General features: G+C 44.2%; 1 protein-coding gene across 1 annotated transcript; it reads right to left on the reverse strand.

The window, feature by feature from the left end:
• Positions 1-9562: 9562 nt before the first annotated feature.
• LOC121537217 (membrane-associated guanylate kinase, WW and PDZ domain-containing protein 3-like) lies at positions 9563-55946 on the reverse strand. Its single transcript, XM_041844906.2, has 16 exons — positions 55667-55946; positions 53273-53389; positions 39654-39773; positions 35250-35453; positions 34210-34396; positions 33834-33910; positions 32791-32958; positions 28843-29587; positions 28176-28749; positions 27991-28054; positions 27437-27853; positions 13024-13224; positions 12763-12839; positions 12461-12607; positions 12152-12290; positions 9563-11415 (listed from the first exon to the last, which is right to left on the reverse strand). Exons 1-16 carry the CDS (start codon positions 55944-55946, stop codon positions 11147-11149), a joined length of 3786 nt encoding a protein of 1261 aa, XP_041700840.1. The 3' UTR covers positions 9563-11146.
• Between the last annotated feature and the right edge of the window lie 14777 nt (positions 55947-70723).

Raw genomic sequence — 70723 nt, forward strand, 5'->3', positions numbered from 1 at the left:
TTAACTAGCGTTTAAGAGCAGTTGGAGGCTACGGAGTGTTGTATGGCATTGAAGCTCGTTTGGAGGTTTGTTAACACAGTGTCCAATGAAGGACCAGATGTGTACAAAATGGTGTCGTCTGCGTAGAGCGACATCATTGATATACACAGAGAATAGAGTCGGCCGAGAATTTAACCCTGTGGCACCCCCATAGAGACTGCCAGAGGTCCAGACAACAGGCCCTCCGATTTGACACATTGAACTCTATCTGAGAAGTAGTTGGTGAACCAGGCGAGGCAGTCATTTGAGAAACCAAGGCTATTTAGTCTGCCAATTAGAATGTGGTGATTGACAGAGTCGAAAGCCTTGGCCAGGTCGATTAAGACGGCTGCACAGTACTGTCTTTTATCGATCCTGGTTATAATATCGTTTAGGACCTTGAGCGTGGCTGAGGTGCACCCATGACCAGCTCGGAAACCAGATTGCATAGAGGAGAAGGTACAGTGGGATTCCAAATGGTCAGGGGCAAGTTGCAGTGGAGGGTGCAGAGCTGGTGGCAGGGGTAGGGGTAGCCAGGTGGAAAGCATGGCCAGCCGTAGAAAAATGCTTATTGAAATTCTCGATTATCATAGATTATATGTCACTATTGGTAATATTGCCTACTCTCATGGCTCCCTCTGTGCATTTTCTTCAGAATAATGATACTTGAATACTTAAATGAAGCGTCAGACTATGGCAGAAAATAGCCCTCTGAAGGGCCTCTGTTCCATTATATTTTTAGTAATACAGGATTACCTAACTGTCATTTTGCCAGTGCCAGGTTTATAAAGGTCTTTGTGTAATTGTGCATGTCATAATAACTGTGTGTGTATGTATGTATGTATGTATGTAAGAGAGAGAGAGAGAGAGAGAGAGAGTGCATGCCTGTGTGCATGTGTCACAGGTGAGGCAATTTTACACACTGTACACTAAAAGTAAAAAGCCTGATAGAAGACAAGAGTGAGTAGAGTACATGGAGAAAAGTTACATCCGTGCTCTTCCACAGAGCCTGGTAAATCATTAATGTGCTACTAAAAAATCAGCCATTTGCCCTCCTGATCCTCATCTGTCACACACACACAAAGTCCCTTTGCCTATACATTCTTTATCCAGGCACATCTAAACATTTCCGTACATACAGTACTCCCTCTGCCACACTTACACTGAAGCTATTCAGGCACCATCTCTTTCCTTTTTCACTCCCTCTATACAACCACATATCTCACCTTTCAATTCCGATCTCTCTTCTCACACACTCTACACATCTCTCTATGCCATCCTTCATTTCCAGCTCTCTTCTGCTACTTGCTTTTTTCTCTCCTTGTTTGTTTGTCAGCCTCTATCAGTCCTGGCTCTCACCCAACTCTCTGACTCAGTGGTGTTTTTGGAGATGTTGATTTGATGGCAGGGTATAGAAGACTGTCTTCATGTGCTCTGAAGCAGTGCCCTCCAGTGATACTTAAGATTGTTAGGCCTACTGCTGCTAGGTAGCTCTCTCTCTGCTCTCCCCCTCCCCTCTGTTTGTTCTTGATTGCAGGAGTGAAGTCTGGTGTGCGGGAGTCAGGGTTCCAGCTGCAGCTCATTCACCGTAATCACCTCAGCCTTAAAGACCCGGTCAAACTTGCCACTCATCGTCAGATCATAGTCAAGACGACCATGTTAGTCTCGCTGCTGAATCAACCTGCTTGTTTTCGCTCTTTGTGTTTTTGGCCTGTTCTATTTACTTTTCTCCTGTGCCACAGATTATTGGAACCTGACTCCTGCCTCCGCTTCACTCCTGCCACCACCATCCTGCTTTCCACTACTGGACCTCCCTTTTGGACTCACCACGGACACTAGGACGTTACGGTACCACTCCTGCTCAGAACCTGGATCTGTTACCCTCCCTGTAGACCTGGACTTGCTCTTCCCCTATTTTTGGAAACCTGGACAATTGAACTTTGTAAATAAACCTGTTAAACCTTCTCTGGCTCGGTGTAGTTGTCTGCATTTGGGTTCATATCCAGTTAAATCGTGACAAAGATAAGATGGATATAAACACACACACACACCCTGTCAAAGTTGTGTTTTTCACAGATGTATTTTCACCCTCAGTACAACATTTTGCTGCCACCTACTGCTTTAAGTAGAAAACATCTTGTCAACGAACCTTGTTCTCTCAAAGACACACAAGTATTGTCCAAATAGCAGTTTATTATAAGTTTGTTGACAGTTTATTGGCGATTATCTTCTTTAGGAAAATGAAAAAAATAAGCATTCACAAACATAACTTACAACAGTAACAATAGCAGTCTAAAACAAACTGAGCTAGACTGGACTGGTTTGGTCTGGTGTGTAATAATATAGTCATATACTGGTTAACACTAGAGACGTGCTGTGCCATCTTTAATGTGACACCTCTGCTTTGTGCGATTGGAGTGAGAATAAGAATATAAAAACGGTATATCAAATTTGACAATATCTAGGTTATACATACTGTAGTTGTCTCACACCGTTTCTGTAGGTCACCAGGTGCTTCTGTGTACACAACATAATTCCATGCATACAGCAACATCTCCAAATGACTTGAATGGGATGTCAATTGAAGCAATATGTGTCTTCATGTATTTCGTTTTCAGTCCTTTATCTTAATATACATTGAGTGTACAAAACATTAGGAACACCTTTCCATAACAGACTGACCAGGTGAATCCAGGTGAACGCTATACTCCCTTATTGATGTCACCTGTTAAATCCACTTCAATCAGTGTAGATGAAGGGGAGGAGACAGGTTAAATAAATATTTTAAGCCTTGAGACAATTGAGACATGGATTGTGTATGTGTGCCATTCAGAGGGTGAATGGGCAAGACAGATGATTTAAGTGCCTTTGAACGGGGTATTATTAGTAGATGCCAGGCGTACCGGTGTGTCAAGAAATGCAACGCTTATGGGTTTTTCACGCTCAACAGTTTCCCATGTGTATCAAGAATGGTCCACCACCCAAAAGACATCCAGCCAAGTTGACACAACTGTGGGAAGCATTGGAGCTAACGTGGGCACAATTTCGACACCTGTGGAACACTTTCGACACCTTGGAGTCCATGCCCCGACGAATTGAAGCTGTTCTGAGGGCAAAAGGGTGTGCAACTCAATATTAGGAACATTAGGTTCCTAATGTTTTGTACACTCAGTGTATATATACTTTTGGCCTTCAGAACAGGCTCAATTCGTCGGGGCATGGACTACAAGGTGTCGAAAGCGTCTCAATTGTCTCAAGGCTTAAAAATCCTTCTTTAACCTGTCTTCTCCCCTTCATCTACACTGAAAAACAAGTGACATCAATAAGGGATCACAGCTTTCACCTGGATTCACCTGGTCAGTCTATGTCATGGAAAGAGCAGGTGTTGTTAATGTTTTTTATACTCAGTGTATATACTCATTGTATATATACATATTTATTATTTCTTACAGAATTTTTTTATATACAACCACCTGCAGTAAAGCCGCTCAAAATGTACACTACATTCCAGTCATTCAGCAGACGCTCTCATCCAGAGCGACCCACAGGAGCAATCAGGGTCTTAATATATATTGGTTTATCGAGTATATCTCAATACCTGATCATTTTAAAAAGACATCTTTACAAAAATATCATATTTGATCCTCTACCATCATAACTGGCTCACAACTGTCAGCCAATTGTTTGGCAAAGTGATGACAGATTGATTTAATATATTTTCCTTTATTCATTCAGATAACTCAACGTCAGGAGAGTCGTTGACTGTTTTTACTGAAGCTGAATAGACAGGAAAAATAAGTCGATTTTTGATCATTGTAGACATGACAGGAGGACTATAACGACACACCCACTACCCATTAATTCAATGCCACATTTACAGTAAGAGTCACCCTTAATGGTTCAGTGTGGTTTGGTTACAAAGGCAACTGTAAGTGGCACTTAACCCTGTGAAGCCCACAGTTGCAAATATGCAATGTCTCCTAAATTGCATCCTGTACATGTCCTAAACCAAAAAATCAAGTCAAACACTACATAGTGCATCTCCTTAGACCCAGATGTATCTCTAAGTAGTATTTGTTGTGTATCAGTATGATTACTGGGGCATCAGTAGCCTCTGAAACATGAGAAACCTGTCAACTCGTCCCCTACACAAGAATATGTTGTAAGTCATCCATGCAAGTACATTACTTTAAATATTAAATAAGAAATTGAGAAACAAACATTCTGAGCCAGAGCTAGAGGTAGTTTTGTAAGTGTTGCAAAAAGGCAACATTGAGCTTAAAGGGGCAATCTGCAGTTCAAACAACAACAAAGGGACACCCCGCCACCTTTTTTAGGTAAACAGCTTAGGGATGGGGCTGGAGAAGTGGCTATGAATGCAAGGACTGACATGTTAGAGATTGTTTCCCTTCCAAATTCTGCAAAGATGGACAACCAAATACTTTAAGAGTAACTTTGTTCCCTCTACACTTCAAAATGACAAAAATGAATATATATATTTTTTTATGTCAGTATACTGACTTTGACGACCAATAACTTTATGGCAAAGAAGTAAGATAGGAGGTTATCTCTCCAAGTTAAGCCAGAAAGGTCAACCAAATATTACTTAGTTAGATGTTCTCCCTACATAGAAAACCCACAAAACAGTTAATGCTTTTCAAAAATAAACGTTTTTGATAGCAAAATACTTAAATTTGGATTGGTCAAGTTGTTCAATTTGGTATTTCAGACAAAATATGAATCTATTTCAGATTAATATACCATTACATAATATTTTCCATCACATGTCAATGCTTTTGATACATTTTGTATGTGAATTTTATAGAATTTAACAGTTTTCTTACCACAAAATGTTCATACCATTGAAGCCCAATGTTGCGTTTTTGCAACTTTCCAAGAAAATTGTTTTACAAACTTGAAATTCATGATGCAAGTATTTCTGAAAGGTAATATATATATATTTTTAATCTCATTTGGATCTATGCTTGGGTCTCACAGGCTAAGAGGGCACAACACTTACTACAATTGATAGTGGCTTTGTTCTTACTTCCAGGAAATAAACGTTTGACAATGTAAATATATATGCATACTGTATTACTTTGGTAAGATTTTTTTTGATAGAAGGTTGCACACAATACCCTGAAACGTATCCAATATCACAACACGAATTTCATTAACATGAAATAATAAGTCTATATCATATTGATTAAAATGTTTTGAGTATATCTGTTATATGTATTATTATATTCCACATTATCAACAATACTAATCAGGGCTTCATTAAATATTGTATATACAATAGCATTTAGTTATTTATTTCATTCAAATATTTTTACATTATATAGATTGCACACATAGCACAAACTGGCTGTCAAAGTCACGTTGCTCTGAAAGTCATCACAATCAAATCAATACATAGAACAACATCATGGATCTATGTCATTCTCCAATCGGATGGACAGAAGAATGTTACTATACAATACCACCCCTTCCCTTCTAACCATATCTACACTCTTAGAAAAAAAGTGTTCCAAAGGGATTCTTCAGCTGTCCCCATATGATAACCCTTTTTGGTTCCAGGTAGAACCGTTTTGGGTTCCATGTAGAACAATCGGTGGAAATGGTTCTACAGGGAACCAAAAAGGGTTCTTCAAAGGTTTATCCTATGGGGACAGTCGAAGAACCCTTTTAGGTTCTAGATAGCACCTTTTTTTCTAAGAGTGTATGGTGGACTGGACATAGTATAGCCTGGGGCTGTCGCATATTATTGCTCAGTATCATGAGGTATCATTGAATGTACTGTATACTGTCTCCATTGTCCCCTGAGACAGTCTTCCAGTGTCCCCAAACACGAGGACAATTCTATCGCAACTCCTGAGGGAGAGCAGAGGAAAGTGCTGTATAAAGAAAACAAGCAGAGTAAAGACAGAGATTGTGTTCCACTGGAACATCTTAAATATGTACAAATAAACATGATCAACAGTTGATTACCATCAGCCAGAAACCAGCTGTTAAAAGGCACAAAGAATATTACTATATAATACAACATTATCAAAAGTGACAGTGTCACAGTAAAACAAACTGAGTGTGAGTAGTGTTGTGTGTAGTTTGAAAAAGAAAGCGTACAGTATATTCCAAAGGGGATATACCGTACAGGGAAGATGGAGTCATAGAAAAATCGGTAATTTAGCGGTAACTGCCAAAATAAAGGAATCACCAACATAAAGTGTCTTAATAGGGCGTTAGGCCTTGGCATAGATCTGACAAGTGTCTGGAACTTTACTGTCCCTGATCCTGGGCCCTCAGAATTATATGATTATTGTTTCCTCAAACAGTGTGTATATTTTTGCTTTGCTACTACAGGTAACTGCCAAAATAAAGGAAACACTTGAGTAAATGAGGGATACAAAGTATATTGAAAGCAGGTGCTTCCACACAGGTGTGGTTCCACAGTTAATTAAGCAATTAACATCCCATCATGCTTAGGGCCATGTATAAAAAATGGCCAGTTGCTCATTATGTTGTCTACCATAGCTAGAAGAAGAGAGCTCAGTGATTTTTAAAGAGTGGTCTCAAAGGAGCATAGGGGGTTTAAAGGGTGGGTGTGTCTTGGTCACCAGACCCAATTGAACACTTATGGGAGATTCTGTAGCGGCGTTTTCCACCACCATCAACAAAACACCAAATGATGGAATTTCTCGTGGAAGAATGGTGTCGCATCCCTTTAATAAAGTTCCAGACACTTGTCAGATCTATGCCAAGGCCTAACGCCCTATTAAGACACTTTATGTTGGTGATTCCTTTATTTTGGCAGTTACCGCTAGATTACTGATTTTTCTATGACTCCATCTTCCCCTTCCTCTCCCCCTTTCTCTCTGTTCTCCTATAAGCCTGTTCTCCTGTATGACCTCAGTGGTCCTCTGTTGGCTGGGTGTAAGACAGGGGCCATAGAACGGCCTCCTCAATGAGGGCCAGGGAGAGGCCAGAGACACTGGCAGCAGGAATCCTGCCGTCCGAGTGGCTGACTCTGCATACTCCAGCTCTGAGGATGTAGTGAGGAAGGAGAAGGGTTCTCTTTGTAGTGGAGAGGTCATGTGAGACTCCAAGGAGAGCAGGTTGTTCAGGGACAGAGACCTCTCTCTCTCCTCCCATTCACTCTGTTCATCCTCACCACTCTCGTCATCATTTATACTCTCCCACTTTATCTCCCTCAACCTCTTATCCGCCCTCTCCCACTTTTTCTTCCTCAACCACTTATCCTCCCTCTCCCACTTTATCTCCCTCAACCTCTTATCTGCCCTCTCCCACTTTATCTCCCTCAACCTCTTATTCTCCCTCTCCCACTTTATCTCCCTCAACCTCTTATCCTCCCTCTCCCACTTTATCTCCCTCAACATCTTATCCTCCCTCTCCCACTTTATCTCCCTCAACCTCTTATCCTCCCTCTCCCACTTTATCTCCCTCAACCTCTTATCCTCCCTCTCCCACTTTCTCTCCCTCAACCTCTTATCCTCCCTCTCCCACTTTCTCTCCCTCAACCTCTTATCCTCCCTCTCCCACTTTCTCTCCCTCAACCTCTAATCCTCCAACTCCCTCTCTCTTTCCATTTCCCATTCTCGCCTGTTCCTCGCCTTCTCTTCCACATCCTCTTCCTCACAGTCTAGGAATGGGGAGGTTAGCATCTTCCTCATCTTCATCCTCCTCCCTCTCTTTCACCTCTTCTTCCTCCACATCCTCCTTCTCCCCCCTTTCCTTCACCTCCTCTGCTTCCTCCTGTCTCACTGCACTCCTCCTGTCTCACTGCCCCCTCCTGTCTCACTGCCCTCCTCCTGTCTCACTGCCCCCCTCCTGTCTCACTGTCCCCTCCTGTCTCACTGCACTCCTCCTGTCTCACTGCCCTCTTCCTCTCTCACTGCCCTCCTCCTGTCTCACTGCACTCCTCCTGTCTCACTGCCCTCCTCCTGTCTCACTGCCCTCCTCCTGTCTCACTGCCCTCCTCCTGTCTCACTGCCCTCCTCCTGTCTCACTGCCCCCCTCCTGTCTCACTGTCCCCTCCTGTCTCACTGCACTCCTCCTGTCTCACTGCCCTCCTCCTGTCTCACTGCCCTCCTCCTGTCTCACTGCCCACCTCATGTCTCACTGCCCTCCTCCTCTCACTGCCCCCCTCCTGTCTCACTGCCCTCCTCCTGTCTCACTGCCCCCCTCCTGTCTCACTGCCCTCTTCCTCTCTCACTGCCCTCCTCCTGTCTCACTGCCCCCTCCTGTCTCACTGCCCTCCTCCTGTCTCACTGCCCCCCTCCTGTCTCACTGCCCTCCTCCTGTCTCTCAGGATCTGAATCAAGGCTGTGTCTCACTGCCCCTGCTTCTCCCTCTCCCTGATCTCCTTCCTTTCTTCTTCCTTTACCTCCCCTTTCGAAGACCTCCCCTGCATCTTCACCTTGGATCTGTGGATGCGGGCCTCCCGGCGGGCCAGGTCTACTGCAGCCACACTCTGCTTCTCGGGGTGCTGCTGTGGGAGGGAGGGGGAGCTGACTCTGCGCTCACGGACTGATGAAAACACAGGGACAGGACATAGGAAGCAGGGAACAGAGAGAGCACATTGAATAGGTGGAGAAGAGAATGAAGAGAGTTAGAGAAGCAGATTATGTTACATCATCACTGTAGAGGAACTGCGGAGTTCACAGAGCATTTTTCTGTAAGAAGCTGTAGCTGTATGTGTGTAGGTTGTGTTATGTAACAACAGCTGCTACTTCCCTGACCCTTAGGTAACCCTTCATTATATTACAGTACTTATCAACATTGTGTGCTCTCATGCTGAATGTCAACTGTACTGTTGAAGCATATAGATCACTAGCTCTCTTTTATATTCTGCAACACTAGTTGCACACTAGAATTAATTCAACAAAGGGATATTGGTTTTGATTGATTTACCTGGCTAAGTAATTGTTAAAACTGAGGTTTAAGCTATAGGGTTCTATTTTAACAAACCTAACGCAATGGTAAATCTAAGCACATGCGGTAGCGCTATAGTTTCAGGGGTGTGTCAGAAATATTTTTGCTATTTTCACTATCACAATTATCGTCGCAATTGCTGGCGTATGCGCGAAAGGGCTGGGTTTTGATGAATAAACAAGTTGTGGGTGTGTAGAGGCTTGGCCCCTCACTGGCCAATCAGAATGTGTTCAATGGCGAAAAATCTGGTGGCTTCAAGTTGTGTATTTACGGTCTTTTATGTATTGCCTTTGGAATCAAGTCCAATGCCAATGTTAGTCCGTTATAGTTTGTTAAATGGCTTACAGAAACGGCTTACAGAAACGAAATAACAAATATTTGTTAAATATGTTAACTTGAACCCATTTGCAGTTTTCATTGTTCTAAGTAATTGCATGGCTTCAATATCATTCACACTGATATAGGGGCTAGGCCTACTGTAAATTGCATTATGGCTGAGCAAATTCTAAACAAAATGAAACAACAACTTGTTTTAAATAGGCTATGTCACACTTACAGGCACCATAATTTCTCCCCGTGGGCATATAAAACAACGCAGACTATGGAGGGTTTTACACACATCTAAACTTTTCACAGTAGCTGGACAAAGATCCAATATAAATAGAAAGGGAGAATGTCCACTCACTGTTATACTGCTCCCAAATGGGCCTATGTTTTATGAACATAATCGGAACCATTTTACCGATCAGATCGCATTCACACATCTCCAGAAGTTGCATTGCAAGCGCACCACGGACGTTGTCACCATAAAACCATGAAGGTGAATCATTCTAATAAGTTTGGTTGTAATAAAATTAAACGAAAAACAAGCAGTGTTTTTTTAAAAACAACAACAACAATCCATAAATGTAAAATGTAATGATATCATAAAACCGCCAGGATAAAAAATACATAGTAGGCCTAAGGGAGGGCTTTAGTTTTAAACATATGAAACGAAAAACAAGCCATTTTTACAGGTTACAGATACCTTCTAAATACAAGGTTCACCGGTATTCACTGAGGTTCTCATCTCTTGTTTCATGATGGGCATGGACACGTAGCCTACATCCTGGAGGGGGTTTTACGCACATCCAAAACGGGACCTGCATGGCTAAAATAATATGGGCCTGCTTACAATGCATAGATACAAATGGAATGTCAGCTCACTGTTTTACTCCTTTCAAACATGATATTTAAAAAAAACGTTGGTGATTACTATTGATTTTTCAAGTGGTCTCAGGAGCCAAACCCTTTATTTGAGATTGCACTGAGCAGACAAAATAAAAACCTTAATTGAGTGGAGGCGAGGCTATGCTAGGATTTTAATAAAATAAAACGAAATGGGAAAACACATTATTTTTGTATGTTTCTAAATACGAAGTATACAGGCACCAAAAGCATATTAGACTACTCTTGTTCCATGCGCATATGGGCAGAGTGCGTCACGGCTGGATAGGCTGCGTTTCCGCTGTTAAAATTAATGCCATAACCAACTGGGTTACCGCTAAAACCAGATTTTGGTTGGTCTTAAATATCCCTATCAGTGCTGCCTGAAATTAGCACTTTGGATCATGTTTTTAAGGACACACGTCAAATATTTCCACCCCTCCCATCTGAGCGCAAGCGAGCTGATATAAGAGCGGTAAATTGCCAAACCTGGCGTTAGGGCTGGAAAATGCCAGTTTTGACATGACGAAATTGCAAACTAACGTGCGTTTGACACTAGCGCCGCCTTAACGGCAGCCGGAAATAGAGCCCATCGAGTTATACCCCTGTCTCAAGACAATACAACATATGATTTCAGCACGTGGGTGATCATGGTCTCATGATGTGCGTTTGACACTAGCGCCGCCTTAACGGCAGCCGGAAATAGAGCCCATCGAGTTATACCCCTGTCTCAAGACAATACAACATATGATTTCAGCACGTGGGTGATCATGGTCTCATGATGTGCGTTTGACACTAGCGCCGCCTTAACGGCAGCCGGAAATAGAGCCCATCGAGTTATACCCCTGTCTCAAGACAATACAACATATGATTTCAGCACGTGGGTGATCATGGTCTCATGATGTGCGTTTGACACTAGCGCCGCCTTAACGGCTGCCGGAAATAGAGCCCATCGAGTTATACCCCTGTCTCAAGACAATACAACATATGATTTCAGCACGTGGGTGATCATGGTCTCATGATGGGTGTCGACGTACAGTGACACATAATATTTTTTCAACAACGACAACAGTAAAGACAACATAGGAATTGAGGAGAAGAGGAATGTAGAGAGACAAATAAATGAAAGACTAACAGGAACGATCACCAACCGCGTATTCTCTGTCCGGCCGATGACATAGAAGCAAGGCTCGCCTAGCTTGGAGTTGGTCATACATAGAGACAGACTGGACAGCTCCACTGAGAGGGAGAGACGAGAAGTGAAGGAAGGGAAAAGAAGAAGAGTAAAATGAAAAAGGGAAAGAAGACAATAAATAAAGAGAGAGCAAGGGCAAACGTGGTGGTGAAGGTAAGATAGAAGTTGAGAGATGGAGAGTCCAAAGAAGGAATCACAAGAAAATGTGAAATAATAGAAGGAAGCAAAGCCCCAAAAAGAGAAACAAGAAAAGTGGTGTTAGTAATTTAGAGGTTATACACCAAAGAGATATATTATACACCCAAGAGAGATATTATACACCAAAGAGAGATATTATACACCCAAGAGAGATATTATACACCAAAGAGATATTATACACCCAAGAGAGATATTATACACCCAAGAGAGATATTATACACCAAAGAGAGATATTATACACCCAAGACAGATATTACACCCAAGAGAGATATTATACACCCAACAGAGATATTATACACCCAAGAGAGTTATTATACAACCAAGATAAATATTATACACCCAAGAGAGATAAACAACAGAAGTTTTGACAGTTTGAGGAGGATTCTCTAGTGGCTATGCTCAGTTGAATGTCCTGATTCTCTCTAGTCTATCGCCACCTTATCCTCAGTCCTCATCCCACCTATTATTTTCTCTCACCTTGTCTCTTAAAATCAAGTGAAACTGAGTGACAGTTTGCGCAGTAGGAGGAGTGTCTCTGGGGTTTTACAGTGTTTCTACCCCCCGTCTTTTTCGGAGACTTACCGTAGTCAGGGACGTATCCATTGCCTTTCTTTAGCACCAGGTATATGCGGTGTCCTCCCCTGCGTATCTGCTCTACCGCCTGGCCGTGGCTCATCCCTGCTGTGCTGTCCCCGTTGATCTCCACCAACTGGTCACTCACCTACAGTACACAGTGACAGCATAGTCAGTTGTTGTATGAAATAGTATCTCATAATGTACGTAATATCATGTTTTGTCAACTAAACTTGATTTCCTGAGTTGAGATAACTTACAGTTTTACAGTGAAATATTAGACACCCCATTCTTTAAAGAGGTACACAATACACTCACCTGTATTTTGTGGCTGCATGAGGCAGGTCCCCCCTCCATCAGTCCCAATACATACAGACCCATGTTGTACTCACTGCCCCCACGCAGGCTGAACCCAAACCCTGTCTGCCCGCGGTCTAGATCCACACTGTAATACCTAGAGTCATGCTATAAGAAACATGGAGGGAGAGACGGAGAGAATGAGATCTAGATCTAAACTTAAAGTGGAAAATACATTTCAGTGTTTTGCAGATGTATTTGGGCATACTCTTAAAAAGGTGTAGATCATTGGCACAAACATAATGGATGACTGCTTTCCTCACTTTGGGTCGTGACCTGTGACCTTTCCTGCTTGTGTAATTGGGCTCATAATCTGTGGTCTCTGATAGGCTGGAGGAGTCTGGGAAGAGAGAAGGGAGAGTGGTTAACATCGATAGGTACAAGAAGTTAACACTTCAGGACAGAGGGGAGATGCATAGTGTCTTAGCTATCCTCTGAGCAAGTGGATTGTGTGCATTTCTGTTTTTATTGTGTTTTTGGAAATGTGTGTGTGTATAACATTGTGTGTAATTCTCTATGCTCACAGGTGCTAGGACGGGGGATGATGGTGAGGCATAGGGTGTTTCCAGCTCTGCGGAGGATTTGGGCGAGCTCCCGGTGTGGAAGGGTCACCACAGAATGCCCCTTAACCGCCTCCAACCGGTCACCGGGCCGTATCTGACCGCTCCTCGCCGCAGGACTGCCCCGACGCACCGTCATGAACCGGTGAGGGAGGAGGGAGGCAGCTGGAGAGAGAGAGAGAGAGAGAGAGAGAGAGAGAGAGAGAGAGAGAGAGAGAGAGAGAGAGAGAGAGAGAGAGAGAGAGAGAGAGAGAGAGAGAGAGAGAATAACAATAACAATTGTTATTTGTGGTAAAATTATTAACATTATTATTATTATTATTATTACTAACAGTCTACTATATTCCTGTCTTATTGGACCATCGTTGTTGTATGTACGAGAGAGCGAGAGAGAGAGAGAGAGAGAGAGAGAGAGAGCAGAGGAGAGAGAAAGCGAGAGAGGAGAGAGAGAAGACGAGAGAGAGAGAGAGAGAGAGAGAGAGAGAGAGAGAGAGAGCGAGAGAGAGAGAGAGAGCGAGAGAGAGAAGAGAGAGAGAGAGAGAGAGAGAGAGAGTGAAGAGAGAGGGAGAGGGGAGAGAGAGAGAGAGAGAGGGCGAGAAGAGCGAGAGAGAGAGAGAAGAGCGAGAGGAGAGAGAGAGAGAGAGGAGAGAGAGAGAGAGAGAGAGAGAGAGAGAGAGAGAGAGAGAGAGGGAGAGAGAGAGAGAGAGAGAGAGAGAGAGAGAGAGAGCGAGAGAGAGGGAGAGAGGGGAGAGCGAGAGGAGAGAGAGAGAGAGAGAGAGAGAGGAGGGAGAGAGAGCGAGGAGAGAGCGAGAGAGAGAGAGAGAGAGCGAGAGAGAGAGAGAGAGAGAGAGAGAGAGAGAGAGAGAGAGAGAGAGAGAGAGAGAGAGAGACAGAGAGAGCGAGAGAGAGAGAGCGAGAGAGAGGAGAGAGAGAGAGAGAGAGAGAGAGAGAGAGCGAGAGGAGAGAGGGAGAGAGAGAGACAGGTATTGAAGTTCCACATTAAAACCTTCTCATCAACCCCTAATTAGTCCTGGATCGGTACAGCGTCACAGAAAAACATGTGTATCTCAAACCTCAGACACCAAACCATTGGTTGAAGTACAATGCTGCAGTAGATACTTGAACGTTTTAACAAGATACATTTTTTAAGGTTAAACACTTATCTCAATAGACTGAAACTTCCCTGTTTCTCCCCAATACTTTTATTTTCATTATAGTTTGTTGCTAATTAGAACAACTCTTTAAAAATCATGGTGAAGAACTAATGAGTAAGGTCATCTTAGAGAAGGAACGGAGAGAGAAGTTCTAAATCATCCTGGTTTGTGCCAGAATCCCTCAAAACAAGCTGTAATTAAACCTAGGCTGTTTTTGGCAGGATTATTTAATAAATGACTGCACTTAGTCGAGACCCTCTCTCTCTTCCTTTCTCTCTCTCTTTCCATTTCCAAAACTTGTCCTCCTTCATCCCCCCATCAATCAGTCCATCCCTCCATCCCCCAACACAACAAGGACCATTTTCTGCCCTTATTGATATGACATTTTCAAATATGACATGTATTCTAACTGTGTTTTTCAACCTTTTCTTAGTACCAGCGACAAGCAAAGAATGGTTGACTCTGATACTGTATCTATAAACTCTATACATAAGGTAATCATTTCCTCTGTCCATCTCTCTATTCCAATACTACAGTCCTTAAAGTCCTTTTCTAAACTGTAAGCAAAAAAATTGCTTACATTCTGCATAATTAGCCTACCTTTAGCAAAGGACACTGACAGTTACCTGGTCTATACTGACCTATTAAAACACACTCTCTCTTTCATACATGCACACACTATATTCAGTCTTTGATGATTGTGCTTGCTTGACATTTTCCCTGACTGAGAAGAACACTGTCCAAACTTACCCAACCTTCCCCCCACAGCGTACAAAACATCACTCACACTGACTCACCCTCTCTGTCATGCACAACATCAGCCACACAGAGGGCAGCTAAGGTGAAAAATGGTGTGTGTGTGTGAGTTTGTTTTTGTGTGTGTGCTTCTCTGACAAACTGTTAGATCAGTGTTTCCCAACTCTGGTCCTCGAGTACCCCCAACAGTACACTTTTTTTTTTTTTAGGGGTTAGATCAGCTTTAATATTGCAGATAGATTGTAACTTCCATCAATGTAATTGTCTGCATCACTTCCAATCCCACATACAGTGAGGGAAAAAAGTATTTGATCCCCTGCTGATTTTGTACGTTTGCCCACTGACAAAGACATGATCAGTCTATAATTTTAATGGTAGGTTTACTTGAACAGTGAGAGACAGAATAAATAAATAAAAATCCAGAAAAACGCATGTCAAAAATGTTATAAATTGATTTGCATTTTAATGAGGGAAATAAGTATTTGACCCCTCTGCAAAACATGACTTAGTACTTGGTGGCAAAACCCTTGTTGGCAATCACAAAGGTCAGACGTTTCTTGTAGTTGGCCACCAGGTTTGCACACATCTCAGGAGGGATTTTGTCCCACTCCTCTTTGCAGATCTTCTCCAAGTCATTAAGGTTTCGAGCCTGACGTTTGGCAACTCGAACCTTCAGCTCACCTCCACAGATTTTCTATGGGATTAAGGTCTGGAGACTGGCTAGGCCACTCCAGGACCTTAATGTGCTTCTTCTTGAGCCACTCCTTTGTTGCCTTGGCCGTGTGTTTTGGGTCATTGTCATGCTGGAATAGCCATCCACGACCCATTTTCAATGCCCTGGCTGAGGGAAGGAGGTTCTCACCCAAGATTTGACGGTACATGGCCCCGTCCATCGTCCCTTTGATGCAGTGAAGTTGTCCTGTCCCCTTAGCAGAAAAACACCCCCAAAGCATAATGTTTCCACCTCCATGTTTGACGGTGGGGATGGTGTTCTTGGAGTCATAGGCAGCATTCCTCCTCCTCCAAACACGGTGAGTTGAGTTGATGCCAAAGAGCTCGATTTTGGTCTCATCTGACCACAACACTTTCACCCAGTTCTCCTCTGAATCATTCAGATGTTCATTGGCAAACTTCAGACGGGCCTGTATATGTTCTTTCTTGAGCAGGGGGACCTTGCGGGCGATACAGGATTTCAGTCGTTCACGGCGTAGTGTGTTACCAATTGTTTTCTTGGTGACTGTGGTCCCAGCTGCCTTGAGATCATTGACAATATCCTCCTGTGTAGTTCTGGGCTGATTCCTCACATGATCATTGCAACTCCATGAGGTGAGATCTTGCATGGAGCCCCAGGCCGAGGGAGATTGACAGTTCTTTTGTGTTTCTTCCATTTGCGAATAATCGCACCAACTGTTGTCACCTTCTCACCAAGCTGCTTGGCGATGGTCTTGTAGCCCATTCCAGCCTTGTGTAGGTCTACAATATTGTCCCTGACATCCTTGGAGAGCTCTTTGGTCTTGGCCATGGTGGAGAGTTTGGAATCTGATTGATTGATTGCTTCTGTGGACAGGTGTCTTTTATACAGGTAACAAACTGAGATTAGGAGCACTCCCTTTAAGAGTGTGCTCCTAATCTCAGCTCGTTACCTGTATAAAAGACACCTGGGAGCCAGAAATCTTTCTGATTGAGAGGGGGTCAAATACTTATTTCCCTCATTAAAATGCAAATCAATTTATAACATTTTTGACATGCGTTTTTCTGGATTTCTTTGTTGTTATTCTGTCTCTCACTGTTCAAATAAACCTACCATTAAAATGATAGACTGATCATTTCTTTGTCAGTGGGCAAACGTACAAAATCAGCAGGGGATCAAATACTTTTTTCCCTCACTGTATGTTTTTTTTTCTTTTTCTTCTCGCATATACAGTGGGGAGAACAAGTATTTGATACACTGCCGATTTTGCAGGTTTTCCTACTTACAAAGCATGTAGAGGTCTGTAATTTTTATCATAGGTACACTTCAACTGTGAGAGACGGAATCTAAAACAAAAATCCAGAAAATCACATTGTATGATTTTTAAGTAATTAATTTCAATTTTATTGCATGACATATGTATTTGATCACCTACCAACCAGTAAGAATTCCGGCTCTCACAGACCTGTTAGTTTTTCTTTAAGAAGCCCTCCTGTTCTCCACTCATTACCTGTATTAACTGCACCTGTTTGAACTCATTACCTGTATAAAAGACACCTGTCCACACACTCAATCAAACAGACTCCAACCTCTCCACAATGGCCAAGACCAGAGAGCTGTGTAAGGACATCAGGGATACAATTGTAGACCTGCACAAGGCTGGGATGGGCTACAGGACAATAGGCAAGCAGCTTGGTGAGAAGGCAACAACTGTTGGCACAATTATTAGAAAATGTAAGAAGTTCAAGACGACGGTCAATCACACTTGGTCTGGGGCTCCATGCAAGATCTCACCTCGTGGGGCATCAATGATCATGAGGAAGGTGAGGGATCAGCCCAGAACTACACGGCAGGACCTGGTCAATGACCTGAAGAGAGCTGGGAACACAGTCTCAAAGAAAACCATTAGTAACACACTACGCCGTCATGGATTAAAATCATGCAGCGCATGCAAGGTCCCCCTGCTCAAGCCAGCGCATGTCCAGGCCCGTCTGAAGTTTGCCAATGACCATCTGGATGATCCAGAGGAGGAATGGGAGAAGGTCATGTGGTCTGATGAGACAAAAATAGAGGTTTTTGGTCTAAACTCCACTCGCCGTGTTTGGAGGAAGAAGAAGGATGAGTACAACCCCAAGAACACCATCCCAACCGTGAAGCATGGAGGTGGAAACATCATTCTTTGGGGATGCTTTTCTGCAAAGGGGACAGGACGACTGCACCATATTGAGGGGAGGATGGATGGGGCCATGTATCGCGAGATCTTGGCCAACAACCTCCTTCCCTCAGTAAGAGCATTGAAGATGGGTCGTGGCTGGGTCTTCCAGCATGACAATGACCCGAAACACACAGCCAGGGCAACTAAGGAGTGGCTCCGTAAGAAGCATCTCAAGGTCCTGGAGTGGCCTAGCCAGTCTCCAGACCTGAACCCAATAGAAAATATTTGGAGGAAGCTGAAAGTCCGTATTGCATAGCGACAGCCCCGAAACCTGAAGGATCTGGAGAAGGTCTGTATGGAGGAGTGGGCCAAAATCCCTGCTGCAGTGTGTGCAAACCTGGTCAAGACCTACAGGAAACGTATGACCTCTGTAATTGCAAACAAAGGTTTCTGTACCAAATATTAAGTTCTGCTTTTCTGATGTATCAAATACTTATATCATGCAATAAAATGCAAATTAATTACTTAAAAATCATACAATGTGATTTTCTGGATTTTTGTTTTAGATTCTGTCTCTCACAGTTGAAGTGTACCTATGATAAAAATTACAGACCTCTACATGCTTTGTAAGTAGGAAAACCTGCAAAATCGGCAGTGTATCAAATACTTGTTCTCCCCACTGTATATATATATATATATACATACACATACATACATATACGCATATACATACATACATATATACATACACATCCTTTAAATATATATATATATATTTCCCTTTATTACTTTCCAACCCCACCATCCCTTCCCTAATTGGAGTAAACTAGTGAACAACAATGCTTAGGCCTCTACTTCATACTTATACATACTATATACATTTTATGGACCCAGTCAATAATTATATTTTGTTTGTTTTTACCCCTGAACTTCCTCCGATCATTTTCATGATGTCCATCTGGTATGCTTCTATATGCCATATCTATCTAACTGTGCTCTTTCACAAAAGCTCACAATATATAACCTATATACTTATTATGGACACAGCATGTCTTACACTAGTTATCTTGTTGTTATTAGTTGTTGTTATTAGTCCCATCCTTCAGCTCCATTCAACACCTCCCATCTATCTCTTAACACCATCCATATTGGATTTCTATTTGCCATATATTTTTTAACTGTACTGTGTTTTTTACAAAAGTTCTGAACCTTTCTATTCTCATTGTTTCTACAGATTGTGAATTGAAAATAAACATTTTTGCTAAAAGTATTATTATATTATTGATCGATTGACTATGACTTTTCAGATCACCCAGTAGTGCTATCTGCAGGGTCAGCTCCATGCAAATATTGCAATCCTTCAGCCATTCCTGGACCTGTGTCCAGAAACAAGCTACAAATGGACAGTACCAAAACAAATGATCTAATGATTCTGTCTCTTCACAGCCATATCTGTAGAGCTGGGAAGATTGTATCCCCCATACAAATAACATTCTATTGGTAGCAAGAATTTTTGAATCCGGCGTCGTTTTCCGTATCAGTTCATAAACACTATGCCATGGAATCGGTACGTCAAAAATCTCTTCCCAACTATTTTGCAATCTATATGGGACGGCTGTCAATCTTTTGGTCCTTAAATGAAACTGGTAAACTTTTTTATTTATCACAATTTTCTTTAACCAATTATGTTCTTTAATGCTAGGCCGACAGACAAATTCCTTACTTTTTCCTCCTTCCACTTTCCTCTTCCATTTTTGCGGTAATGCTGCAATTATTTGGTTGTAATTTTGGGTAGAGCAGACATTTCCATATGTTTTTGTTAGCTGCATGTGTGACATAACTCCACCATTCCTACCGATAATATCATTTACGAAGATTATACCTTTTTTTTAAAATTTCACAAAAAAGAACGGTTTTTTATCAATTAGTATATTTGAGTTTAACGACAATATTTGTTGCAATATTTGTTCTGTCATTTCTGGAGGATTAAATTGAAATTGCAACCAACTTTCTATGGCTTGTTTTAGAAATAGTGATATTTGGGAGATTATTTCCTTTTCAAATACCTGAAAGTGAGGGGTTGTAATCTGAATAAAGGGAAAAAGTCCCTTCTTGAACATTGGGTGAGACAATCTTACTAGTTTGCTAGAGAACCGTACACATTGTTATTGTAACCCTGGACAAGCACACCTGATTCAACTTGTCAACTAATCATCAAGCCCTCAATGAGTTGAATGAGGTGTATTTGTCAAGGGCTACAACGAAACTGTGTACTGTTGGGGGTAATGGAGGACCAGAGTTGGGAAACACTGTGTTAGATCATAAGTGAGGATTGACATGGAAAATGGACTGTTATAAAATGTAATGTCTGTTTCCATGAAAAAGTTATCTCAACCCTAAAAAGTGAAGCAATATCTTTAAAAAGTGTGATGCACAAATTCACTGAAATTAAGAAAATGAATCCAGTGGCTTCATTCATACATCTATTAAACTAACTCAGCTAAAAGCTTCTTACAGGACTTTCCTTCAGATTGATCTTCCTCCATCTGTCAACCTCCTTCCCTCATCCCTTTCTCTCTATCCCTCCTCTCTCCCTCATCCCTTTCTCTCCATCCCTCCTCTCTCTCTCATCCCTTTCTCTCCATCCCTCCTCTCTCCCTCATCCCTTTCTCTCTATCCATCCTCTCTCCCTCATCCCTTTCTCTCCATCCCTCCTCTCTCCCTCATCCCTTTCTCTCTATCCATCCTCTCTCCCTCATCCCTTTCTCTCCATCCCTCCTCTCTATCCCTCCTCTCTCCCTCATCCCTTTCTCTCTATCCCTCCTCTCTATCCCTCCTCTCTCCCTCATCCCTTTCTCTCTATACCTCGTCTCTCCCTCATCCCTTTCTCTCTATCCCTCCTCTCTCCCTCCTCCATTTCTCTCTATACCTCCTCTCTTCCTCATCCCTTTCTCTGCATCCCTCCTCTCTCCCTCCTCCCTTTCTTTTTATACCTCCTCTCTCCCTCATCCCTTTCTCTGTATCCCTCCTCTCTCCCTCATCCCTTTCTCTCTATCCCTCCTCTCTCCCTCATCCCTTTCTCTGTATCCCTCCTCTCTCCCTCATCCCGTTCTCTCTCTCTCTCTCTCCCTCCTCCCTTTCTCTCTATCCCTCCTCTCTCCCTCCTCTCTTTCTCTCTTTCTCTCTATCCCTCCTCTCTCGTTCCTCCATGTCTCTCCCTGTCCCTGTCCCCCTGCCATACAGTAACACCCATGGGTCTGCCTCCCCCGTCTCTCTAAGGCTTTATCTCTCCTAGGTGTACTGGGCTGTGTGTGGTGACAGCTGTCTGTCCTGTGTTTCCATCATCATTATATAACCCATCAGACAACATCAACACCCAGAGACAGACACTCGTTCATCAGATATCCTACACTGTGGCCCATTCCCTCTTCCTAGTCTTAGGATGAAAAACATACAGTATTGTAGCTACTGTACTTGCTGGTTTCCTATTTGTTCCATTGTTACTGTTGTATCAATAAGACTGTAAACCCAGACTATGATTGTCTGGCAGATGTGGTGTGCTGAGGATGACATCCGTATGATAATCTAACAAACCAGAGTCTAATTCACAGTCAAAGGACTGTTCCCTCTCCATATCTGGGTACACTCTGGGTTTCCTTCCATCACAGAAGGCTGCAGATACAGTAAATGTGTTAAAGCCAGGAGAAGCAATGGACACGGTACATGCATGCTAATGATATTAGCACAACTGCTGATAAAACTAGCATGATAAATGCTACTGCCATTACTACAGACAGTACTACAAACATACCTGCTGACTGCTACCTAAGCTCCCACTGTCACACTGCTAACACTACCACTCCTGTTGCAATTACTAGTGCTTTTACTACTACTAGGACAGAACCAGGACATCCTATCCAACTACATGCCCATCTCCAACCTTCCCTTCCTATCAAAAGTACTGGAGAAAGTGGTTGCATACCAGCTTCAATCGCATCTGTCATCTAATCAGTTGTACAAGGTTTTCCAGTCTGCACAGCACCAAAACAGCTCTGGTTGAAGTTCATAACGACATACTGATGGCTGCTGATTCTGGATCTCCCAGCATCCTCCTCCTCTTAGATCTCAGTTCTGCTTTTGACACCGTAGAACACATCTTCCTCCTGCAGTGTCTCAGTGAGCAAACTGCTGTCTCTGGAACAGCTCTGAACTGGTTCTCCTCCTGCCTCTCCAATAAGAGGCAATACATCACTATTGGAGAGTCCAGATCGGAGGAGTCTGCAGTCACATGCGGTGTCCCACAGGGGTCAGTGCTCGGGCCTATCCTGTTTAAAATTTACATGCTCCCTCTCGGACATCAACTTCCACTGCTACGCTGATGATCCCCAGGTCTACATTAACACCAAATAATCTCTGCGCTGGCAAAACTCAGCAGTTGCCTAAAGGACATCAGGGCATGGATGAAAGAGATCTTCCTCCAGTTGAACAGTAGTAAGACTGAGGCTATGCTTATTGGGACACCCAAGCAGGTCACTAGTGCTGGAAACATCTGCCCTACAATCAACGGCCAGGCCATCTACCTGTCCTCTGTCATCTCCAACCTAGGAGTCAAGTTTGATTCTTCTCTGTCCTTCGTTGCCCACACAAAAAATATTTAAAACATAATTTTTCATCCTAAAAACATTGCCCGGGTCATACCATCACTCTCCCAGCCAGATGCAGAGAAACTCATTCACGCCTTCCTCTTCTCTCGGATCGATGCACTGTTTGGGGGCCTCACAGCCAAATCACTACAGAGGCTCCAACTAATCCAGAACAGTGCTTCCAGGGTCCTGACCAGGACCAAGAAGTCAGACCACATCACCCCGATCCTGGCCCAACACCACTGGCTACCGGTCAACTACAGGATTGACTTCAAAATGTCATGCTTGTATTTAAAGCCTTGAATGGACTGAGCCACACCTACATCAGCGACCTCATTTCAATCAGCGAGCCACCTCGCACTCTCCACTCCAGCCACTCCCTACTGCTTCAAGTACTGCTGGTACTTTTACCACTACTATTACCACTTGTAGGATTACATCCACAGCTACAGTACAACAACTGTTAACTGCTTACAGTACACCTCAGGCCATGAATGACTCAAACTCCAATGGTGCTCCAGGACACAAAGGATGAGAAACATATTGCAGATGTTGAACTAATTGACAGCTTTGATGCAAATCTGTCATGTTAATTTCAATTAAACAAAATTCTCATACACACACATACACACATGCACGCAAACACACACGTATGCACAAACACACACATACTCACACAGTGTCATAACTCACACAAAGCATCAAACTTAGACAGACAGCATTCAACCAGAAACCATAAAGTCAAAACACGCACATATAAATACCACCACTATCCCAAAGATATCTAACAGTGCATTAAAGCTATAAAACAGTGCATTAAATTAAACTACACAACATAATTACGTTTGGAGTCCTTGACAGTTTTCAAAGCAGACTGTAGTCTTTCCAACATGGCTCTTTGAAAAACATACGTAGCACAAAAAATCCTGAATTCCAACAAAACAGCCTGGAGATGCTTAGATGTAAATGGATGGGAGTCAGATCAATAAAAAAACTATTAACTAAAACATGTCCCTGCTGTTGCTCTGGTTCAGTGTAGCGTCTCACTAAAGCAATTCAGAGAGAGAGAGAGAGATGGAGAGCGAGAGAGAGGAGAGAGAAAGAGAGAGTGAGAGAGGGAAGGGGGGGGGGATTTTAATCTTTAGAGAAACCAGACTGAATCCTTTCACTGCAGAGAGAAGGGGTGTAGAGAGAAAGAGAGGGAGAGTGCGGTATATAGAAAAGGATAGATTATGGAAGAGAGAGAGAGAGAGAGTGAGGGAGATGGAGACTGTAGTTATTGAGATAAGACAGAGGTGAAATACGGGTGAGAGAGGATAATGGAGAGAGACATTCTTTGTCCTGTTGAGACGAGAAAACAAAGGATTTACAACCTTAATCTTGCTATGACAACTTTAATGTATGTTAGCTTTGCCCATAGAGCAAATTGAACTGCGTTCAAACAAAGTTGTTTCCACAACATTTAAATGAAATTACGTTGAACCAACGTGGAATAGACGTTGAATGGACGTCTGTGCCCAGTGGGATGGAATGGATGGTATACTGTATTTCATTAATGCCCTCTAGCTAATAGTTAAACAGGTGGGATGTTTTCCCCCTTCACAGCCGTAATGAGAACACAAACTAGCTTAATTGTGCTGTTACAGGTGTAGGATCTTAATTTGATCACTTATGTTGCTGAGAATTTTGCACCGCAGGAAATGCAGATGAGCTTCACGATTTACATAAATTCACTGATAACCCACACTAACACACGGTTTTATTAACAGTATTGCACTTTTCATGTAGCCTACTTTTGTCCAGCTAATAGCCTAAGCACCGATCAAGCAACTTTATGGACTAAACGTTCAAATCCTGTTGCTGCAGGATTATTTTGCTGTCACAATATAGGTCAAATTAAGATCCTACATCTGTAACGTGCAGTATACTGTAGTGTTACAGCAGGATTAGGACTGTATCGGTGTAAAGCAGCATGTTATCATCAAAAGGTTATTCTGTTGGAGGCAAATGGAGCTGACAGGCTGATTTAGATAAGAGCACTGACACATATAAACCTGTGTGGCTTAGCTCCTAATAGCCCTGTGGCATGGGGCTTCACGCTGGATAATCTCACTATTGATTCCATTGATTGTCACGAGGGATAGCGTATACAGTACACATGCGAATCCCACACACATACACTACCGGTCAAAAGTTTTAGAACACCTACTCATTCAAGGGTTTTCCTTAATTTTTTACAATTTTCTACATTGTAGAATAATAGTCAAGACATCAAAATATGAAATAACACATATGGAATCATGTAGTAACCCAAAAAAGTGTTAAACAAATAAAAATATATTTTATATTTGAGATTCTTCAAATATCCACCCTTTGCTTTAATGACAGCTTTGCACACTCTTGGCATTCTCTCAACCAGCTTCATGAGGTAGTCACCTGGAATGCATTTCTATAAACAGGTGGCTTTTTGAAGAATCTCAAATATAAAATATATTTTGATTTGTTTAACACTTTTTTGGTTACTACATGATTCCATATGTGTTATTTCATAGTTGTGATGTCTTGACTATTATTCTACAATGTAGAACATTGTAAAAATAAAGAAAACCCTTGAATGAGTAAGTGTTCTAAAACTTTTGACTGGTAGTGTACATATTCATCAAATGCACTTGAACACATGTGCACCACCACACAAAATATTACACCCTATAACAACAATTTAACACTTCAACACACACACACACACAAACACTAGGAAGGAAGCAGCATAACAAGATCCTGTTACAGACCTATATCCATCCTACCCTGCCTTTCGAAAGTTTTTGAAAGCCAAGTTAACAAACAGATCACCGATCATTTCGAATCACACCGTACCTTCTCCGCTATGCAATCCGGGCTGGTCATGGGTGCACCTCAGCCACGCTCAAGGTCCTAAACGATATTATAACCGCAATCGATAATAGACAGTACTGTGCAGCCGTTTTCATCGACCTGGCCAAGGCTTTTGACTCTGTCAACCATCGCATTCTTATTGGCAGACTAAATAGCCTTGGTTTCTCAAATGACTGCCTCGCCTGGTTCACCAACTACTTCTCAGATAGAGTTCAATGTGTCAAATCGGAGGGCCTGTTATCTGGACCTATGGCAGTCTCTATGGGGGTGCCACAGGGTTCAATTCTTGGGCCGACTCTTTTCTCTGTGTATATCAATGATGTCGCTCTTGCTGCTGGTGACTCTCAGATCCACCTCTACGCAGACGACACCATTTTGTATACATCTGGCCCTTCATTGGACACTGTGTTAACAAACCTCCAAACGAGCTTCAATGCCATACAACACTCCTTCCGTAGCCTCCAACTGCTCTTAAACACTAGTAAAACTAAATGCATGTTCTTCAATCGAACGCTGCTGGCACCCGCCCACCCGACTAGAATCACTACTCTCGACGGGTCTGACCTAGAGTATGTGGACAACTACAAATACTTAGGTGTCTGGTAAGACTGTAAACTCTCCTTCCAGACTCACATTAAGCATCTCCAACCCAAAGTTAAATCTAGAATCGGCTTCCTATTTCGCAAACAAAGCCTCCTTCACTCATGCTGCTAAACATGCCCTCGTAAAACTGACTATCCAACGATCCTTGACTTTGGCGATGTCATTTACAAAATAGCTTCCAACACTCTACTCAGCAAATTGGATGTAGTCTATCACAGTGCCATCCGTTTTGTCACCAAAGCCCCATATACTACCCACCACTGTGACCTGTACGCTCTTGTTGGCTGGTCCTCACTACATATTCGTCGCCAAACCCACTGGCTCCAGGCCATCTATAAATCACTGCTAGGCAAATCCCCACCTTATCTTAGCTCATTGGTTACCATAGCAACACCCACCCATAGTATGCGCTCCAGCAGGTATATGTCACTGGTCATCCCCAAAGCCAACACCTCCTTCGGCCGCCATTCCTTCCAGTTCTCTGCTGCCAATGACTGGAACGAACTGCAAAAATCTCTGAAGCTGGAGACTCTTATCTCCCTCACTAACTTTAAGCATCAGTTGTCAGAGCACCTTACCGATCACTGCACCTGTACACAGCCCATCTGAAATTAGCCCACCCAACTACCTCATCCCCATATTGTTATTTATTTTGCTCATTTGCACCCCAGTATCTCTATTTGCACATCATCTCTTGCATCATTCCAGTGTTAATACTAATTGTAATTATTTTGCACTATGGCCTATTTATTGCCTTACCTCCATAACTTGCTACATTTGCACACACTGTATATATATTTTCTGTTGTATTTTTGACTTTATGTTTTGTTTTACCCCATATGTAACTCTGTGTTGTTGTTTTTATCGCACTGCTTTGCTTTATCTTGGCCAGGTCACAGTTGTAAATGAGAACTTGTTCTCAACTGGCTTACCTGGTTAAATAAAGGTGAAATAAAATAAATAAATAAAAATCCCAGCTTTAGCATAATGGGGAAGGGAAGGGAAATGGGATAAATGCAGTGCAATAAATGCTGTCATTGGACTGTTTTTGTGTTTTATGACTCCATAGTATCTGGAGCGCTGGCTGAAACACTAAAAAGATCATGAGCAATGCGCAGGATGATGTCATCATGGGCAGGGGGGGTCTGTCTTTAAGTGACAGAGACCTATGACTCATCATCATGACTCCGTGACTGTCATGCAGCCATAATCATTTATTCATCAAACTACAGAACAGTATGTCCAGTTAGGAAGCCTTTCTCTTCATGCGAAACGCCAACTTTTCACTGGGTGATGACTGCCGTTGACATTTGTTGGGGACAAGATAAGGGATTTGGTCTAAAAAGTTATGCTTCCTATTTTCTGCAGTAACTCTAATATAATACCTCACGACTTTCAAGCGAGGGAAAGCGAAAGTCATCAATCCAATCAATAAGAAGATGTAAAATGAAATGTGCTCTGCTACAAATCAATTAGTTCTCACCTTTCCCCTTCTCTACATCATGTGAAGCGATGACAAATCCGAACCCCTCTCCCGGCTTCCTTCTCAGCTCCACGTCGAACCCCCGGGGCACACGGTTCCGTCCCAATTCCTCCTGCCCTGGTCCTGGGACCACCACCCCCCTGTCCCCCTCATACGTCATGCCCGCGTTCAGCCAGTCATTGGGCGCCATGGGGAGGGTGACTGGGACTGACTCCAGGAAACTGGTGCTCTGGACCAGAGAGGAGCGCACCATGGCTGGGGGAGGGGGAGGAGGGGTGGAGGTGGGATGGGGTGGGATCAGGACTTCTGCAGGGGGCGACAGGTTCTTGTCTGAGGCCACAGGTGAAGGAGGGGGGCGAAGGAGTGGTGAAGGGCCTCTCCGCATAGAGTTGGGGGAGACGGAAGAATGGTGGAAACCTGAAGAAGGGGAATAACATCACTAAAGACACATTTTTTTGTTGTTGGTTTTATTCATCACTGAGAAACAGTGTAATGAATACAGTAAATAAAAACTCCTAAAAACACGTTTGCAGGAAAGTAGCTAATGTTCTTACCACCTCTGTGAACCAATAGGATAACTTCTCCTTGTTTGGTGTATTCCTGGAGAACTCGTTGTATCTGGAGGGAAAACCAGAAGGAAAAGTATCACTTTAGTATCTCTGATTTAACTTTCCCTAAACGTATGTATTCTCCATCTCTTTCCTTATCTTCTTTCTCTCCTCTTTTCCCTCCTCAGTACCTGTGCAAAGCTGAGACTCTGGACGTCTGCTCCGTTGATCTTCATGATGGCATCCCCTGGCTGTAGGGAGGAGCACTGCCTCCTATCCCAGACCCTCTTGACCAGGGCCAGCCTGCCTCCCTGTCCCCCGGCCGTCACACTGAAGCCCATACCTCCTCCCCCCTCACACTGAGCCAGGGCCACAGGCACCAGCTCCCCTCCACCTCCAACCCCAACTCCTTCGACCCCAACTCCGCTGCACAGGCTCATCACCCCCGGAGACGATATGCTTCTGGGGCTGCCACTGCCACTGGTGTTGCCATGGAAGCCGTTGAAGCCGATTTGTGGGCTGTCGGGGGTGGGAGGGGGTCTCAGCAGAGAAGCCTGGGGCCTGATGAGGCGGGAGTACGCCCCCCCGCCTGGGGAGGTTGAAAGACGGGGTCTCTCTGACTGGGGCATGGGCAGTCTGGACACAGGGAGTGTGGAGGAGGTGGACAGGTCGGTGTTTGACAGGTCACTCTTAGAGGTTCTGTAGCGCAGGGGCTGGGGGGGGGTAGAGAGGGAGTTATTGTTGTGGTTACGGATCATGGATGCCCTGCAGAGGAAGAAAAGAGACAGAAAGATAGTCACTGTTCTCCATGAGAGATAAACAGCTGTAAATTACATTTTGTGTGTGTGTGTGTGTCACCTGTGTGAGCCGAAGGCTGAGACCACCTCACTGTCACTCTGGGAGTTATCAGGAGCCTGCAGGTGGGCGAGACCCCTCAGGGAGCGGGGTGGGCGGACCGGGGGGATGGAGAGAGTGATGCTGCCACTGGAACCTCTATAAGATGGTGGTGTAGGGGAGGTGGATTCAGATAGGTGGCGCCTGGATCGTCTGTATGAGGTTGGCTCAGCGGAGTGAGCAGGGTGCCCACTAGACCGTCTGTACGAGGGTGAATCATAGGCAGTGGAGTCAGAGCGATGTCCACTGGATCTTCTATAAGAGGGTGGTGTAGGGGCCGTGGAGTGAGCAAGGTTTCCGCTGGAGCGTCTGTAAGAGGGTGGCGGTCGGGTAGCTGTGGAGGTGGCATTCCCATTGGCATCCAGTCCCGGCCCCACTCCTGGTCCCATATAACCCACGTCATGGTGGTGAGAAAGGACCCCATTGAGATTAAGATACTGGGTCTGGGTTGGGGCTGTGGATGGGCGTGGGAGGCGCTGGTGTAAGGGCTGGGGCTGGGTGGTGGTAGGTGGGAGGAGGGGGTCACAGACATCAGTTGACCCAGGATGGGGCTGCTTGAGGCAGCCGTCTGGGTTGTAGAGCATGGGATAGCCCCTCCGGAGGACCACGTCCACACTGTGGCCCACAGGCACTGCCTTCAGCATCTCCACCACCTCTTTATGAGACGTTCCCAGGACACAGACGTCATTGATGTACACCAGGATATCCGCTGTGGGGACAGAGAGGATGGGTTGAAAGGGTTCTGGTTCAGTTATCCCACAGCATTAGTATACCTTTAAAACCTACATACAGAACATCACATCATCTATTTGCAAATTGTTTGAGGGACATTGTAGTTCTAGTTCATAAATGCTATGCTATCTTTGTGTGGGTGTGTGTGAAATGTAACCATACCAACTAATCCCTCTACTATTACACAATATATTAACTGTATCCCACCCTTCTAAAATGCTCAACTCTGGGTGCTTGTGACAGGTTTCACAGTCTGTATTAGTGGGTGTTAGTGTGTGTTAGTGTCTATTAGTGGGTGTTAGTGTCTATTATCAAATCAAATCAAATTTTATTGGTCACATGCGCCGAATACAACAGGTGCAGACATTACAGTGAAATGCTTACTTACAGCCCTTAACCAACAGTGCATTTATTTTAAACAAAAAAGTAAGAATAAAACAACAACAAAAAAGTGTTGAGAAAAAAAGAGCAGAAGTAAAATAAAGTGACAGTAGGGAGGCTATATATACAGTAAAATAAAGTGACAGTAGGGAGGCTATATATACAGGGGGGTACCGTTGCATAGTCAATGTGCGGGGGCACCGGCTAGTTGAGGTAGTTGAGGTAATATGTACATGTGGGTAGAGTTAAAGTGACTATGCATAAATACTTAACAGAGTAGCAGCAGCGTAAAAAGGATGGGGTGGGGGCAGTGCAAATAGTCCGGGTAGCCATGATTAGCTGTTCAGGAGTCTTATGGCTTGGGGGTAGAAGCTGTTGAGAAGTCTTTTGGACCTAGACTTGGCACTCCGGTACCGCTTGCCGTGCGGTAGCAGAGAGAACAGTCTATGACTAGGGTGGCTGGAGTCTTTGACAATTTTGAGGGCCTTCCTCTGACACCGCCTGGTATAGAGGTCCTGGATGGCAGGGAGCTTTGCCCCAGTGATGTACTGGGCCGTACGCACTACCCTCTGTAGTGCCTTGCGGTCAGAGGCCAAGCAGTTGCCATACCAGGCGGTGATGCAACCAGTCAGGATGCTCTCGATGGTGCAGCTGTAGAATTTTTTGAGGATCTGAGGACCCATGCCAAATCTTTTTAGTCTCCTGAGGGGAATAGGCTTTGTCGTGCCCTCTTCACGACTGTCTTGGTGTGTTTGGACCATGATAGTTCGTTGGTGATGTGGACACCAAGGAACTTGAAGCTCTCAACCTGTTCCACTACAGCCCGTCGATGAGAATGGGGGCGTGCTCAGTCCTCTTTTTTTTCCTGTAGTCCACAATCATCTCCTTTGTCTTGGTCACGTTGAGGGAGAGGTTGTTGTCCTGGCACCACACGGCCAGATCTCTGACCTCCTCCCTATAGGCTGTCTCATCGTTGTCGGTGATCAGGCCTACCACTGTTGTGTCGTCGGCAAACTTAATGATGGTGTTGGAGTCGTGCCTGGCCATGCAGTCATGGGTGAACAGAGAGTACAGGAGGGGACTGAGCACGCACCCCTGAGGGGCCCCCGTGTTGAGGATCAGTGTGGCAGATGTGTTGTTACCTACCCTTACCACCTGGGGGCGGCCCGTCAGGAAGTCCAGGATCCAGTTGCAGAGGGAGGTGTTTAGTCCCAGGATCCTTAGCTTAGTGATGAGCTTAGAGGGCACTATGGTGTTGAATGCTGAGCTGTAGTCAATGAATAGCATTCTCACGTAGGTGTTCCTCTTGTCCAGGTGGGAAAGGGCAGTGTGGAGTGCGATAGAGATTGCATCATCTGTGGATCTGTTGGGGCGGTATGCAAATTGGAGTGGGTCTAGGGTTTCTGGGATTATGCTGTTGATGTGAGCCATGACCAGTCTTTCAAAGCACTTCATGGCTACAGACGTCAGTGCTACGGGTCGGTAGTCATTTAGGCAGGTTATCTTAGAGTTCTTGGGCACGGGGACTATGGTGGTCTGCTTGAAACATGTTGGTATTACAGACTCAGTCAGGGACATGTTGAAAATGTCAGTGAAGACACTTGCCAGTTGGTCAGCACATGCTCGGAGTACACGTCCTGGTAATCCGTCTGGCCCTGCGGCCTTGTGAATGTTGACCTGCTTAAAAGTCTTACTCACATCGGCTACGGAGAGCGTGATCACATAGTCGTCCGGAACAGCTGGTGCTCTCATGCATGCTTCAGTGTTGCTTGCCTCGAAGCGAGCATAGAAGTGGTTTAGCTCGTCTGGTAGGCTTGTGTATATTAGTGTGTGTTAGTGTGTGTTAGTGGTGTTAGTGGGTGTTAGTGAGTGTTAGTGTGCACATACAGTATGCACGTGTGTTGCTGGATGTGATGATACCTAGATTATGGCATGCATGCCATTAGGATTAGGGATTGATTGCGATCTACTCTCTGTGAGAGATCACAGAAAAATCCCACCACTATAATCCAGCTCCAGTGAGGAGAGAGAGAGAGAGAGAGAGAGAGAGAGAGAGAGAGAGAGAGAGAGAGAGAGAGAGAGAGAGAGAGAGAGAGAGAGAGAGAGAGAGAGAGAGAGAGAGAGAGAGAGAGAGAGAGTTTATCTGGTAGTTATGAGCAAGTGCTACAGTATAATACCAACTATAGTCACATGCTTTTTACAGTATTACAGTACTAAATATAGCATTTACATTCAAGTGAGTATCGTAACAACAACAACAACAACAATGTGATTCTGTGGACTGACATATCTGAGTTTAGTTACAAAGAGAGATAGAATATTCTCCAACTGCCTAAACAAGACACATTTAAACCAGGTTAAAAAACACAGACACAGGTCAAATACAGTGAGGAGAGAGAGTTTACAGGAGTCCATTTTCACAGTCTGCAAGTATTCAACAGTGTGTAGCTAATAGCTTTTTAAAAAAATGTTATTGCCAATAAATATAGAGCTTTACAAAACATCCGGCTTTAACGCTCAATAATCCACAGTTCAATCTGTCACAAACATAAGGCCAAGACTAATTTCTGTTTAATTGACAATTACATTTACGAGGAATATACTGTAATGTCAACATTGGCAAAGTTCTGATACCCTAAAGAAGCTAAATCTAACATATTCCTAGGAAAGACTATTAAAGACTTTGAAAATGCATTTGTGCTGTTTCAAATCACCTTCTCAATACATTTACAAGTGTACAACTTTTCAAAAATGACAATAATCTCTTGGTATATTGTCCCCTCCCTCCCTCCCTCCTACCTGTGTTGAGAGTTCCAGGTCCCCCTGGCGTGACACTGTAGACCTGAAGGAACTCCCTGGCTCTGCTGCCCCCCACGATGTTGAAACCAAACCCTCTCGGACCTTTAGAGAGGCACGTGTGGATATAGAAACCCTTCAGCTCCCCTGGCTGGTCTGTGAACCCTGGTACTGAGAAAACGAGATGGAGGGATGGAAAGAGAGGGGGAAAAGATACGGAAAGGAGTGAAAAGGGAAAAGAAACAAAGAGAGAGATGCTTACAACAGAGAGGGAGAGAGACAAAGATGTTTGTGCAATTGGAAGGTAAAGAGGAAATAAAGGTCACCATGAAGAGGTTGAGAGAACGACAGAGAGAGACAGAGAGAGAGGTTGCACCCTGTGTGTGTGAATGAGTGAACTGCTTAGAATGTGCTGTTCAGAGCTGAGTTAAGAGACGCACAACACTGCAAACTCATGGCCAGATGGCACTTAGTGCAAAACGTTTAGAAATAAATAGACATGCAGACAAAGTTTTTTTCCTCCCTGTCATAATGGCCCACAGAGAAGATTCAAGCCCCTTGAAAAGGAAATAAACTCTCTGCCTGATCTGTATCACCTCCTGCTGGTTAAAACAGTGTAATGCAACCCACTAAGATTCCGACCAGCTTTACACGTGATATTATGGCAGATGGGGCTCTAATTTCTATAATCAGCTATATTGGTCAAACGTTGTTGTATTGGGTTGTTTTATCTGTGAATCACATGACACAATTATGATAGAAGGTTGTCAGTGTCATGCCCAACACATGGCCTCTGTCATCCACAGCAGAACAGACCTGTGCCAGTGGTTCCTCCTGGCTTGCTGTTATGGGGTTAGGGATTAATCACTACACAGTATCTCAATTCTACTAAAAGCTCATTTCATTTCATTTGAATCTATTAACAGGCTCACTGTGCCTATGGTCCTATAGTTCTCGTCTTATTAACATACAGTGCATCATTAGGCAGTCCAATGGTTAAAAGCTCCAGTACTGTTTCCATAATTATAGAGTGGGAGAGAGCTCACATTCATTCTTGTCAAGCGTCGTCTCTCTGCTGCTCTGAGCACGAGGATCCTGCCAGCTGGTCGTCTTGGAGTAATGGCTAAAAGAGAGTGACAGACAGGCCACCTCAAAGTCACCAATCAACCACCACCATGGTGATGCTATATAACAGTATTTACAAGTCAACACCTTTAAGATACAGAGGAAACTAATCCTGGACCAGAAACAAACCAAAACATTCAAGACAGCAGTCTATCCACACAGAATAGAACAGAACAGAACAGAATAGAACAGAATAGAATAGAATAGAACAGTCACTTTCTTTTTTCTTTCTTTCTGTAAAGTGTGTTGTGACCTTGTTAAATGCACTTTGAATAAATTGTGATTTGATTAACTCACTCTATGTAGAAAGGCTCTCCTGAGTTGCTGAAGGCCTCCTCCCAGTTTTTAGGCATCACTGCTGGCACCCTGGCACTGGTGCTGCCATGGCCGTTCTCCATGGCACTGCCATACCCCCCACTGGACCCTCTTGACCGGCAGGGGGACAGGGAGATGGGATGGGCATTGCTGATACCCGCTGATCCACCTGAAACATCAATGAAGAGGACAGGCAAAATGATGTAACTGAAAACTAGTGTTTGACAGGTTACTATAGTTGTTCTCAGCCTACACTCAGTGAAAATAGAACCCTTGAATAATCTCTGGAATCATGGAAATTGTCTACACTGAATTTAGTTTAAAGCTAGCTTTAAATCCACATTTCCAAATCCAGACCCATCGAGTCTAGTGTAAAAAAAATAAAAATAAGCAAGGCATGCATTCCATACAGTACAGTACAGTACAGTACAGTACAGGGTATATGGATACAGCTTTTGCTTAACCCTCCTGTCCTTTAGAATGTACTAAGCGTGGGAGGATGTGGCCTGCTGCATACCCAGAGCTGCAGTCAGAGCCAGCCCAGCCAACACCCCGTTCAGCACCACATAGCCAGGCGATAGATGACTCAGCAGCACAGGTCAGGTCCATGGACAGTTCCCTGCTCCCTGCCTGCCACACAGCCTGCCTTTGGTCAGCTTGACCCTCCTCTGGAGAAAGTCCAGCGATCGATGCGGCCACAGCCCCACATAGAGCCAGGAGCATACTAATCATGCTAATCATTGATTAATTTGGCCATCAAAGACTCTGAGGTACAGAAGGACAATACAGTCTTTACAATTCTTACAGTAGCTACTGGCCACCATACCTGCCAAAACAAATTGTGGGAAACAAATCACACATTTTGGAAACTTAAAATCACGAAAAGGTTTAAAATTAAAATAATTTAATGCAACTACTGTTACTACTACTACTACTTACACTACGCTTACTATGACTGCTACTACTAATATGTATTAACACTATATATGACTGTAGTAAATTGGTCACCCATATAGTCTTACGGGGGAGCAGCCTGTCTTTGGTAAACCTGCCTGACAGGCCAGAGTCCTCCTCGCTGTTCTCCTCCTCCTCTGCTGCTTTCTCCAGGTTGCTAAGCAACTTGCTGCGTGTCCGGAAGTTCCGAAGCAGGTTGCGGTGTTCCTGGTAGGTGATGGGAGGGCTCTCTGGACCGATGTGTACTGGCCGTGGGGTGCCGTAGTAGTTCCCTGAGAGAGAACACGTGACAGGAGGAGGAGGTGTAAGAGAAAGTGAGTGAATAAGCCACAACGTTATTGTTAAAATCATATTGGTAGTGTTGGTCCTTAGTGCCAAGAAAGAATGGGGAAAAAATAAATAAAATATATGATTCTGAAAAGGGTAAGAGGTAAAGCAATCAGAAAGCAATTCAAAGTAGAGATGGAGATCCCAAACACACATTTGAAATGGCTATCATTATACGAAATCTAGAAAATACAGTAAATCCTAGATATTATGATGGAAGTGTTCCAGTGCAGTGCATACATCACATTGATTACCATCCACACTTAGGATCAGTAAAGTCTACTCTATTTTCTCCTTCAATTCTATCCTTCTGTTGTGGCAGCTATAGTACAAATCAAATTACTTAACTGTATTCCTCCAGCTTGTGCAGTCAGATCAGGGTAAGAAGAAACATTAGACTGATGTTGTACTCGTCAAGTACAACAACTCCACTGCAGCCTTGCCGATGCCTGATTCTAGAAGCCGTACGTCCGCCAATGTCACATGCGAGGCAAGGTGAAGATGGCATTTATTGCAACCATTAAACTCTTATGAATTATATATACTAATCCGGGGGTGCCTTTTTAATCAGAGAGAGCAGTCTAACTCTAACCCTCCTGGGGTGGAGAGAATGAAACCTGTAAAAGACCTGGTGTCATTAACTACATGGAAATAATAAGGCTTCCTCTGAGAAAATCTTTATATCTACCATGCATGAGAGCACCAGCAGTTCCGGACGACTGTGTGATCTCGCTCTCCTGAGTAAGACCTTTAAACATGTCAACATTCACAAGGCCACGGGGCCAGATGTATTACCAGGACGCGTACTAAGAGTATGCGCTGACCAGCTGGCGGGTGTCTACACTGACATTTTCAACCTCTCCCTGACCCAGTCTGTAATACGTACATGTTTCAAGTAGACCACCATAGTCCCTGTGCCCAAGAACGCCAAGGTAACCTGTCTAAATAACTATTGCCCCGCAGCACTCACATCGGTAGCCATGTAATGCTTTGAAAGGCTGGGCATGGCTCACATCAACACTATCATCCCAGACACCCTGGACCCACTCCAATTCGCAAACCGCCCCAACAGCTCAGGACCCTGGGACTGACCACCTCCCTCTGCAACTGGATCATGGACTTCCTGACGGGCTTCCCCCAGGTGGTGAGGGTAAGCAACAACACATCCGCCACATTGACCCTCAACACGGGGGCCCCTCAGGGATGCGTGCTTATTCCCTTCCTGTACTCCCTGTTCACCCACGACTGCATGGCCGCACACGACTCCAACACCATCATTAAGTTTGCTGACGACAAGGCAGTGGTAGGCCTGATCACCGACAATGATGAGACTGCCTATACAGAGGAGGTCAGTGACCTGGCAGTGTGGTGGCAGGACAACAACCTCTCCCTCAACGTGGGCAAAACAAAGGAGCTGATTGTGGACTATAGGAAATGGAGGGCCAAGCACGCCCCCATCCACATCGACAGGGCTGTAGTGGAGAGGGTCGTGAGCTTCAAGTTCCTTGGTGTCCACATCACTAAGGAATTAACATGGTCCAAACACACCAACACAGTCGTGAAGAAGGCATGACAATGCTTCTTCCCCCTCAGGAGGCTGAAAATATTTGGCATGGGCCCACAGATCCTCAAAAGGTTGTACAGCTGCAGCATTGAGAGCGTCTTGATTGGCTGCATCAGCGCTTGGTATGGCAACTGCTTGGCATCCGACTGCAAGGCACTACAGAGGGTAGTGCGTACGGACCAGTACATCACAGGGGCCTAGCTACCTGCCATCCAGGACTTCTATACCAGATGGAGTCAGAGGAAGGCCCTAAAAATTGTCAAAGACGCCAGCCCCCAAGTCATAGACTGTTCTCTCTGCTACCGCATGGCAAGCAGTACCGATGCACCAAATCTGGAACCAAAAGGACCCTGAACAGCTTTAACTGCCAAGCCATAAGAGTGCAAAATTGCTAACCAAATAGCTACCTGGACTATCTACAGTTGAAGTCGGAAGTTTACATACACCTTAGCCAACTACATTTAAACTCAGTTTTTCACAATTCCTGACATTTAATCCTAGTAAACATTCCCTGTCTTAGGTCAGTTAGGATCACCACTTTATTTTAAGAATGTGAAATGTCAATAATAGTAGAGAGAAGGATTTATTTCAGCTTTTATATATTTAATCACATTCCCAGTGGGTCAGAAGTTTACATACAGTCAATTAGTATTTGGTAGCATTGCCTTTAAATTGTTTAACTTGGGTCAAACGTTTCGGGTAGCCTTCCACAAGCTTCCCACAATAAGTTGGGTGAATTTTGGCCCATTCCTCCTGACAGAGCTGGTGTAACTGAGTCAGGTTTGTAGGCCTCCTTGCTCGCACACGCTTTTTCAGTTCTGCCCACACATTTTCTATAGGATTGAGGTCAGGGCTTTGTGATGGCCACTCCAATACCTTGACTTTGTTGTCCTTAAGCCATTTTGCCACAACTTTGGAAGTATGCTTGGGGTCATTGACCATTTGGAAGACCCATTTGCGACCAAGCTTTAACTTCCTGACTGATGTCTTGAGATGTTGCTTCAATATATCCACATAATTTTACTTCCTCATGATGCCATCTATTTTGTGAAGTGCACCAGTCCCTCTTGCAGCAAAGCACCCCCACAGCATGATGCTGCCACCCCTGTGCTTCACGGTTGGGATGGTGTTCTTCGGCTTGCAAGCCACGCCTTTTTCCTCCAAACATAACGATGGTCATTATGGCCAAACAGTTCTATTTTTGTTTCATCAGACCAGAGGACATTTCTCCAAAAAGTACGATCTTTGTCCCCATGTGCAGTTGCAAACCATAGTCTGGCTTTTTAATGGCGGTTTTGGAGCAGTGGCTTCTTCCTTGCTGAGCGGCCTTTCAGGTTATGTCGATATAGGACTCGTTTTACTGTGGATATAGATACTTTTGTACCTGTATCCTCCAGCATCTTCACAAGGTCCTTTGCTGTTGTTCTGGGATTGATTTGCACTTTTCATCTCTAGGAGACAGAACGCCTCTCCTTCCTGAGCGGTATGACGGCTGCGTGGTCCCATGGTATTTATATTTGCGTACTATTGTTTGTACAGATGAACGTGGTACCTTCAGGCGTTTGGAAATTGCTCCCAAGGATGAACTAGACTTGTGGAGGTCTAACATTTTTGGCTGATTTCTTTTGATTTTCCCATGATGTCAAGCAAAGAGGCACTGAGTTTGAAGGTAGGCCTTGAAATACATCCACAGGTACACCTCCAATTGACTCAAATTAGGTCAATTAGCCTATCAGAAGCTTCTAAAGCCATGACATCATTTTCTGGAATTTTCCAAGCTGTTTAAAGGCACAGTCAACTTAGTATATGTACACTTCTGACCCACTGGAATTGTGATACAGTGATTTATAAGTGAAATAATCTGTCTGTAAACAATTGTTGGAAAAATTACTTGTGTCATGCACAAAGTAGATGTCCTAACCGACTTGCCAAAACTATAGTTTGTTAACAAGAAATTTGTGGAGTGGTTGAAAAACGAGTTTTAATGACTCCAACCTAAGTGTATGTAAACTTTCGACTTCAACTGTAGATTGACCCTTTTTGCACTAACTCTTTTGACTCATCAAATACTCTGCTGCTACTGTTTATCATCTATCCTGTTGCCTAGTCACTTTACCCCTACCTATATGTACATATCTACCTCAATTACCTCGTACCCCTGAACATCGACTCGGTACTGGGACGTGTAAGCCAAGTTATGGTTACTCATTGTATATTTATTCCTTGTGTTATTATTTTTATATTTTTCTCTCTGCATTGTTGGGAAGGGCCCGTAAGTAAGCATTTCACTGTTAGTCTACACTTGTTGTATCCGAAGCATGTGACAAATAACATTTAATTTGATTTATTTGAGTGACATTCACCAGCCATGAGACTGCCTGGTAAGTGAGGCTGTGTGTATTGGTTTGTGGGTTAGTACTCTACCCCTATACTGTATATAAACTATCATCATTATCTATCTGCAATATACAACCTGTAGTGCATTGATCATGAAAGAATGTCTGTGAAATGACAATGCAGTTGGGGCCAGAGAGAGATGACTGAGTGAATGAATACCAACCTGGGCCTCTTCGCTGCTCACCTTTGAACTTGCCGCTCTCCAGCAGCGCTGCTGACTCCTCCAGAGAGAAGAATTCTTCTATGGAGACAAAGTTGTAGTCCACCCCTGATATCTCCCCATCACGGGGCAATCTGGTCGTGCCTGGAGAGGGGTAGGAGACAACAGACGAACAGAGCGTTACACACCCCAGTCTGTCTCCACAGTTCACTGTTACAACCTAATACATTAATATACTCCTAATGAAATTAAACAAAGTATTGAAACTGATACTGTATATAGCATTTGCAACTAGGATATGTAGACTCCAGCATTTCATATTATTTCATAGAGATGAAAGGGAGGTAGGTTCATTATTAAATCAACGCTTATTTTTGAGTTACATGTTACTTGTCAGCATGAGTGCAATTTGCTTGTAAACCTTTCTAAACAGGCCTGAGTCTGAAATGCTGTTTGCTGCTACTTGGCTACCTGCCAAACTATTCACGTTTTACTTTTAATAAACGTTTAATCAATCTCTGTGTTCAACACATTTACCAACTTTTTAGTTTTGTCCTCACTCATCTTTTTTCGTTAAACTTTTTCACCCCGGACGTTTTATCCCGAGACAGAAGAGTCATTTTCCTGTGCGTTTTTGCTGCCAACTTTACTTTACTTTATTTTCCTTTTTTCCATCGCAACTTTTTTCCCTCATTCAACTTTTTCACTCCGGACGCTTTATCTGGACATGGTTCGTCAACATCTTCAACAGCCGAAGCTAAGTAGTAACATTAACATGATGTCTTCTAATTGCAGTCGCTGTACTCATAATATACAGGAGAACGATCGCCTAAAGTAAGATAACTTTCTCATGGCTTTGGAAAATACTTTAATACCGTGCACAGAAACTTCAACCGGTTTTCCCCATTATGTAGCGAGTCGGAGTCTGAGTCTGAGTCTTCTCTTGTCTCTACTCCTCCCGTTACGGGGTCTGAGACGCCGAAGGCTCCCACCATTAGCTCTGACAAATTGAAAACCCTAGTCATTGGCGACTCCATTACCCGCAGTATTAGACTTAAAACGAATCACCCAGCGATCATACACTGTTTACCAGGGGGCAGGGCTACCGACGTTAAGGCTAATCTAAAGATGGTGCTGGCTAAAGCTAAAACTGGCGAGTGTAGAGAGTATAGAGATATTGTTATCCACGTCGGCACCAACGATGTTAGGATGAAACAGTCAGAGGTCACCAAGTGCAACATAGCTTCAGCGTGTAAATTAGCTAGAAAGATGTGTCGGCATCGAGTAATTGTCTCTGGCCCCCTCCCAGTTAGGGGGAGTGACGAGCTCTACAGCAGAGTCTCAGCACTCAATCGCTGGTTGAAAACTGTTTTCTGCCCCTCCCAAAAGATAGAATTTGTAGATAATTGGCCCTCTTTCTGGGACTCACCCACAAACAGGATCAAGCCTGACCTGCTGATGAGGGACGGACTCCATCCTAGCTGGAGGGGTGCTCTCATCTTATCTACCAACATAGATAGGGCTCTAACTCCTCTAGCCCCACAGTGAAATAGGGTGCAGGCCAGGCAGCAGGCTGTTAGCCAACCTGCCAGCTTAGTGGAGTCTGCCAATAGCACAGTCAGTGTAGTCAGCTCAGCCATACCCATTGAGACTGTGTCTGTGCCTCGACCTAGGTTGGGCAAAACTAAACATGGCGGTGTTCACCTTAGCAATCTTATTAGGATAAAGACCTCCTCCATTCCTGCCATTATTGAAAGAGATCGTGATACCTCACATCTCAAAATAGGGTTACTTAATGTTAGATCCCTCACTTCAAAGGCAGTCATAGTCAATGAACTAATCACTGATCATAATCTTGATGTGATTGGCCTGACTGAAACATGGCTTAAGCCTGATGAATTTGCTGTGTTAAATGAGGCCTCACCTCCTGGTTACACTAGTGACCATATTCCCCGTGCATCCCGCAAAGGCGGAGGTGTTGCTAACATTTACGATAGCAAATTTCAATTTACAAAAAAAAATGGCGTTTTCGTCTTTTGAGCTTCTAGTCATGAAATCTATGCAGCCTACTCAATCACTTTTTATAGCTACTGTTTACAGGCCTCCTGGGCCATATACAGCGTTCCTCTCTGAGTTTCCTGAATTCCTATCAGACCTTGTAGTCATAGCAGATCATATTCAAATTTTTGGTGATTTTAATATTCACATGGAGAAGTCCACAGACCCACTCCAAAAGTCTTTCGGAGCCATCATCGACTCAGTGGGTTTTGTCCAACATGTCTCTGGACCTACTCACTGCCACAGTCATACTCTGGACCTAGTTTTGTCCCATGGAATAAATGTTGTAGATCTTAATGTTTTTCCACAAAATCCTGGACTATCGGACCACCATTTTATTACGTTTGCAATCGCAACAAATAATCTGCTCAGACCCCAACCAAGGAGCATCAAAAGTCGTGCTATAAATTCTCAGACAACACAAAAATTCCTTGATGCCCTTCCAGACTCCTTCTGCCTACCCAAGGACGTCAGAGGACAAAAATCAGTTAACCACTTAACTGAGGAACTCAATTTAACCTTGCGCAATACCCTAGAAGCAGTTGCACCCCTAAAAACGAAAAACATTTGTCATAAGAAACTAGCTCCCTGGTATACAGAAAATACCCGAGCTTTGAAGCAAGCTTCCAGGAAATTGGAACGGAAATGGCGCCACACCAAACTGGAAGTCTTCCGACTAGCTTGGAAAGACAGTACCGTGCAGTACCGAAGAGCCCTCACTGCTGCTCGATCATCCTACTTTTCCAACTTAATCGAGGAAAATAAGAACAATCCAAAATTTCTTTTTGATACTGTTGCAAAGCTAACTAAAAGCAGCATTCCCCAAGAGAGGATGGCTTTCACTTCAGCAGTAATAAATTCATGAACTTCTTTGAGGAAAAGATCATGACCATTAGAAAGCAAATTACGGACTCCTCTTTGAATCTGCGTATTCCTCCAGGGCTTAGCTGTCCTGGATCTGCACGCTCTGCGAGGGCCTGGGATCGGGAGAGACACTTAAGTGTTTTAGTACTATATCTCTTGACACAATGATGAAAATAATCATGGCCTCTAAACCTTCAAGCTGCATACTGGATCCTATTCCTACTAAACTGCTGAAGGAGCTGCTTCCTGTGCTTGGCCCTCCTATGTTGAACATAATAAACAGCTCTCTATCCACCGGATGTGTACCAAACTCACTAAAAGTGGCAGTGATAAAGCCTCTCTTGAAAAAGCCAAACCTTGACCCGGAAAATATAAAAAACTATCGGCCTATATCGAATCTTCCATTCCTCTCAAAAATTTTAGAAAAAGCTGTTGCGCAGCAACTCACTGCCTTTCTGAAGACAAACAATGTATACGAAATGCTTCAGTCTGGTTTTAGACCCCATCATAGCACTGAGACTGCACTTGTGAAGGTGGTAAATGACCTTTTAATGGCGTCAGACCGAGGCTCTGCATCTGTCCTCGTGCTACTAGACCTTAGTGCTGCCTTTGACACTATCGATCACCACATTCTTTTGGAGAGACTGGAAACCCAAAGTTCTGGCCTGGTTTAGATCTTACCTGTCGGAAAGATATCAGTTTGTCTCTGTGAATGGTCTGTCCTCCGACAAATCAACTGTACATTTCGGTGTTCCTCAAGGTTCCGTTTTAGGACCACTATTGTTTTCACTATATATTTTACCTCTTGGGGATGTTATTCGAAAACATAATGTTAACTTTCACTGCTATGCGGATGACACACAGCTGTACATTTCAATGAAACATGGTGAAGCCCCAAAATTGCCCTCGCTAGAAGCCTGTGTTTCAGACATAAGGAAGTGGATGGCTGAAAACTTTCTACTTTTAAACTCGGACAAAACAGAGATGCTTGTTCTAGGTCCCAAGAAACAAAGAGATCTTCTGTTAAATCTGACAATTCATCTTGATGGTTGTAAAGTCGTCTCAAATAAAACTGTGAAGGACCTCGGCGTTACTCTTGACCCTGATCTCTCTTTTGACGAACATATCAAGACTGTTTCAAGGACAGCTTTTTTCCATCTACGTAACATTGCAAAAATCAGAAATTTTCTGTCCAAAAATGATGCAGAAAAATTAATCCATGCATTTGTTACTTCTAGGTTAGACTACTGCAATGCTCTACTTTCCGGCTACCCGGATAAAGCACTAAATAAACTTCAGTTAGTGCTAAATACGGCTGCTAGAATCCTGACTAGAACCAAGAAATTTGATCATATTACTCCAGTGCTAGCTTCCCTACACTGGCTTCCTGTTAAGGCAAGGGCTGATTTCAAGGTTTTACTGTTAACCTATAAAGCGTTACATGGGCTTGCTCCTACCTATCTTTCCGAGTTGGTCCTGCCGTACATACCAATACGTACGCTACGGTCACAAGACGCAGGCCTCCTAATTGTCCCTAGAATTTCTAAGCAAACAGCGGGAGGCAGGGCTTTCTCCTATAGATCTCCATTTTTATGGAACAGTTTGCCTACCCATGTGAGAGACGCAGACTCGGTCTCAACCTTTAAGTCTTTACTGAAGACTTATCTCTTCAGTAGGTCATATGATTGAGTGTAGTCTGGCCCAGGAGTGTGAAGGTGAACGGAAAGGCTCTGGAGCAACGAACAGCCCTTGCTGTCTCTGCCAGGCCGGTTCCCCTCTCTCCACTGGGGTTCTCTGCCTCTAACCCTGTTACAGGGGCTGAGTCACTGGCTTGCTGGTGCTCTTTCATGCCGTCCCTAGGAGGGGTGCGTCACTTGAGTGGGTTGAGTTACTGACGTGATCTTCCTGTCTGGGTTGGCGCCCCCCCTTGGTTTGTGCTGTGGTGGAGACCTCTGTGGGCTATACTCGGCCTTGTCTCAGGATTGTAAGTTGGTGGTTGAGGATATCCCTCTGGTGGTGCGGGGCTGTGCTTTGGCAGAGTGGGTGGGGTTATATCCTTCCTGTTTGGCCCTGTCCGGGGGTTTCTTCGGATGGGGCCACAGTGTCTCCGGACCGCTCCTGTCTCAGCCTCCAGTATTTATGCTGCAGTAGTTTATGTGTCGGGGGCTGGGGTTAGTTGGTTATACCTGGAGTACTTCTCCTGTTTTATCCAGTGTCCTGTGTGAATTTAAGTATGCTCTCTCTAATTCTCTCGTTCTCTCTTTCTCTCTGAGAACCTGAGCCCTAGGACCATACGTCAGGACTACCGGGCATGCTGACACCTTGCTGTCCCCAGTCCGCCTGGCCTTGCTGCTATTCCAGTTTCAACTGTTCTGCCTGCGGTTATGGAACCCCTACCTGTCCCAGACCTGCTGTTTTCAACTCTTAATGATCGGCTATGAAAAGCCAACTGAGATTTATTCCTGATTATTATTTGACCATGCTTGTCACTTATGAACATTTTTGAACATCTTGGCATGGCTCTGTTATAATCTCCACCCGGCACAGCCAGAAGAGGACTGGCCACCCCTCATAGCCTGGTTCCTCTCTAGGTTTCTTCCTAGGTTTTGACCTTTCTAGGGAGTTTTTCCTAGCCACCGTGCTTCTACACCTGCATTACTAGCTGTTTGGGGTTTTAGGCTGGGTTTCTGTACAGCACTTCGAGATATTAGCTGATGTAAGAAGGGCTATATAAAATAAAATTGATTGAAAATTGATTGAAATGATTCCTTTCCAAACACAGCGGCGTGTATTCATGGATGCCAAGGGAAGCCAGGCTTCCCCAAAAGATTGACCAATACATTTAAAAGAAAATATATAATTATAATTAATAATTAATTTAACAATTTATCTTTCATCTCTATGTGTTTTATAATTTTCCTTCAATTCGCAAGAGGCTGAATGTATCTCACCGGTGTCACGCCCTGGCTCTGGGGACACTATTATGTTGAGCCAGGATGTGTATTCTATGTTTGTATTTCTATGTTGGCCTGAGTGACTCCCAATCAGAGGCAACGAGTGTCAGCTGGTTGTCTCTGATTGGGAGCCATATTTAACTGTCTGTCTTTCACTTTGTGTTTGTGGTTTCTTGTTCGTGTTGGTTTGTGTTTAAACCGTAGACGTCACGTTTTCGTTTGTTGTTTTGATCGTGTGATCATTAAATAAATATAAATATGTTCACCTTCAACGCTGCGCATTGGTCTCTCCCTGACTATCGTGACAGAAGAAACCACCAAAACTGGACCAAGCAGCGTGTCCAGGAGCCATTGCCTGGGGAATCGCTTGCAGATCTCCGTGGCAACCTCGACTGGGTCCAGCCTTGTAAAGAGCAGAGTGGATGGACTTGGGAACAGTGGAGGAAGAGTTTCGACTGGGTCAAGCCTAATGAAGAGCAGAATGGCTGGAGTTGGAGACAGAGGAGCGAGAGTTGGGCGAGAACGATAGAGGCCTGGCCCACGGGGAGGAGAGAACCCCAGAAATTTTTTAGGGGGGGGCTCACGACGTCGGGGCAGCAGGAGGCCGCGATAGAGCGGTCCAGCGGGTTGGCAGAGGAGGCCGCCAGGTTACGGGGGCCACTGGTCGAAGAGGGGATGGAAGGTGGAGAGGCACGGCGAGAGGTACTGGGGTGTGTTACCAGTCCGGTCCGGCCCGTTCCAGATCCCGGTGTAGGGCCAGTGGTGTGTGTCCCCAGTACGGTCCGGGTCTGTTCCTGCCCCCGCACCAAGTCTGTGGTGCGTTTCGTCAGCCCTGTCCGGCCCGTTCCTGCTCTCCGCACCAAGTCTGTGGTGCGCGTCGCCAGCCCAGTCCGGCCCATTCCTGCTCCCCGCACCAAGTCTGTGATGCGTCTCGTCAGCCCGGCTCGGCCCGTTCCTGCTCCCCGCTCCAAGTCAGTGGTGCGCTTCGTCAGCCCGGCTTGGCCCATTCCTGCTCCCCGCACCAAGTCTGTGGTGCGTTTTGTCAGCCCGGCTCGGCCCATTCCTGCTCCCCGCACCAAGTCTGTGGTGCGTTTCGTCAGCCCTGTCCGGCCCGTTCCTGCTCTCCGCACCAAGTCTGTGGTGCGCGTCGCCAGCCCAGTCCGGCCCATTCCTGCTCCCCGCACCAAGTCTGTGATGCGTCTCGTCAGCCCGGCTCGGCCCGTTCCTGCTCCCCGCTCCAAGTCAGTGGTGCGCTTCGTCAGCCCGGCTTGGCCCATTCCTGCTCCCCGCACCAAGTCTGTGGTGCGTTTTGTCAGCCCGGCTCGGCCCATTCCTGCTCCCCGCACCAAGTCTGTGGTGCGTTTCGTCAGCCCTGTCCGGCCCGTTCCTGCTCTCCGCACCAAGTCTGTGGTGCGCGTCGCCAGCCCAGTCCGGCCCATTCCTGCTCCCCGCACCAAGTCTGTGGTGCGTTTCGTCACCCCTGTCCGGCCCGTTCCTGCTCTCCGCACCAAGTCTGTGGTGCGCGTCGCCAGCCCAGTCCGGCCCATTCCTGCTCCCCGCACCAAGTCTGTGGTGCGTTTCGTCAGCCCTGTCCGGCCCGCTCCTGCTCCCCACACCAAGCCAGTGGTGTGCGTCGTCAGTCCAGCACGGCCCGTGCCTGTTCCCCACACCAAGCCAGTGGTGTGCGTCGTCAGTCCAGCACGGCCCGTGCCTGTTCCCCACACCAAGCCAGTGGTGTGCGTCGTCGGTCCAGCACGGCCCGTGCCTGTTCCACTGGTGCCTGGTCCGGCACCGGTCAGATGCGTTACGCCGGAGCTAGAGCAATCCGCTCCATCAGTGTGCAGTCCAGCTCCGGCCAGCGGGGCCAGACCGGACCAGGGGTACTTTGGGGGGTTGGAGAGGGAGTGGGGATCAGGCCCGGAGCCGGATCCGCCGCCAAGGCGGAGTGCCCACCCGGTCCCTCCCCTGTGGTATTTAGTTGCCGCGGTCGGAGTCTGCGCCTTTAGGGGGGGGTACTGTCACGCCCTGGCTCTGGGGACACTATTATGTTGAGCCAGGATGTGTATTCTATGTTTGTATTTCTATGTTGGCCTGAGTGACTCCCAATCAGAGGCAACGAGTGTCAGCTGGTTGTCTCTGATTGGGAGCCATATTTAACTGTCTGTCTTTCACTTTGTGTTTGTGGTTTCTTGTTCGTGTTGGTTTGTGTTTAAACCGTAGACGTCACGTTTTCGTTTGTTGTTTTGATCGTGTGATCATTAAATAAATATAAATATGTTCACCTTCAACGCTGCGCATTGGTCTCTCCCTGACGATCGTGACAACCGGAGAAAGCATCCGAGCGAACGAAACAACATCCCTCTGTCTCTGTATGTGTAGCCCATCTATCTGATGCTGTCTGGTCAAAAAGAGTATGACATTGTTGCCGCCCATAGCATTGAATGCAAGGGAAGCCAGCGAGCATTTGGCCTCCCTTGATAAAAAAAGTATAAAATAATAACATTTTACATTTTAGTCATTTAGCAGACGCTCTTATCCAGAGCGACTTACAGTTAGTGAGTGCATACATTTTTTAAATTTTTATACTGGAATCGAACCCACAACCCTGGCGTTGCAAATGCCATGCTCTACCAACTGAGCTACATCCCTGCCGGCCATTCCCTCCCCTACCCTGGACGACGCTGGGCCAATTGTGCGCCGCCCCTTGGGTCTCCCGGTCGCGGCCGGCTACGAACCAGGATCTCTAGTGACACAGCTAGCACTGCGATGCAGAGCCTTAGACCACTGCGCCACTCGGGATACGTAAAATATAAATGTATTATGTAAATGGTAATAAATATTGCCACAAGTAATTTATTTTCTGACAAAATGTTCACCCTATTAGGTGCATGTTCCACCATGTTAGGTGCATATGCCTAACAGGGTGGAACCTAACAGGGTGGAAATGTGGAGGCTAAATTAGCCTGCCACCGTCAGTGATCAAGATATCGCTAACATAAATGGTAAACAGTTGAAGAGAATACCAATCAGCATTGAGCTAAACTGAGTGAGCTCAACTGTGAATGGTCCTGGAGCTCCAAAATAACGTGTCAAGGGAAGCTAGTTTGGATTTGGCTTCACACCAATCACATCACAACAAAAGCCAAACGTAATTGACAGAAAAAAAATATTGTTGCATCTCATTCTGTTATTGTCCTCCGGTGGCTAGCTAGCTAGCAAAAATTGGCCCTTTCCTAAATTAGCCATGGACGGAGATAGGGATTTGGACTTGTGGTTTTACTTAATTCTCTGTCCTGGCCAATGATTATAACAGTGATTCTGATCCAACCATAAATTCATACTTTGTGCCCCTGGCCTGAGAGGATGGAAGTTCAGTATGTAGGTAGATGTAGCGCAGTGGTCTAAGGCACTGCATCGCAGTGTTAACTGTGCCACTAGAGATCCTGGTTCGAATCCAGGCTCTGTCGCAGCCGGCCGCGACCGGGAGACTCATGGGCGGCGCACAATTGGCCCAGCGTCGTCCAGGGTAGGGGAGGGAATGGCCGGCAGGGGTGTAGCTCAGTTGATAGAGCATGGCGTTTGCAACGCCAGGGTTGTGGGTTCGATTCCCACGGGGGGCCAGTATTTATATAAAAATATATATATTAAAAAAAAATATATATATATATGTATTCACTAACTGTAAGTCGCTCTGGATAAGAGCGTCTGCTAAAATGACAAAAAAAAAAAAAAGGTAGTAAGCTAATGTTAACTAGCAGGCTCATCGTTGCCCATGAAACAAAGTTAGGCTAGCGAGCAAGCATTTTAGTCAGGACAACAAAAACTAAAAGTATGTAGCCTACTGTATGACAGAGTCATAGACCGTTTCGGCGACATGAACGAGAAGAGGATGGCATTGGCGTTTCTCTACAAGTAGGGTGAGTCAACATGTTTTTTCTACTTGCACGCACACACACACACTCAGAAATCAGTAGTCTACCACGGAGAGCCAGATCATAGTTAGCTTACGTTGATTGGACTAAATTGTTTTTGGTATCTTTTAATTGTCACTGTATTCGACTAAGCATAGGTGATTTGATGATGTTGAAATGTTGAAGTTGAAATGGTGCTGGAATAGTGGAGGCAGCTACGGTTTTCTTTGAAACTCGCAGTAACTCTCTGTGGTTCTTAATGAATGTTGTTTAATAGTCTGAAAATGTCGGAAACATTCACTTGATTGACCATGCCGTAGGTCATGTAACTGTATGTTACATGCATTATGCTTTGTGGACAGATGTTGCTCTCCGGTTTTGTGATGAAATAAAGGTGTGGTTGAATTTATTCTACCACAGTGTCTTCTTATTGTCTCAGCCTTAGGGCTATATATCACGGAGGCAAGGAATATGAACGAACAGGTTATAGAACAAACAATGCAATTATCACAACACATAGGTTGTAATATGGCTTTTTTTCCTGGCTTGGCATCCCCAGTGATATTACCCACACATCGCTACTGTCCAAACAGCAAGCGAAGGTCAAATCCTTGTCCTTTTCCTTGTCCTTCTGGAGGAACACACATATCATGGCAGAGTGGGGCCAGTAGGAGGACAAACCCAGTTACTCCATAAAACATATGATTAATGCACTGCTGTCTCACCATCAGGGAGGGCACAGCACTCCACACTACAATGACACACAGGAGAGAGCACACACAGACAGACAGACACACACACACACCTATCCTCTTTATACCCTGAGAGCCTGTTAAATACGTCCCAATCAGCAACAGAAGATGAGGCTCTGTCTCTAATGAAAAATTCAGATAGCAAATCTGATAGCAAAAGTGTGTGTGTGTGTGTGTGTGTGTGTGTGTGTGTGTGTGTGTGTGTGAAGGATGGGGCTGGGACTCATTACCCATGCCCTCCTCTGAGATATATAGGACATGTCAGCAGGAGATAGCTGGAATTATTGACATATTTCTCCATGCGTCTCCCCTCAGGCCCCCCACTGATCCCACTGGACCAGGGAGACAGGCAGAGAGAGGGAGAGAGATAGGAGGAGTGATTTGAGTAGAGGGGTAATTAAACAGCTTCTTATCAACACCAGAACTCGCCATCACTGGCCAACGTAACTAAATGGAAAATAACGTAAATAATCCGGTACAATGGCTTTTTTTTCAATCTCTGAGTCATTTAGAATTCATGGAGGTCTTCCCTGACTTTGAATCATCCTATGTAAGGTCAAGGGCAGATACCATATACCAATGCACTGATGATGCCACTAGGGGTGGGGGGTTGGAGGACAAAGGCATAATACAAACAGTTCCTAGAAGAGCGCATCATACAGCATCTAGTTCCCAAATGAATCATGATAATGTTGTGTCGGTGTCATAACAACCCATAGAGACATTAGGTAGCCAGCTGTCTACTGCCCACCCTCCCCCCGGCACGACCGCATGCCTGCTTTTAATTTAATTCTGCCGCTAAATTATTGATAAATGACCTGCATTTACTTAATTCTGTTTAGCATTTAAATTTTTCATGTCATGCTCTTATGAGAGTCACTATGTAAACATTTTCCTTGCCAGTGGCAACAGAATGCAGAGTAGAGGACACAGTATGTTTTAAATGGTGAGGGGATTGAGATACTTTCAAAGCAAAATGCACATCAATTATTTTTCAGGTCCCCTATGAACAGAATACAAATTCAATACACTGATGATATCCACACACTCACTTCACTGTTCAAATAGAAATTAACACATTTATTTAGCATATCTTAAAAAAAATATTACAAACATGAGCCACTTATTTGAAAAGGCAAGACATCAAATTTGAATATAATATAATGCGACTTCACCCTATAAGCCCACTGTTGTAGCTAACTGTCAGTTTAGCCAAGATTTGCCACCTCATCTTAAAAACATTTTGATATGAGACAGTAAACCAGGCCTAATGGAGTAGATAAGAGGCTTTCAGAGCTGACTACGTTTACACACCATTCACTCCAGTCTGTGATCTACAGTTGGTAATTAGCTTCATTTAACTAAATAGTTTTAGGTTTGTATAAATAATGGAATGTTAGGAGGAACATAGCTCCTGAAGGGGGTGACACTGAGCCACTGTTGCGCTCTACTCCATAGGCTGAAGTTTTAGCCACATGCACTATGTCTTCTTCCACCATGAAAAACAAAACAAACAATAAGTATAAGGTCCAATAACAGAGTGTCATTTGAGTTGACTTGTTACTTGTGTTTTTGCAAGTGAGCAAACTTGGATGGGTTTAAAAGTTGTTACAGTGTTTGTCTGTGTTAGGAGGGAGAGCAGCAGAAGCATCTTATTACTGTGTCATTCATCTCCTGCAGATCAGAGGATTACACAACCACGGGCTGAGCTTGCTGCCTCAATGTTACTCCAATTTACAGAGCCAGGCAGGAAGTTGTGTCACAAGTCTATCTCCACCCGGCTCTACCACCATAAATGCTGAGTATATTTATAGTACAGATGCAAAACATTTACAGACTAAGATCAAACTGATCCATCATCCTCCACCCTCATCTAGCTAATTACAAACTGGATAAATGGAATTGTTATGTAAAATGGTTTGGAGAATATGTGTGCCTGTGTGCCTGTTTTATGTGACGGTGTTCAAAGCTCAAAGACACAGAATGTCTTGTTGTTTTCTTACGTATTCTTGGGAGTTGTCACCTGCGCCTTGCACTTTCAACGAATCAGAGAGACACGTAGTCGAAGGGCTGACTGGTCTGGCAGACTGTTCCACATGACCTACTTCCTGGCTAAACGAGAGATTTGCGGCAAACTCCCCATCGCTGCTGGGCTGGCCAGGGTGGTCTGTGCCCAGCCCGCCAGGCAGACTAAGGACTGTGTAAGAGAGACAACATGACACAAGCCAAACCTATCAGACAGATATTACACCAGTCACTTCACAGAAATCCACACCATAGTCCTTTCCAGTCCACTCTCACTGTAACATCATTCTGGCCCTTAGAGAAAGGATTATTAAGACAGCAACAGATGCTCTATACTATATACCCAAGAGACTTTGTCAAATGTTTTAGATAACTTTAAGGGTAAAAATAGATTACACATCCGAAATAAAGAGAAAAGGGAATATGTTACCAAACAAGGAGAGACCAGACATGCATCTCTGTGAAATAGCATAAAATGAAGACCACCAATACAGGCCAGAGAGTATTCTAAGCGAAGGGGAGAAACTGCCACTCCGGATAAAGCTAACAGTGTAACAATACAGACAGTTGCCATGGAAATGTTTTTATCACCTAAACTTGTAATGTTTGGCTGATGAAGCCAGGGTGAAATTTTGAAATCTACACAACACATCTCCTATTTGCATACATTGTCACACAGATGTGGCAAAAACAGCTTCCCTGGGCTCTGATTGTGATTGCACACCAATTAAAACTGTTCTCGTGGTGAAAGCCATGTAGGTTTTCGCTGAATCTAAATTAATGTGTTAGATAAGGAACTTGTTGACGTGTTTAAATGTTGAGACGTGATGTCCAGCATATGTAATGTGCATCCTGATACGAATTCCTATTTCCATTTTTAAATGGAAACCTATAATTGACTTACATGTTACAGCTAAAAGGGGACTTACAGGGTACAGATACAGGGGCACAGCTAGGGGACTTACAACTATTTAGAAGGCATAGCTGCAAGGGACTTAAAGGGGATTTACAGGTTACAGCAACAGGGGACCGTAACGGGGCACAGCTAGAGGGAGAGGGCATAGCTACATGGGACTTACATGGCACGGCTCGGAGGTAGAGGTTCTCCCGGATGACCTGCTGAAGCTGGCTGTCCATGGATCCTGGAGTAAAACACTTACTCAGATACAACCTGAGCTCCTTACACAATACGGAGCCTGAGAGGGAGAGAGAGGAGAGAGAGAAAATAAAGGGGGGGGAGACGAAGACAGACAGAAAGAAATTGCAATATCAGCTCAACAGTCAAAAACTGATGAATTGTCTAAATATTTGTATACCCCGTCAAAAGGAGAGTGACATTCCCAGATAAAAATGAGACTATCGCTACAGTAGGTTTGATTTACCCCTATATCATTCCTACCCATAACTAATACACTATACACTCTTAGAAAAAAAAAGGAGCTATCTAGAACCTAAAATGGTTCTAGAACCTAAAGGGAACCTAACATGTAGGACCCTTTCCACAGAGGGTTCTACATGGAACCCAAACAGGTTTCTATGTGGAACCAAAAAGGGTTATTTGATGGGGACAGCCGAAGAACCCTTTTGGAACCCTTTTTTCTAAGAGTGTACATCTCCTTCTAAACACTTTATCAGCCATCCAGAGTGCATAATATGGCATTTCCCAGCCTCTCATGCATAAAGTAATAACATAGGCAGTGCTATGAAACACAACAGTGTGGTTCAGGCACTTATTCCCCTCTCTGATCTATTAATTTAATCTGAAGTGCTTTATGGCCTCTGATGACAGGTCAGTTGGTGTTATGGATGACCTGAGTACGTCTTCCTGCTTGTCACACTGACGGACGACTACCCTGCTCCTGCTGCTGCAGCTCCCCACCCCGTCTCTGGTACAGTGTCCTGTACTCTAGTCTGGCCCAGATATGAGTGCAGATTTAATCTGCTGTGCTGCTATTGAAACGTAATAAAACTTTATTAGCACAGGCAGTCTCCTACACACACGCATGACCCGCCACATATGGTCAGTATGACGTGCAGCTTTCTGGGAGTAATAATGAGAGGCTTTTGTTGGCATTGTGTAACAGCTGTCCAGCATTGTGATTTATTATGAATATAAAAACTACATCAGACTAATGATGTGGCATATACTGTAAGTAAAATGAACTAGAGTGTTTGCTTTCAAAGAGCCATGTTGTTTTCACAGAAACAACAGAATGATGCACATCCATGACCAATGCTTCTCCACAACACAACATGCCACATATCAATTAAGCAAAGTGTTTCCCTACACTGTACTTCAGCTCTCAAGGTTGTCATAAACAGTAATGATAGTGTCTGTCTGTCAAAACATGAACAGTGTTGGTACAAGCCCTTTAATCCTCTTGTTTCAGGCAGATATAATGGAGGGATCATTTGCCACACTTATTTACTCTCACATCATATCATTAGCGGTATAAAGCCTGACAACACAATAGTGTCCCTGACGGCCTGAATTGTGTAGGAGGAGAAGGTGGAGGAGTACGCAGAGGAGGAGGAATAGTGGGAGGGGATGGGGAGGAGTGGGAGGAGGGAGAGGAGGAGGGGAGGGGAAGGGGGAGGAGTGGGAGGAGGAGGGGGAGGGGAAGGGGGAGGAGTGAGAGGAGGAGTGGGAGGAGGGAGAGGAGGAGGGGGAGGGGAAGGGGGAGGAAGAGTAGGCCTACAGTACATGTAGTACAGCAGCACAGAACAGCTCAACCCATCCATCTCTGTCCACAGTACATGCAGCCAGAATACCCAGGGAGAGAGGTTTGCCTGGCCGCCTGGCTCACAGAATGATAATGGATATACCAGCGGCAGAGGGCTCCATTTACAGTCCTGCTGGCGATTCAGACGTCAATCTACCCCAGCAAGGCGATGAGGAGCCTCGGTCAGGTGACATAGCAGTGACATATTGCTCTGTTCAGACCTAACAAAGACACCCCCCCACCCCTATAAATACCAAGGCCCCTCCAGGGTCACATCCACACAGCCTTCTCTGGACACTCTATCATGTGTCATCGGGAATTGTTACTCTTCCCTCCCAGGCTCCTACACCAAAGACCCAATGTTTTGGGATCTCCATGCAAACTGAAAGGAACTTCAACACCAGAATGTTAAAAGTGTGTCAAGTTAGTTTTTTCAGTAACAGTGATTATTCAGCAATGTTTGGACAACCACTTGGATAGAGTGTTATTCTATGAGCTGCCTGAGGGAGGCAGTGTGACCAATCCCATAGTGTTATCATGTGAAGGAGGAGTTGGGGTTGACAACGCTGTTATGCATTTACTGTGTAACATGTTTGAATATGCAACAGGCACGAAAAACCAATTCCCTCTCAGACAAAGTCTATAACTCAATTTAGTTAAATCGGTTCAAGAGATTGACAAAGGAAGCAGCAGCATTCACAATGTGTCCCCAGACCAAGGAGTAAGTTACCACACTGAGCCATACAGCACCTGGTGAGACGGTCTTGATGCGAATGGGATGGGGGCAGGAGTTGAGGACCCCCCGGACATCTCCTAGTGTCATCCCTAACACAGGCGTTCCCCCAATCTCTAGGATTATGTCGCCCACTGTGAGCCCACCCCCAGGGGCTGCTGTGACGAATGGGAACTCTCCATAGTCAGCTCCACCGCCCACTGCCACGCCCAGATCCCCAGAGGAACCAACCATGGGGATGAAGGTATCCTGGACCTTGGAGCGCCAGTGCAGCTTCCTCACGGCTGCCTTAGACATGGCAAACGAGCTGATGAGGGGAGAGGGGGAGAGAGGGGGTGGAGGGGGAGTTAGGCAGGAAGAGAGAGAGGGGATAGAGAAAGAGAATGAGAAAGAGAGAGAGAGAGAGAGAGAGAGAGAGAGAGAGAGAGAGAGAGAGAGAGAGAGAGAGAGAGAGAGAGAGAGAGAGAGAGAAGACAGTGACACTCACACAATCATGTTAAGGTGTGATTTCATGTCTTTAGGCTAAGGATTTAATTGCCCTGAAATAGTTTTTAACACAGAAGTTTCCCAAGGTACTGTGGAGAAAATGTAAAGAACATAGCATGCATCTGATAGAAAATAATTGCAGTAAAGTTAAACTATTCCCTCCTTTAGAACAGAGGACCTGCATGTGAAGCAGACTGACATGGAAACTGTGTTTGTGTGTTATACAAATACTGTGTATGTGGTGTTTGACAGTGGGTTGAACCAAAATACAGTAAACAAACTGTCACACTCAGATGAACAGGTCAATACTGACGCTGCTATACCTCACTGACATATTGTATATAGCATTAACATAAACACACGCAACATACCTGTAGTTATATTCCCAGCATGGCAGTCTGATGGAAATATCTAGTCTGGTGTCAGTAAGACCAGATAAGGTACTGTAAATTAATACTCATTATTGATAGGGGTAATTTGATACAAAATACACTATTTCATATAAATTGACAGTAAAGTGTTGTTATTTTAATGATTCCAGTGAGGCATCATCGTGATTGTGCCTCCTTCATACCCACTACAAATTGCACTTAAAATGATATGCATCTAAATTTATAAATCATCTTGTCAGACATGAATAATGAAGACTATTCCATGTTCACTGAACCTCCTGCTGAGGTAACGTCTGCTTTAGAGTCACATATCGCAACCTATGGAAATGAGTATGCACTGCAGTCAAAACATTGCTGTTCATAGGACATGTTGTACTGTAGGCTATGTGAATGACATGATTCACCACTGTCTAGAATTCCAAAATAACAAAATTGTAAGTTGAGTGTGATGCCTCTTCCAACAGTTGACTTTTAAAGGTCTTTGTTGAGAGCCAGTGAAGTGACAGGTGGGCGGCTCAGAGAGAGGGCAGGTGCTCCTACACCGTGACAGAGAGAGTGCCTTGGTCTGACAGGACTGGAGCAGCTCTGTCACACGGTTACACAGGACACAAACTGATCTTAGAGACAGAGTGAGGGTCGCACTAAACAAAACACAGGGACGGGTGGGGTGGGTGCATGGATGAGAGACTTTGTGAGACAGTCAAACATAAAGATGGATTCTAAATGAGATACACGACACTGAGAGACTGACATATAATGAAAGGCAGGAATAATAGGAATATAGGAAGGAAAACTCCACAGATCCACCATGTAATGTTTAAGGGGGAGGGGGAGAGAGAGGGGAGGGAGAGCTGGAGATAGAGCGAGAGGGGTTGTGGGGAGAGAGAGGGAGGGAGAGGGGGAGAGGGAATAAAAAGAGAATGGGGAGAGAGCGAGAGAGAGAGAGGCACTACACAGCCTGGGGTTGGCAATGAAGTCGCTGGTTTGACCTTGCAGGGCGACAGGAGCCAGAGCTTGGTTACAGTCTGGCCTGCTCCATGGGGGAAAATAACATCCATTTTATTCAAATCATCTCTATGCTTCTGTTGGTCCAGAGCCAAGTGAGTCTGTGAATTTAATTGTCATGAGTAGGTGCTGTTTCTGGATTTGTTTTTAGAAATTATGATTATTTCTTCATTTATCCCTAATTGTCCTCTCTGTGCCCTCACTCTCTCTCTCTTTCTGACATGCTGAGAGACCTTCTGCAGCTGAAATTCTATCTCCCAACCATCCATCCTTCCACCCACACACAGAGTACACACAAAGACAGAGTAACACAACCAATAAAACACATGCACCAAATACAGAATGAACACAAAAAGAGGCAGTCAGGCCATCAAATACCGAATGAAAATAATAACGTACACAACAAATTGTATTAACATCGACATATGTGAACTTTACATCTTGCTAAGAGCATTACCCTGACTCCATTGTGTTTTAATACAAGTTCAATAAGCTTTGAGATCCCAAGTGCTTTATCTAAAGATCTTCTGAGCTATACATGCTCATGCTAAAAATACCAACTATTTCCAGATTTATTATCCTATCCTATCATGTTTGTGTTTTGCATGGCTCTGCCTCTGGCTGTAGTCTAGATTTACCAGGGATGCCCGCTTTGGTGTGGTGTTCATGGCCGCTGTCTTGGTATTTTACCTTCAGGGGCAACAGTGTCAGCTCTGGTGAGGCTCTGAGTCTTACTGTGCCAGTCAACACAGCTTAGTTCCCTAGACTGTTTCTAGTGATGTGTGTTTGTACTGAAATGTCCTTCTTCTTTCAACTGGTTATTCATAACAAATTTGCCCTAAGAAACAAGAGAAGGTTGTTTTCTATGAACACGCGATACCTCTGACTGGGTACAGACAAATGTGTGCTTGTCCCTGTCCTGTCCTGTATTCAATATAACAAACAGTAAAGAAAACCTGACCTTAACCCTAAAATGTTTTGAACAGATATATTCATCAATTTCATCCATAGCCACGAGTTATGAACATTTGTCTGTTATTCATTCAAAGTGTTGTGTTTCTGTGATACTCAGAGGCTGAGAAATTGGTAATTGAGCCAATCTGACATACCGGTACCAATAAGGGTGATATAGGTGGAGGTGCAATCAGACTTTTAGCTCGAACTTTGGAACGCTATGGGCTACCAACTCAGTTCCAATTTCATCTGAAAGATGATATTCTCAAGTTAGTATAGATACATTGACTGTAAACTAAATATGTATTTAAATATTTAAGTACTTTTTTTTACTATAGTGGCTGCCACGCCCCCCACAGGCCAAATCTGGGGTGGCTCCATATCTATATCTTTTCAGGGTATACAGTGCTTCCCTTTTCCCACATTTTGTTACATTACAGCCTTATTCTAAAATTGATTAAATATAAAAATGTCCTCAATCTACACACAATACCCCGTAATGACAAAGCGAAAACAGGTTTTTGGAAATGTTTGCACATTTATTAAAAATAAAAAACAGAAATACCTTATTTACATAAGTATTCAGACCCTTTGCTATGAGACTCGAAATTGAGCTCAGGTGCATCCTGTTTCCATTGATCATCCTTGAGATGTTTCTACAACTTGATTGGAGTCCACCTGTGGTAAACTCAATTGATTGGACATGATTTGGAAAGGCACACACCTGTCTATAAAAGGTCCCACAGTTGACAGTGCGTGTCAGAGCAAAAACCAAGCCATGAGGTAGAAGGAATTGTCTGTAGAGCTCCGAGACAGGATTGTGTCGAGGCACAGATCTGGGGAAGGGTACCAAAACATTTCTGCAGCATTGAAGGTCCCCAAGAACACAGTAGCCTCCATCATTCTTAAATGGAAGCTGTTTGGAACCAACAAGACTCTTCCTAGAGCTGGCCGCCCGGCCAAACTGAGCAATCGGGGGAGAAGGGCCTTGGTCAGGGAGGTGACCAAGAACCCAATGGTCACTCTGACAGAGCTCCAGAGTTCCTCTATGGAGAAGGGAGAACCTTCCAGAAGGACAACAACCTCTGCAGCACTCCACCAATAAGGCCTTTATGGTAGAGTGGCCAGACGGAAGCCACTCCTCAGTAAAAGGCACATGACAGCCCACTTGGAGCTTGCCAAAAGGCACCTAAAGGACTCTCAGATCATGAGAAATAAGATTTTCTGGTCTGATGAAACCAAGATTGAACTTTGGCCAGAATGCCAAGTGTCACGTCTGGAGGAAACCTGGCACCATCCCTACGGTGAAGCATGGTGGTGGCAGCATCATGCTGTGGGGATGTCTTTCAGCGGCAGGGACTGGGAGACTTGTCCTGATGAAAACCTGCACCAGAGCGCTTAGGACCTCAGACTGGGGCGAAGGTTCACATTCCAACAGGACAACGACCCTAAGCACACAGCCAAGACAACGCAGGAGTGGCTTCGGGACAAGTCTCTGAACGTCCTTGAGTGACCCAGCCAGAGCCCGGACTTGAACCCGATCGAACATCTCTGGAGAAACCTGAAAATAGCTGTGCAGCGATGCTCCCCATCCAACCTTGAGAGGATCTGCAGAGAAAAATGGGAGAGACTCCCCAAATACAGGTGTGCCAAGCTTGTAGCATCATACCCAAGAAGACTCAAGGCTGTAATCACTTCCAAAGGTCCTTCAACAAAGTACTGAATAAAGGGTCTGAATACTTATGTAAATGTGATATTCCAATGTATTTATTTTTGTACATATTTTCTAAAAACTGTTTTTGCTTTGTCATTATGGGGTATTGCGTGTATATTGATGAGGAGAAAAAACTATTTAATCCATTTTAGAATAAGGCTGTAACGTAACAAAATGTGGAAAAAGTCAAGGGGTCTGAATACTTTCCGAATGCACTGTATACTACCTCGGTGCCAAATTTTCACAGTTTACCATTGAGTTCACATTTTCAGCTTAGCATTCAAAAGAGAGATTATTTTTCATTCCTCCATATAAACACAGAAATCATGTTAAATTGTGTTTATTTTGTCGGTTACTAGTTGCAAAAAAGTTTTGAATTTATGACATTTTTACCCTTTGGGGTCAAAATTGACCCGTTTTGGCGCTTTTATGGTTAAATGATTATTAACAACACATTGACAGCAGCTAATGGGGATCCTTAATAAATACAAATAAACTGGGCAAAAACTGGTTGAATCAACGTTGTTTCCACGTCATTTCAACAACAACAAATTCAATGTGATGAAGTTGAATCAACGTGGAAAACTGATTGGATTTGCAAAAAGTCATCAACTTAAGGGAATTTCCTATTTTTTTTACCCAACTTTTAACCTACAGTGAGGGAAAAAAGTATTTGACCCCTCTGCAAAACATGACTTAGTACTTGGTGGCAAACCCCTTGTTGGCAATCACAGAGGTCAGATGTTTCTTGTAGTTGGCCACCAGGTTTGCACACATCTCAGGAGGGATTTTGTCCCACTCCTCTTTGCAGATCTTCTCCAAGTCATTAAGGTTTCGAGGCTGACGTTTGGCAACTCGAACCTTCAGCTCCCTCCACAGATTTTCTATGGGATTAAGTTCTGGAGACTGGCTAGGCCACTCCAGGACCTTAATGTGCTTCTTCTTGAGCCACTCCTTTGTTGCCTTGGCCGTGTGTTTTGGGTCATTGTCATGCTGGAATACCCATCCACGACCCATTTTCAATGCCCTGACTGAGGGAAGGAGGTTCTCACCCAAGATTTGACGGTACATGGCCCCGTCCATCATCCCTTTGATGCGGTGAAGTTGTCCTGTCCCATTAGCAGAAAAACACCCCCAAAGCATAATGTTTCCACCTCCATGTTTGACGGTGGGGATGGTGTTCTTGGGGTCATAGGCAGCATTCCTCCTACTCCAAACACGGCGAGTTGAGTTGATGCCAAAGAGCTCAATTTTGGTCTCATTTGACCACAACACTTTCACCCAGTTCTCCTCTGAATCATTCAGATGTTCATTGGCAAACTTCAGACGGCCCTGTATATGTGCTTTCTTGAGCAGGGGGACCTTGCGGGCACTGCAGGATTTCAGTCCTTCACGGCGTAGTGTGTTACCAATTGTTTTCTTGGTGACTATGGTACCAGCTGCCTTGAGATCAATGACAAGATCCTCCCGTGTAGTTCTGGGCTGATTCCTCACCGTTCTCATGATCATTGCAACTCCACGAGGTGAGATCTTGCATCGAGCCCCAGGCTGAGGGAGATTGACAGTTCTTTTGTGTTTCTTCCATTTGCGAATAATCGCACCAACTGTTGTCACCTTCTCACCAAGCTGCTTGGCGATGGTCTTGTAGCCCATTCCAGCCTTGTGTAGGTCTACAATCTTGTCCCTGACATCCTTGGAGAGCTCTTTGGTCTTGGCCATGGTGGAGAGTTTGGAATCTGATTGATTGATTGCTTCTGTGGACAGGTGTCTTATATACAGGTAACAAACTGAGATTAGGAGCACTCCATTTAAGAGTGTGCTCCTAATCTCAGCTCGTTACCTGTATAAAAAGACACCTGGGAGCAAGAAATCTTTCTGATTGAGAGGGGGTCAAATACTTATTTCCCTCATTAAAATGCAAATCAATTTATAACATTTTTTTGTTGTTATTCTGTCTCTCACTGTTCAAATAAACGGATCATTTCTTTGTCAGTGGGCAAACGTACAAAATCAGCAGGGGATCAAATACTTTTTTCCCTCACTTTTTTTGTTGATTTCATGTTGAATTCACATTAGTTGGGGCGGCAGGTAGCCTGGCGGGTAAGAGTATTGGGCCAGTAGCAGAAAAGGTACAAATCTGTCGTTCTGCCCCTGAGCAAAGCACTTAACCCCCAACAACAACTTCTCCCCGGGCACCAATGACGTGGATATCGATTAAGGCAGCCCTTAGAGGGGTTGGGTTAAATGCGGAAGACACATTTCAGTTGAATGCATTCATTTGTACAACTGACTAGGTATCCCCCTTTCCCTTAGTTGACAATTTAACCAAATCAAAACTAGACATTGAGCCCACTGGGAAGGCTCTTATTACAAATAAAAACAGCAATATTTTGGATTGCAATTGAACGGCTTGACAGAGGAGAACACAATATACAGATTCAAGGATATCTAGCCCTATAATAAGCACCCAGTATTGAACATTCTGACCTTTAGCATGGGGAAGAGCTGACCAATACATATCCTATTTCACAGGCTTCCTCCTTCCAGTGATCTGTTTAGGCTCTCTGCTTTGCCTTCCTGTCTTTCTGAGGTAATTTCATACCAGTCCGACCTGACAAAGACCTCAATGTATTCATCTCCCTGAGGAAGTTATTCTTGGAGGGCAATCTTCATTCCTATACGATCGTTATTCTTTTATTGATAGAAAGTATGAATAGCTACTGTGTCAGGCTACATTTAGAAGGAAAACGTGAAACGCATAAATAGCAAAGGCATTTCTTTTTTTTCACTATTTTAAGTATGTGCTTGTTTTCTTGCACTGAATACTGAACAATCCATTGATTATACTGGATTTTAAATAGTTCATTTATCTTCCTGCTATGAAAATAGGTTGTACTAATCACAGCACTTAAAACAGTACTAAGATTGCATACTAATATCAAACCAAAACCACTCAAACACTCACATATCACACACTCATAAGCTCACATATCACCCACCTGACCCTTTTGTTGTACTACAAATGCCACCAAACGGTACCCAAAACAGAGAGAAACAGCATACTGGGAAGACCCTCGAACCAAGCATTATCCTAGCGCTTCTTTCAGTTCAGGTTAGACCTCCAGGGTGATAATTTATTCACAACACAAGTTCCCCACTAAAGAGAACACCGTTTCAGATGAGGCCTTGAGTTCAGTTCAATAATTCAATGTCAAGTTAAAACAAAGAACAAAGGATATGAGACACTGTGTTTGACATTGGAGGGCATAAAATCTTCAAAGACCTTCAAGAAAAGGGTGTAAGCAAAATGCCTCAATTAAGACAGTGGCTAATTGAATACCACAGCTAAGCATCTCCTGCAGGGCGTTGGGAAATATGAAAACTGTGTCGCTCTGCAGATTTATCAGGACAGGACTGGGGAAAACGAGGGGGAGAGAGCATTTAGACACACATCAGTTGAAGCATCACACAGAGTGAACAAAACATTAGGAACAACTGCTCTTTCCATGACATAGACTGACCAGGTGAATCCAGGTGAAAGCTATGATCCCTTATTGATGTCACCTTTTAAATCCACTTCAATCAGTGTAGCTGAAGGGTAGGAGATGGGTTAAAGGGGGATTTTTAAGCCTTGAGACAATTGAGACATGGATTGTGTATGTGTGCCATTCAGAGGGTGAGGCAAGACAGATGATTTAAGTGCCTTTGAACGGGGTATGGTATTAGGTGCCAGGCGCACCGGTTTGAGTGTGTGAAGAACTGCAACGCTGCTGGGTTTTTCACGCTCAACAGTTTCCCGTGTGTATCAACAATGGTCCACCACACAAAGGATATCCAGCCAATGGCAGGCCAGTGGTCGAAAACGGGTCATTGATGAAAGAGGACAAAGGAGGCTGACATGAATTGTGCAGAGCAACAGGTGTTTTCATGGCACACATTGGGCCCCTTGATAAAAGTGGAGCAACGTTTGAATGCCACAGGGTTTTCTGAACATAATTGCCAATCAGGTGCATCCCTTCATGGCAGCAGTGTATCCATCTGCGAATAGATTTTTTTCAGCAGGATAATACCCCATGCCACAATGCTAGGATTGTCCAGGAATGGTTCCACAAACATGACGGTGAATTCAACTTGCTGCAGTGGCCTGCCCAGTCACCAGATCTCAATCCAATTGAGTATCTGTGGGATGAGATGGAATGAGCTATTCAGAGTAGAGATCCACTACCAGCCAACTTGACACAACTATAGGAAGCATTGGACCAGCATCCCTGTGGAACGCTTTCGACAGCTTGTAGAGTCCATGACCCGACGAATTGAGGCTGTTCTGAGGGCAAAAGGGGGTGCAACTCAAATTTAGGAAGGTCTTCCTAATGTTTTGTACACTCAGTGTACATTAAAAAGCCATTGGTCCAGACACAACTCATAGGCAATCTCAATTTCCTGTCCTGATAACCAATCTCAGTACTGCTACACTAGCCCCGTGCTTCTTGCTATCTCACCTGGTATCTCACCCAGTATCTCACTCGGTATTTCACCCAGTATCTCACCAGGTCTCTCACCCGGTATCTCACCCGGTATCTCACCCGGTATCTCACCCGGTATCTCACCCGGTATCTCACCCGGTATCTCACCCGGTATCTCACCCGGTATCGCCTCTGTAGCGATATTACAATGTCTTCATGGTGAAGAGACTGTCAGGTTTGCTGAGTATCTCAGTGCTTCTAATGTCAATCTATCAGCAATCCTTCATCCATGTCAAAGAGAGGTATAGCCTCATCTCTCTCTGACAACATCTACTCTGACCACAGTACATTTTGTTCAGACCTTGTAAAGAAGAGAAACTAAGACAAAACACTTTTTCAAGTGCATTTTGAACTATTTACACACATTTTGAACTATTTACACACATTTGTAAGCATTAAAACTATTTATGTATCACTGTACAAGTATTTAAGCCACTGTCACAATATCTCCTCCTACTACTGCACTAAGCCCTTTCCTTCATTCATTCTCACCTGTATTTCTCTGCTCCTAATCTTACACCATCCTCCTGTGGCTTGCCTGTGTTGGAGGTCAGCCAAGGAAAGCATCTTAAATAACTCGTGACCTTAAATTCATTGTAACTAATAGAATGGATACAGCCAGACCATACTCTCTTTAACAGACAGGAAATGCAAATGACGGTTTCTCCTAGCGTTCAATGTTAATCTTGATCAGCATCTTTTCTTTTGACCTCCCCTGCAGAATATTTACTTAAACTAGCTGTGCAACAACATGTGGTGCTCACTCACTATTAAATCTAGGGCACAGGAGTGTTCAACAAAAAACAGACAGCAAAAAATAAAAACGCTATCATGCACCCACCAACCCACACTATCACACACACACACACACAAACAAACCTGTGGCATACATAAACCCCAATGTAAAATGCATTTGTTTGTAAACCTGTCTATCCGATAGATATTCCATTCAATATCCTCAATCAGAGATGTTCTCTTTTCATCCATGAATTTAGAGTAGTGTGTGCCTCTAGTCTATTCATGGCATCCTTTTGTACTCCTCTCACAATGGTGCTTAGGGACTAACACACAGTACAGAATGGGAGAGATCTGAGGATAGACGCTAAATGAAAACATACTGACAAACACAACACCTGTCTGTCTATAGATGGCAGTCTCAGTAAAGGAGGCGCCCTAAGGAGTGAAGTAGGGAAACGTTCAGTTGAACCTCAAATGAACACAGTATGGCATGGGGCAAGTAAGCAGTGTCATTTAGCCGTCCAGTACTCCTAGGAAGAAGAATGCAACAACAGATTCCTTATAAGTCTGCCGGGAAGCATTTCACTCCTCAGAGAGGTCAACAATGAGCTCTCATCACCAGGCAGATAGTTCACTTTTAGACGGAGAGAGAGAATGAAAATCAGAAAGGAACGAAAGGAGAACGAATGAAAGAGAATGGGATCAAAGGAGAAAGAAAGGAAAGGAAAAGTAAGAGAGAAGACCAGGAAATAAAGGAAAGACTGGCTGTTTTTCTGAAGAAGCAATGAACTGATAAAGAGGAGGAGAGGTGTGGTTCTGTGTTTTGCGAGGTCACAGTACGGTAACATGAGGTGAAACCGATCGGGAGTTGGTGAGTGTGTGTGTATTTGTGTGTGAGCGAGCGAGAGAGAGAGAGTGTGTGTGTGTATATTTACATTTTTACATTTTAGCAGACGCTCTTATCCAGAGCGACTTACAGTTAGTGAGTGCATACATTTTCATACTGGCCCCCCGTAGGAAACGAACCCACAACCTGGCGTTGCAAGCGCCATGCTCTACCAACTGAGCTACAGGGGACTATATGAGTCTCTAGTGTGTGGGTTTGTGCTGATTCAGTAGGGATGGGTGAAGGTGACCCTCCCTCCTCTCCTGCCGCCTCCCTGCCTCAACATCACCTGACATTGATCCTAGTTTTCCCACTCTGATCTGAGTCAAGGATACCACCACCAGGGCCTTATTGACATTTCCAAAATTATTGCTGTGCAATTGTTATTTCTCAAGCTGATTTGTCATTAAATTAATTTGCATGCCAATTTGAGTATTATTATTTTTTTACGTCTGCACACTTAGCAAACATTTATCTAGTCAAAGTATACTGTATGTCTATCAAATTGTATGGCCAGACGTGCTATACTTGAGACAATAGACAGAGAGTGCTACAACTACAGAATTCCAATGCAGTAACAGAGAGCAAAGGTTCGGTCCACAGATGGGGGAGTGTCTGTGTAGCCCTGCCCTGTCAAGGGTAAACTGCCGCACATCCTCCCCCTGCTGCCTCCTCCTCCTTAACCACACCTTAAACCCCTCCCATGAATATGCATGAGTGTGAAGGGCACAACATGCACATCATTAGAGAATCAACAACTTCCTGGTGACATACATTAATACTACACAAGAGCATGTCACTTCCCACTTAATCTGCTATTCCCTCATTAGATAGTTAGTGGATAAATGTTTTGAAAACTGCTGGCAAACAGCCAAAGATATTTCAGGTTAATGACAGCTGGTTAAGACTGTGTGAAAGAATCGATGGAAAACTGGGGAAGAACAGAAGGAGATAAGGTACAAGATCCTGAAAAGTCAACAACCAAGACCCATGGTCCTTTGTGGCTCAGATGGTAGAGCATGGCACTTGCAACACTAGGGTTGTGTGCTCAATTCCCACGGGGGACCAGTACAAACAAATATGAAAATGTATGCACTCACTACTGTAAGTCGCTCTGGATAAGAGCGTCTGCTAAATGACTAAAATGTAAAAAAAACTAACATGGGGGTTTGAGAAGATGAGAGGGAAAGATCAGGTCTCTCTGGGATACAGTGTGTGTCAAGGTGCAGGGGGACAGTGGTCTCAAAGCACAAGTCTCTTGGATAGCGCCATATGTCTCTGGTTCTCTTGGACTTCATTAATTATTCATAATACCACTATAACCTTGACTAAGCCCAGAGCAATGCTCAGTGTGAAGTCAGGGTCACACATCCATCACAAGCAGGGACACACCCTGCACATCAATTGACAGTGAAGCACATGCAATAATACAAAGGCTTTCTTACAGATAATAAAGAACATAATTCCATTAACAACATACAAGCAGTTTGTCATCCACACTAGATTTTGTAGGCATGAAATATGTCAAAGCTGTATCTATGTAAACACTCAATGCAAAGTTCATTGAACATGTGCTCTACTATTACAGTAGGCATACTTATATTACACTTTTGTCAGTATTACCTTTTACATTTTTGTTTGGGTATGACACAGAATCAAACGATGAAAATAAATGATATTTCTTAGAATGTTGAGACTGTCTTAGTTATAGAAACACAAATATTCTTTTTTTTTTTACTTCTTAGAAAATAATTAGGCTAAGCCTAATAAGTCCTTTATGGTGAACAATCAAATCACATTCTGACTATACTGTAATAACAAAACATGAAAGAAGCTAAACAAAACTGAAAGCTATAGCCTACAGGTCAACTTTGACCAGTCAACTGATACCTTTATCAGTAAGATATCCCCTCCCTTATCCCCTGTCTCACGAGCCCACACTCTCACAACACGTAATATTTAGGGAAAAATACTGACCTGCCTTGGCGCTGACATACACACATTCTTTTCAAGCAATTTAGCCGTTCAAAGAGGAGCCGTTTAAACGCGTCTATATACATTGACCCGACCGAAACTACACTTGACCCCAACGGTCACTGAATTGAATATTACAAAATAAATGCCAAATAGTTATCTATACTACATTAATTCAATACAAGCTATTTGAAATCGGACTAAAGCGCGTTTATTGACAGCTGTTGCCGACAGTTTCTGCAGACACTCAGACACGATGTGCACGCCAGACGGAGTATTTGGACACTGTAGTAGAGACTTGTGTGTCATGAACAACGAGGACGCTCTACAGCTCAGCACGAGATCCGCGATGATCTGACAGACGAAAAAATCCAGTCAGGCAAAAAATCGGACAGGTTTACTCTAAATTAAGAGCCTGGGCTGGTAGGCTATACACCGGACTGGGGTTAATTATGATAATGGGTACATGGCATGGGTGTTTTAATTCATCATGGGGCAATCCCAATGGGCACACACTGATTGAATCAACGTTGGTTCCACGGAATTTCAATTAAATTACATTGAACCAATGTGGAATATACGTTGAATTGACGTCTGTGTACAGTGGGATATCACTTATTTGTTAAGGGATACAAAAACGATAGGCGAACACACGAACCCGGTCCAGACACTGATGCTCACCTTCATAATTCCTGCTTTCTTCTAGGCATATTCCTTTGCTTTTGATAGTTTTTTTGATATATCAGTGTGGTTATAGACATTCAAACGATTTTCACACTGTAGTTGAGGCCATTAATGTAAAGAAAAGACACGGCGACGAAATTGATTTTAACTGGACAGGGGTGTTACAGAATTGCAGATGCGATGCTGTCAGAGCGCGATACCCATGCCTTGAGGCAATTGAACAACTCAAAATTGCATGCTATCTTTGTCATATTGTTGTAGGTCACAAAAAGCAGAGAAAAAAACCGTGATGAAGCAAATGAGCGCCAAAGGATGTGGGGGCATGGGAGGGAATGGAAATGGGGGGAAATAACCGCCCCTAGAGAAAGTGGTGTACAGTATTATACACTTTATTTCGTTTGTCTGACGCGCTCGTCTTTCAGCATTAGGCTACTTTGATGAGATTTTGACATGAGTACACAGTACACAGTACGCTATAGTTGAAGTAATGGACCATACACAGGACTTTCCTTGGACTAACTCAGGTTAGACATACAATCGGCAAAGTTCTTTCTAATATAAAATACAACATATATGAAAGGAAAAATAGACTACAGCCAACAACAACAAAAAGTGTTTGCATGTACAGTCTTGGTCAAAAGTTTTGAGAATGACACAAGTATTGGTCTTCACAAAGTTCGCTGCTTCAGTGTTATGAGATATTTTTGTCAGATGTTACTATGGTATACTGAAGTATAATTACAAGCATTCCATAAGTGTCAAAGGCTTTTATTGACAATTACATTAAGTTTATGCAAAGAGTCAATATCGGCAGTGTTGACCCTTCTTTTTCAAGACCTCTGCAATCCGCCTTGGCATACTGTAAATTAACTTCTGGGCTACATCCTGACTGAGGGCAGGGAGTTTGTCAGAATTTGTGGGTTTTTGTTTGTCCACCCGCCTCTTGAGGATCGACCACAAGTTCTCAATGGGATTAAGGTCGGGAGTTTCCTGGCCATGGACCCAAAATGTCATGTTTTGTTCCCCGAGCCACTTAGTTATCACTTTTGCCTTATGGCAAGGTGCTCCATCATGCTGGAAAAGGCATTGGTCGTCACCAAACTATTCTTGGATGGTTGGGAGAAGTTGCTCTCGGAGGATGTGTTGGTACCATTCTTTATTCATGGCTGTGTTCTTAGGCAAAATTGTGAGTGAGCCCACTCCCTTGGCTGAGAAGCAACCCCACACATGAATGGTCTCAGGATGCTTTACTGTTGGCATGACACAGGACTGATGGTAGCGCTCACCTTGTCTTCTCCGGACAAGGTGTTTTCCGGATGCCCCAAACAATCGGAAAGGGGATTCATCAGAGAAAATGAGTTTACCCTAGTCCTCAGCAGTCCAATCCCTGTACCTTTTGCAGAATATCAGTCTGTCCCTGATGTTTTTAGTGGAAAGAAGTGGCTTCTTTGCTGCCCTTCTTGACACCAGGCCATCCTCCAAAAGTATTCACCTCACTGTGCGTGCAGATGCACTCACACCTGCCTGCTGCCATTCCTGAGCAAGCTCTGCACTGGTGGTGCCCCGATCCCGCAGCTGAATCAACTTTAGGAGACGGTCCTGGCGCTTGCTGGACTTTCTTGGGCACCCTGATGCCTTCTTCACAACAATTAAACCTCTCTCCTTGACGATCTTGATGATCCGATAAATGTTAAATTTAGGTGCAATCTTACTAGCAG

Source organism: Coregonus clupeaformis, chromosome 24 (genome assembly GCF_020615455.1).
Source record: "Coregonus clupeaformis isolate EN_2021a chromosome 24, ASM2061545v1, whole genome shotgun sequence".
NCBI lineage: Eukaryota > Metazoa > Chordata > Actinopteri > Salmoniformes > Salmonidae > Coregonus > Coregonus clupeaformis.

Bases quoted from the DNA above. Each gene is read 5' to 3' on its own strand.
- LOC121537217 (XM_041844906.2), bottom strand. From the start codon at position 55,946: ATGTCTAAGGCAGCCGTGAGGAAGCTGCACTGGCGCTCCAAGGTCCAG. The intron at 12,291-12,460 runs GTGAGTGTATTG...TGTGTACTGTAG, and splicing joins CATGCAGCCACAAAATACAG to GTGAGTGACCAGTTGGTGGA. The intron at 11,416-12,151 runs GTAAGTCTCCGA...TCTCCCTCTCAG, and splicing joins TGGATACGTCCCTGACTACG to TGGAGCTGTCCAGTCTGTCT.